Genomic DNA, 70508 nt, shown 5'->3' with positions numbered 1-70508 from the left:
GGAAAAACTCAAAAGAAGCCCAGGCCCAGGAGTGTCAGAGAAGGGAATCACTGTTTGCCTTAAGAGGTGGGTGAGGGAAACCTGCAGGTCCTTAGATCCCTCCAGCGCCTGATAGAACCATTTGTGGGGAAGGTCTGGGGAAGCCGAGGAGGACAAGGAGATGGGAAAAGGGATTGCAGCTGTTGTGCAATCCCCATGCTCCCAGCAGAAGGGTCCGGGGGGCTCAGCACTCAGAACTCACAAGATGGCAAAGCTCAGAGCCCTGTTACACAGAGTCAGAATGTGATCAGCTCACACCCAGGGGGAGCAACACCCCTCCCTTGGTCTCTATGCCAGAGCTCCTATCAGCTCAGTCCTTCCCGCAAGAGCGGGCTGCTGAGAGGGTTGCAATGGGGTAAATGAAGGCAGAGGAGGATTGTTCCTCATGTGGTTTTTTTGTGTGTCTCTGTGATCCTGCTGGAGGAAGCATGATTTGAGTTTGTTTCAGTGGCTTGGGTTGGGCTGAGGTTGTGACCCTGAGCACAGGGGTTCTCTGCTCTTAGCCCCTCAGGGAGTGGACAGTGGAACAGTTTCAGAAAGTGGCTAGAAAGTAGCCTAAGAAAGTGTAGTATAAGTGACAAGAAAAGCCACATTAGGCTACTTTCTAGCCACTTCCCTGACTGGGAATTGAACCCAGGCCTTGGCAGTGAGAGTGCCAAATCCTAACCACTAGACCACCAGGGAGATGATAATGTGGCTTTAAATGATAAAAGCTTCAATTATTCTTCACTTGCAATGTAAACAAATCCATGTTATTTTCCTGATTCCCCCCATCTTCCCAGTGTCTCCATGGCAGGGCTGGCTCCAGGCACCAGTGCAGCAAGCAGATCCCTGGGCTGGTCAATGGAAAGGGGAGGCTTCAGTGGCAATTCGGCCCTCTCAGAGGGAAGGACTTGCCACCAAAAGTGGCAGCGGTAGAGCTGCCATTGATTGCAGCTTATTTTTTTTTTCCGCTTGGGGTGCCAAAAACACTGGAACTGGCCCTGCTCCATGAAAGACAATTTGTTAAATCCCAGATGAGTGCAGTTCTATCAGTTCTCAGCCTGAGTCCTTAGGTCTTAATCCTGAGGATATTTTCCCATCATGGGGCCATTTCCCACCTCTCTTTAATACAGAAGCACAATTTTCCTTGCACAGACACAGGAACAGCAAGATCTTTCTCTGTCCCTTGTGCAAAGCAGGGGGCCAAATTCCATGGAAACAATGGACAAGCAGGGGGCCCTGGGCACATCCAGCCCTGGCCGTGAGATGTTCCCTCCCCTCTTTCTTTATGCCCCTGTTGTTATTTCATGGATTGTCTGGGACGGGGGAAAAGCTGAGTTCACTCCAGGTGGAGGGGGAAAGAACCGTGAAAGTCTCAGGACCCAACTCCTGCTACCAGGATCACTGAGGCGCTGGGAATCTGCATGGGAAAGGGACTGTGTGAATTGTCAAGGTGGGGAATGAATAACAATCTACAACTAGATCCACCTCATTCATCACTGACAGGGGCTAATCCTGCCGCCGATAGAAGGGAAACTGGGAGAAATTCTTTGCTGCTCAGCCATGGAAACAGTGACCCAATTGCACCGCAGTGAATGTGCTGGGGAAAGCTGGACTTTACAGGCAGGTGGAAAAAGCAGATCCTAGAAACACCTGGAGCTCCCCACAGCACTGCTGCCACCAGGGTCAGGTGTTGAGCGACTCACAGTGCCCCCTCCCCTCCCATTACCTTCCAGCAGGGGGTGGCAGCACCCCCCACCCAATGCAGGGGAGAGGCCTGATTGGATCTCTGCACCCTGAGCCCAGGGCACCCACTCTCTCTGCCCCACACATCGAATCTGACCCTGCTGCAAAGTGACCCTAAGAACCAGCAATCTCCAGGACAGCAGGTTTGCCCTCAGAGCAGGGAATGTGTCCCCCAGGCTGCTCTTAGGCCACTGGGTGCTCTGGAAACAAGAGGGCTCTGAGTGTAACCCAGGGGTCATCAACCTTTCAGAGGTGCTGTGCCGAGTCTTCATTTATTCACTCTAATTCAAGGTTCCGCATGCCAGTAATACATTTTAATGTTTTTAGAAGGTCTCTTTCTATAAGTCTATAATATATAACCAACTATTGTTGATTGTAAAGTAAATAAGGTTTTTTAAAATGTTTAAGAAGCTTCATTTAAAATTAAATTAAAATGCAGAGCCCCCAAGACTGGTGGCCAGGACCTGGGCAGTGTGAGTGCCACTGAAAATCAGCTCATGTGCCACCTTCGGCACACGTGCCATAGGTTACCTACCCCTGGTGTAACCCATAGCAAGCAAAGACTATCTGGGGATGTAGGTCAGTGGTAGAGCACATGCTTTGCATGTATGAGGCCCTGGGTTCAATCTCCAGGTTCCTTTTTCACCCTGCTGCTTTGCTCATGCCCAGAGGGGATGTGGCCCAGCAGTCTCCCTGCAGGAGTTTCAACCCTGCTCAGTGAGGGGCAAGTGCCAATTGCATGGAAGGTCTGGGGGGGGGTTTCTGCTCCTAAGTCACCTCAGTACATGTAAGATTCCCACCTGCTGTGCTGCTTGGGACAAGGGTAGATGAGAAGGGTGAATCCTCCAGCACTGGAGGGAAAGGTCCCATCTGCACAGACTGAGAGGCCAGGAAACAGAGGGGCAGTCAGTGCTCAGAGAGGAGGGAGGTCAGTGATTTACACCCACCAGGGGACACTGTCTTTCTGAGGTGAGTGCAGCTGGCTTGGGATGATGCTGACGATGGATAGAAAAAAGGCTGGAGTCAATGACAGACAAGACCACAGAAGGGGAAGGGGAATGGCAGCCCACAGAAGGTCCTGGGTGCTCAGATGCCCCAGTTATTGCACCCTGGCCTGTCACAGAGAGAGAAAAGACCCAGCGGGACCCAGCCCCCCTACAGTGATCCCATGGACAAGAACCTGGCTGGGAGTGGGGTGAAGGTTCCCGCTGGAGAAAGGGGAGCTGAAATCCCTCAGTGTCCTGGAGTTTAAGCAATGGAAGCTTCAAACCCTGCACGGGTGTGGGCTGAGGTGCATCAGCAGAAGGTTGAGCTGGACAGGGCCGGCAGGTTTGTATAATTTTTGGTGGTGCCCAGAATGGGACCAAGTCCTGCCCCACCCCACCCCCACACAGGGCCAGCTTTAAGCCGATTCTCCCGATTCCCCTGAATTGGGCCCCACCCCTAAGAGGGCCCCGTGCCCAAGCCCCGGTATCGTGTACCAGCAAGAGTCAGTTCGCCGCACTGGGGTGGCCCGGCTTCCCCAGGGGGCAATTTAAAGGGCCTGGGGCTCCCAGCAGGGGCTGGGGTAGGGTTGCGGGGCTCTGGGGGCTATTTAAAAATCCAGGGTTCCCATTGGTTCTACCGCCCTGGCCCTTTAAATAGCCCCCAGAGCCCCTCCGCTTCCCCAGGGCTCCCTCAGCTATTTACAGGGCCGGGGCGGTAGAAGCAGGGGAGCCCTGGGCCATGTAAATAGCCCCCAAGCCCCAGGCTGCTGCTGCTACCCCGGTGCTGACGGATGGAGGAGGGGGCACTTACCGTACAGGGTGGGCTGTACCCTCTGTACCCACACCCCCTGCCCTGCCTCCAGCCCCTCATCCCCTGCCCTGCCTGCACCTGCCCCTGCCTCCAGCCAGCCCCACACTCCCTGCCTGCAGCCAGCCCATCTCCAGCCAGCCCTGCACCCCCTGCCCTGCCTGCACCAGCCCCTGCCTCCAGCTAGCCCCACACCCCCTGCCCTGCCTGCACCAGCCCCTGCCCACAGCCAGCCCATCTCCAGCCAGCCCTGCACCCCCTGCCCTGCCTGCACCAGCCCCTGCCTCCAGCCAGCCCATCTCCAGCCAGCCCTGCACCCCCTGCCCTACCCGCAGCCAGCCCCTGTCTCCAGCCAGCCCTGCACCCCCTGCTCACAGCCAGCCCCTGCTGCACACCCTGCCTGCACCAGCCCCGCACCCCCTGCAGCCAGCCCTGCACCCCGTGCCCTGTCTCCAGCCAACCCCTGTCGTACCTCCTGCATCTCTGCCTGAAGCCAGCCAGCTCCCCACACCCCCCTGCCCGCACCAGCCCTACACCACCGGCCCCGCACCTCCTGCCTTGTCTCCAGCCAACCCCTGCTGCACCCCCCTGCCTGAAGCCAGCCAGCCCTGCACCCCCTGCTCACAGCCAGCCCATCTCCAGCCAGCCCTGCACCCCCTGCCCTGCCCGCAGCCAGCCCCTGTCTCCAGCCAGCCCTGCACCCCCTGCTCACAACCAGCCCCTGCTGCACACCCTGCCTGTACCAGCCCCGCACCCCCTGCAGCCAGCCCTGCACCCTGTCTCCAGCCAACCCCTGTCATACCCCCTGCGGCCCTGCCTGAAGCCAGCCAGCTCCCCACACACCCCTGCCCGCACCAGCCCTACACCACCGGCCCTGCACCTCCTGCCCTGCCTGCAGCCAGCCCCTGCTGCACCCCCTGCCTGAAGCCAGCCAGCCCCGCACCCCCTGCCCTGCCTGCAGCCAGCCCCGCACCCCCTGCCCTGTCTCCAGCCAACCCCTGCTGCACCACCCTGCCTGAAGCCAGCCAGTCCCGCACTCCTCTGTCTCCAGCCCTGCCAACCCCTGCCGCACCCCCCTGTGACCCTGCCTGAAGCCTGCCAGCCCCACACACCCCGTCTCCAGCCAGCCCCGCACCCCTTGCCCTGCCTGCAGCCAGACCCTACTTCCAGTCAGCCCCTGCCCTGCCTCCAGCCAGCCCCATGTCCACTGGTGCCTGCAGTTCCCAGGGCAGTAACCCTGCACACCTGCTTCAATGAGGGGGGCAGGGAGCAGCTGGGACCCACACATGTGCACACCCTAGGGTGACCAGACAGCAAGTGTGAAAAATCGGGATGGGGGTGGGGGGTAATAGGATCCTATATAAGAAAAAGACCCGAAAATTGGGACTGTCCCTATAAAATCAGGACATCTGGTCACCCTAGCACACCCCCAGGGAGTGGCTGGGACCCACACATGTGAAACGGAGCTCATTTCTGGTTCAGGCCCATCTTTTTTAAAAAGAACTTTAGGTAGGGTTAACATACACACGTATTTTCCTGGACATGTCAGGCTTTTTGGTTCTTAAATCACTGTCTGGGAGGAATTTTTAAAATTAAAAAATTTAAAAATTCCTCCTGGGAAAATACAAACGCATGGTAACGCTATTGGTACAAAAAATACATACTGTGGCACATCCCTTAAATCAGAACTTTTTATAGGGAACCGGTTCCTAAGAAATGAAAGTCTTATAAATTTTTAGTTATCCCTGCCGGGGCCCCGCCGAAAATGACTGCCCAGAGTTCGAGAACTGTCCCTGTTCACATTGGACAGATGGGGAGAAGCCTGAAGTACAAAGAAGGGAAGTGACCTTCCCAAGGGCCTACACAGCAAGGTGGTGGCAGAGCCAGAAAGAGAAGCCAACAGTCCTGACTCCTGTTCTAATGGACAAAAAAAACCCAGAGAAAGGGATAGACCCCAGGAATCGATATGGTGGGGAAATTTCATTGAAACCATTTCTGTCAGAAAATCCCCTTCAGACTAAACCAGTTTGTTTCTCGAAATCAAAACAAGTGAGATGAAAGTTCTTTGCAAAAATATTTTGTTGCAAAACAAAAGCATCTCCTGTTTGTCACAGTGTGTTAAATTGTCTCGTCGCACACAAAGAGGAGACACTTAGATCTCAAACATTAGATAAGATGCTTCAGTCTGAGCTAAGTAATTGCTGCTCTTAACAATTTCAAAATAAAAAAATACAAATCAAATAGACTATTTCAGCGATTCTATTATGTCATAATCTGCTCTGAGTAAATGTCATAGGACACCGCATATTATGCACTACTCCTAGTGACACTCGCCAATGGATTCCCCACCCACCGTGAGGTAGGTAGGAGCGGATCATTATTATCCCTACTTGAAAGAGGAAGAAGCTAAGGCTGAAAAAGGAGAATTGACTTCTCTTAAGTCACACAGCCAGCCAGTGGCAGAGTTGGGAATAGGACCCAAGAGCCCTGATTTTCAAACTAACCATTGGATCTTGAATTTCAGACACTGAATGACCTGAATAAAGTGCTCTCGGATGAGCTCCAGACCAACAACAGTGCACAATAAATATTCAGCAAGTATTTGAGGAGAACTGCAATGTTAGAGAGAATCATGAACTGCTCAGAGACCATTAATGCAGAAGAGCAGCAAAATTCATCGAACATATGACTGGTTCTGACTTATTTCCTTGGGCTTAAGAGAGAACAACAAGGACCTGAGTCACCTCCCTGTCAATAACCCCGTGCTCAGCCAATCAGGGTAGAGACTGAGGACGGCAGGCTGAGGGTTCTCGCCCAAAGGATGGCCCAGGTCACCGGTGGGGATCACTGCCTGAGCACTATTTCAGCCCCACATTTTCAGGTGGACCTCCCACAGTGGGAGCTGCAGAGCACTCCCCTGAGACACATACGCACACCCCTCCTGGTGCTGGGAGGGGAACAGGAGAAAGGACAAAAGAAGCAAGAGACAAAGAGAAAGGAGGGAGGGATGGATGGAGGAAAAGGTGAAACCAAAAGGACAAACCCTAATGACCCCTGTGATTCTAAGAGACAAAATCCCAGGTGCGCAATAAAATTCTGCCTCCTTAAGCTCGTGTTTTCCATGCCTAGAATTCAATGGTCACCAGATGGATCAGACTGAACAGGTTTCAAACCTCAAGGAGGCTCTTACCTTCTAAACAGGGACGGCTGTTTTCTAGTAAAATCAGGAAAAGGGAAGGAGAAAACTCAAAAGAGGTTCATCGTGGCACTCACATACGTGAACCCGAATACTCTCTCAGTCCTCAAAGAGAGACCTGGAGAAGGAGACTTGCTGAAGCAAAGCCACAGGGGTCTCTGAGGTTTCCCTGGCCCCTCGCCCCTGTCCTGCCTGGCTGATGTCAGCATCTCTCTGTGAGGTCACCACCTCCCCACCACCTTTGACCAATAGTCTGAGGTCCTGCAAAAAGCCTTTGTGATGTCACTGCCACACCCCTCCCTTGCTGTGCTAATGTCCTGCCACTGGCCAGGCACTTTGGAGGTTTGAGCTACTCCCTGTGGATCACCCCATTCAAGGAGCGTTCGTTCTAGGCAGCAAGCCGGCTAGACAGGAAAACATCGGACACAGTTCCCAATGCTACACTCAGTTTTTTAGAAATTAGTCGACTTTATGGCCAGAAGAGACCATTAGAGCATCTAATCTGACCCCCTGCATATCACAGGCCTCCTGTATGACACCAGAGCTACTTTTGGGGCAAACACATTCCAGAAAGGCATCTAGTCTTCATTAAATGACATCAGGAGATGGCAAATCCACCACTTTCCTTGGTAGCTTGTTCCTGTGGTGAATCATCCTCGCTGTTGAATATTTGTTCATTTCTAATATGAATTTGTCTCTTTTCACCTTCCAGCCATTGGGTCTTGTTGTGCCTTTCTCTGCTAGACTAAAAAGCCCTTTAATACCCAATCTTTTGTCTCCATTAAGGCCCTTCAACACTTCAGTGAAGTCACCTTTCAATCTTCTTTTGATAAGCTAAAGAGGTTGAGCTTGTTCAATAGCTCACTAGAAGGCATTTTTCTCCAGCCCTCAGAACACTTCGTGGCTCTTTGGTCATCAGATTCCTGAACTGCAACTGGATGTGGTTCTTGTTCTTCTGCATAACACAGCTCCTGGAGAAGAGGGATCTGCAAATGTACATTCATATGATACCTTTGTTTAACTGATGAAAACATAAACTAGACACTTGGAGGATTGGAACTGATTTCAGCTGATGGACAGCTTTGCTAGGTTTTTATGCCTTTGGACAGAGAAATGTTGAGTGTTTACATTCATATCAAGCACCCCTGTATAGTGGAGCCCCTGAATATAATGGAGAATGGAAATGAAAATGTTTAACTTTTTTAAAAAAAGAGAAAGAGGGTTATAAGAGAACATGGGGGTTTGAACTGAGGACTACGTGAACTGCAGTCAAGCACTTAAACACTGAGCAATATCCCCATGACAACAGGACTATGGAATCGTGATGCCCAGCACTTTGAAGGACAGACCCTGCTTCATCGAGCTCCTTTGCCATTCCCAGACCACAGGTGGTTTTAAAAATGGGGTTTGATTAAACTTCTTAAATGTGGCAAACACCACAGCTTGCGCACCCACCGATATAGCTTCTCCCACTGACATAGCTGCCACCTCTTGGGAAGTGGATTAAATACACCCACAGGAAAACTCTCTCCCATCAGCCTTGAGCAGTGGTTCTCAAACTGTGGGGCAAGACCCCAAAGTGGGTCATAACCCTGTTTTAATGGGGTCGCCAGGGCTGGCATTAGATTTGTTGGTGCCTGGGGCTGAAACCAAAAGTCTGAGCCCCACCACCCAGGGCTGAATCCCTCAAGCTCTGGTTTTGCCCTCCCCCAACTGGGGCAGGGCTCAGGCTTTGTCTCCTCTGCCTCTGCTCAGTGTAGAGGGGCTTGGTCCCTCTTTCTAGGGTCATGTAGTAAGTTTTTTGGCAAAAAGAGGTTGTAGTGAAAGGAAGTTTGAGGAACCCTGGCATAGAGCCTCTGAGTATGTCTAGACTTGGCTCCCTGTGGCAGATCAGACACTGGAAGTACAGCCATGGAGACACCACACCCCAGCCTGGCCTAGCAGGCAAGAATCAAATCTCCACAGACAAGTGCCTGTTGTTTTCTAACCCATCTCCCTAAGCCCTCAGCCACCACCACTTAACAAAGGGGCTTTTCTACACTATGGTTCTGGTCTCACTGAAGGGTCATTTCCAATTGTTTGCTCAGACCAGCATTAGGGGAAATGGTGCCCTGGGCAAAGCTTGTACTTTGGCACTTCCCCATTGCCCCTGGACGATCCCCACTCCCCCTTTACCGCTAGCTCCTGCACTCCCAACCCTTGCACCTCCTTCACCCCTAACTCCTGCCCCCTCCTGTGCCCCCTTTGCCCTTAACTCCCTGGGCCACCAGCCATTGCTCCTCTCCTGCAGCCCCTTCACATGGCTCCAGTGCTGGGGGCCCCGCACTTGTTCTCCCTTTCCCTGGGCTTTGGCATCACTAGCCGCTGCTTAGCGAGTAGGGTTCAGTGGTCCCCAAATAGTGGGGCATGACTCCTAGGGGGACACAGAGGAACATTCATGGAGTCAATTAAATCAATTGAGCTTCTTCAGTCTCTCGCTGGAGACATTTCCCTTGTTTTTAAAGGCAAAAATCCTGATCTTTCCAATGGGAGCTGCTGCTTCAATGTTCAGTTTGGGGAGGGATCTGGCTGCACTCAGAGATCTGACCCTCGCTGTGCAGCAGGAGGCGGAGGGAAGCTGATTGTCAGGGCTCAGGGCTGCACCCTGCCAGGCTGAGCCGGTGTCTGTGCTAAGCTCGGCATCAATCAGGTGATTCTGGGCAGTTCGGGGTCCCCGGGCTCCCACAGGAGGGTGAAGCAGGTCACCCCTGGAGCAGGTTAAAGCTGCAGGGTGATAGTGGGGTTGCTGCCCCTGTGAACAGCTGCTGTAGCACCGCCTGGGCAGGACAGGGAGAGCCAGTTATACCCCCCCCCCAGCCTCTATCGGGGGATGGGAGCACTCACACCCTGGGGACCCACACACCAGAGATCTGCTGGGGGGGAGAGTGGCACCCACACACCCAGGATCTTGTAGGGGGGGACAAGGGCATCCACACTCTGGGATCCTCTGCCGAGGGACGGACACCCACACATCCACGATTCTGTATGGGGGGCATAGGTACCCGGACACCTGGGCGGGGAAAGGGGGCACCGAAACATCCGGGATCTTACCTGGCAGGACAGTGGCGCCTGCAGCTCGACATGAGTCGGGGGCAGGGGGAGCAGGAGCATTTCCCAGTTCCAGGCTGTCCCCGTCTGGCCAAGGCACAGAGCTCACAAGCAGAGTTTAAAGCTGCAGCTGCAAAACAAGCCGGGCCCCATGGCTGGTGCCTGTGATCCCAGCTCCTGGGGAGGCTGAGGCTGAGGCCAGCGGATCGCTTGAGCTCAGGAGTTATGGGCTGCAGGAGGCTGTGCCGATCGGGTGTCCGCACTAAGTTCAGTATCAATATGGTGATCCTGGGGGAGCTTGGGGTCCCCAGGTTGCCTAAGGAGGGGTGAACCGGCCCAGGTCGGAAACAGAGCAGGTCAAAACTCCTGTGCTGATCAGTAATGGGATTGCACCTGTGAATAGCCCCTGCAGCGTAGCCTGGGCAAGACAGTGAGACGCAGTCTCTTTTTATACAGACACCCCCGCAGAGCCTGCAGTGGGGATGGGAGCACCCACACGCTGGGGATTCTGACTTGGGGGGAGGGACGCCCCCTGCAACACAGATCTTGAAAAGAGGAACAGCGACACCCACACACCACAGAGCCTGGAGGGGGGCAGGGGAACCACACACAGGAGCTAGTTCATGGGGTGGGGGACACACCCATATGCTCCATTGCACCATTCTTAATGAGAAGAACGGGGGCATCCACACAACACAGATCCTTAACGGGCGGGGGGACACCCACACACTCCACTATTAACCAGGAGGGACAGGGGAACCAGACACCCCCGGTAGTGTGGAGAACACCCACAGCCACCGGATCCCTCATGGGTAAGACAGAGGGGATTGTAATGGGGCCCAGCGCACCCACGCACCAGGGATTGTTAAGGGTTGAAGGGACAGGGACACCCATACACACTGAGATCACATCCTTGGAGGAACGCAAACCCTCCACAGAAGGACCTGGTCTGTTTCATGAAGGCAGCCCAGCCTGGGTGAGTCAAAGTCTCTTTTTATACAGCCATGCCCCAGAGATCCTGACTAGCGGGAGAGAGACACCCACCCACCAGAGATCCTTAATGGTGTAGGGTGCACCCACACACCAGGGATTCTTATGGGTGGGAGGAATGGAGACAGCCAGACACACTGAGATCACTTCCTCCCAGGAGCCTGGGCCAGACAGGGAGACACAGTCCCCCTTTACAGATCTGCCAGACAACCTGCCTCCCACTCCCTCCACACAATGTTCTTATTTCGAGGTGAAGCCAGGGAAACCACATGGAGGATTCTTATCTGGGGAACTGGGGGGACCCACTTACCACCAGAGATTCTTAAGGGCAGGAGGAACAGGGACTCCCACATCTGTGGCATGGGGGTGGGTCGCCTGCTGGGATCATCGGGGCATATTTCACCTCGTCAGCTCCCTGCCATTGCCTTGGGGGCCCCTTGTTCGCTGCCTCTGGTACCCAGTTTAGCCTCCTTCCTGAGGGCTGAAACGCTTTGATCTATCTAAGGTCTGTGGGATCAATACGTGTCATGGTGTAATTCTGTGTTATTCGGGGTCAGACTAGCTGAGCTAATGGCCCCTTCTGCCCTTAAACGCCATGAAAACATTTCCCTGGTTTCCCCTTGTGCCTGACAGACACCACGGTGAGGGGCCCAAGAGAAGATCCTGGACACAGCGCTCTGGCTCTTACTTTACTTGGGGACGTCAGCGCTTTCCTAGTAAAGCTGCTGCTAAAGCGCTGGATTTGGGGAACGGTTCGGCTCCGATTCAGAGATCTGCCTGCGGGGTGTGAACCTGCCACGAGGAGCGGGAAACGCAACCAGCAACGGGAGGCGTGGGCTGAGCTCCAGGCTACCCCCGTGTGGCCAAAGCTTAGAACTGAGCAGCGGAGTTTAAAGCTGGCTCTGGGACGGAGCTGAAGACGCGGGGCACGAAGGCTCCTGCGTGTGACGCTTGTTGGGTGGGCAGCTGAGCGTAGATGATTGCCGGAGTTCAGGGCTGCACCCCGGGGTGCTGAGCAGGTGTCTGTGCTCAGGTTGGCCTCGCTATGCTGGTTTCTGGGAAGTTTGGGGCCACCAGTTCCCCCTAGGGAGAGAGGAGCCCGCCCAGGAAAGGAGGCTTTCAAAACTCTGGTACCAATAGACAGTGGGACTGCCCCTGTGAAGAGCCGCTGCAGCCCCGCCAGGGAGAGCCAGTCTCTCTTTATGCAGCCCCCCCCCCATTCCTCAGGACGAGGGTTGTGCTCAAAGGTCTGTGCCCCGTGTTTTCACCTCCATGTGAAGCGCACAGAGCAAATAACCCTCAGCGCATCAGCTCAGTTCCAGGCTCCACTTCCACCTGCTCAGAGCGCAGAGCTCCCAGGCTGAGCCTGAAGTTGGAAGCGGGAGACCCAGTAACCAGCCGGGCCCTGTGGCTGGTGCATGTGATCCCAGCTCCTGGGGAGGCTGAGGCCGGCAAATCGCTTGAGCTCAGGAGCTCTGGGCTGCAGGGAGCTGTGCCGATTGGGTGTCCACACTAAGTTCAGCATCAATATGGTGATCCTGGGGAAGCTGGGGGTCCCCAGGTTGCCTAAGGAGGGGTGAACCGGCCCAGGTTGGAAACAGAGCAGGTCAAAACTCCCATGCTGATCAGTAGTGGGATCGTGCCTGTGAATAGCCCCTGCAGCATAGCCTGGGCAAGACAGTGAGACACAGTCTCTTTTTATACAGAGACTGGAGGGGGGGATGGGAGCACCCACACGCTGGGGATTCTGACTTGGGGGAAGGGATGCACCCAAGCAACACGGATCTTGAAAAGGGGAACAGAGACACCCACAGATCCCAGATGGGGGCAGACAGGGGAAACCACACACTGGAGATAGTTCGTGGGGTGGGGGACAGAGACACCCACCAGAGATCCTGGATGGGATCACCCACATGATGGGGATCTTGAACTGGGAGGAGGGAAGCACCATGTCCCAGAGGTTCTGAAGGGGGAACAGGGACACCCACACACCAGGTGTCTTGCAGCAAGAGTTGCGGTCTTCATTTACACAGAGCAGTGATGGGGAATTAACCACGTCCCTTGTGGAGCTTGTTCCACTAGATGATTAGCCTCATTCAACACTACGAGTTTATATTGAATTTAGCAGCGTTAAATCACATTAACCCTGCACCCATCCACACAATGAAGCCCTTTATATCGATATAAAGGGCTCTTAATACCGGTATCTGTACTCCTCCCCGACGAGGGGAGTAGCGCTGAAATCGGTATTGCCATTTCAGATTAGGGTTAGTGTGGCCGCAATTCAATGGTATTGGCATCCGGCCACTATCCCACAGTACAGCATTGTGACCGCTCTGGACAGCAATCTGAACTCGGATGCACTGGCCAGGTTGACAGAAAAAACCCTGCAAACTTTTGAATTTAATTTCCGGTTTACCCAGAGTGGAGCGCCAATCAGCACAGGTGACCATGCAGTCCCAGAATCAAAAAAGAGCTCCAGCATGGACCGTACAGGAGATACTGAAGCTGATCTCTGTATGGGGAGCTGCATCTGTTCTATCAGAACTCCGTTCCAAAAGACAAAATGCCAAAACATTTGAAAACATCTCCAAGGCTGTGATGGACAGAGGCCACAACAGGGACTCAACACAGTGCTGAAACTTAAGGAGCTGAGACAAGCGTACCAGAAAGCCAAAGAATGAATTGGACGCTCACGGAGGGAGGGGCGACTGACGACTGTAGCTATCCCACAGTTCCCGCACTCTCCGAAAACCATTTGAATTCTTGACTGAGTTCCCAAAGCCTGAAGGGTGAAAAACGTTGTTGCGGGTGGTTCAGGGTATATGTCGTCCCCCCCCGCCCCCTGTGAAAGCAAAGGGGAAAAAATCATTTCTCGCCTTTTTTCAATGTCACTGTATGTCTACTGGATGCTGCTGGCACTTGTGGTGCTGCAGCGCTACACAGCAGCATCCCCTTCCCTTCCTTTCCGGAGAGTAGACAGTATGGTAGGACTGATATCCATCATTGTCATCCCGGGAGTGCTCCTGGTTGGCTTTGGTGAGGTCACCTGGGGGTGCCTGGGAAAAAAGGGGAATGACTCCCAGGTCATTCTCTTCTTTAAGCTTTGTCTAATGGAGATTCAGTCCTGCCTGGAATATCATAGCAGCTGGAGGCTGCCTTCCCCTCCCCCCTTTGAGCTCTACTTGCAGAGGCAATAAAGTCAGTGTTGTTTCAAATTCCTGCATTCTTTATTACTTCATCACACAAATGGGGGGATAACTGCCACGGTAGCCCAGGAGGGGTGGGGGAGGAGGGAATCAATGGGTGGGGTTGTTGTAGGGGCACCCCCTAGAATGGCATGCAGCCCATCATTTCTGCGGGATGTCTGGGGCTCTGACCTGGAGCGGCCATTTGCTTCTCTGGTTCTTTTGTAGGCTTGTCTGATAGTCTAGACAGGACTGACCCTCCCTTTAGACAAAACTTAAGGGAATGACCTGGGGAGTCATTCCCATTTTTGTCCATGCACCCCCAGCCAACCTCACCAAGGCAAGCCAGGAGCACCCATGACAGCAGCAAACGGTACAGTATAACTGGCAACTGTCATTGTCAACTTGCAAAGCAGCAGTGGGACGGTATGGCTGGTAACCATCTCTGCTAACTTGCAAAAGGCAAGGGGATGCTGCTGTGTAGCACTGCAGTACCGCGTCTGTCAGCAGCATCCAGCAGAGATACGGTGACAGTAAAAACAGGCTGAACAGGCTCCAGGGAAAAGGGCGTGAAATGATTGTCTGCCGTTTCTTTCACGGAGGGAGGATTGACTGACATTTACCCAGAATCACCCACAACACTGTTTTTGCCCCATAAGGCATTGGGATCTCAACCCAGAATTCCAATGGGTGGGGGAGACTGCGGGAACTATGGGATAGCTATGGGATAGCTACCCACAGTGCAACGATCTGGAAATCGACAGTAGCCTCGGTACATGGACGCACACCGCTGAATTAATGTGCTTAGTGTGTCCGCGTGCACTCGACTTTATATAATCTGTTTCCAAAAAACTGTTTCTGTAAAATCGGAATAATCCTGTAGTGTAGACATACCCTGTGATTAATAACTTTGGTGGCTAAATGAAAGGCTGATGGTTCAAACCCAGGTGAAGATGGAGGTTTTTTTTTTAGTGATGAGAATCCAGTACATTTTAACAGGCAGAAAATCTCCTCAATGCTGCTCTAGCCTCATTGGGCAAGCATAAGTAGCCCTTTTGCCAAATGCATTGGTGGTATAGTGGTGAGCATAGCTACCTTCCAAGCAGTTGACCTGGGTTTGATTCCCAGCCAATGCAGGGATGTGACATTTTCTCTGCTGGGAATTGGTTTAATTTCAGTCACGTTGTATCAGTTTATCAATAGAATGAGAGAATCAATGTCCTGCAGGTCATTCAACACAGAAGAAAGGGGCGGGACTATACAATGAGCTGTTGGAGTTATCCTGGTATTACAATATTTGGTTTATTTTTTTTTAATTTCTTTACTTCCCTCTCCCTTTTAGACTCAGAGCCTTTAAGGTCAGAAGGGACCAGTGTGATCATCTAGTCCGACCTGCTGCACCTTGCAGGCCAAAAGACCCCACCCACCCACTCCTGTAATAGACCCGGAAGGGGAGGCAGCTCTGTGCTCTGCCCCTCCCCCAGGCAGCACATGGAGGCCCTCTGCTCCCCTCCCGCCATGGGTGTGCAGAGATGTGCCAGCAGCACTAAGGTGGCTCCCTGCCCACTCTGTCTCCGTCCCTCCGTGCCACTCCCAGAAATGGCTGGCATGTCCCAGCATCCCCTGGGGCGGGGGGAGTGTCTCCATTCACTGCCCCTGCCCCGAGTACCAACTCCGCAGCACCCATTGGCCAGGAACTTCAGCCAATGGGAGCTCTGGGGGCGGCACCAGCAGGCAGCGGCACACGGAGACCCCCTGGCATGGCCCACGTAGGAGCTGGTGCCGCAGGGTTGTGTGTACCAGACACTTTGGGAGCTGCAGTGCCCGGGGTAAGCACCACCCTTCCTGCATCCCAACCCCCCGCCCCAGCACAGAGCCCGCACCCCACACCCAAATTTCCTCCCATAGCTTTGCTTGTTTCCTTTCACCCAAAACCATCCTTCTTCTCCTGGGCTGCAAGTAGCCACCCCTGGGAAGCCAAGAGGCAGGCACAGGATTCTGCCTCCCAGCAGCCAACCGCACCTCCCCAGGCTTTGCAGAACGAATGGTGATGCTCTACTTACCCCACTTAGCCGCACTGAGGCACTTAGCTTCTGCCCTGCCTTCCTCAGCTCGACTTTCCTCTTTTGCCCCATTCCTGCCTCACTCCCTCCTTTGGCAAGTCACGCAGAAGAGCCAGCCGCCATAGGCCAATCTCCAAGGGCAGAGGAGACCAAGCCACAAGGCTTCAAAAGGTGAGTGGCCCAGATCCTCTAGCTTTCCCCTGCTGATGCCAAGGTTTCTTCTCAGCTCATTTCACCACCCTCTGCCATGCAGGGGTTGGGGTTATCACAGGGACGGACCAGTGGCAGCAGTAGGAGCACCTTGCTGGACAGGCAGAAATAAGCCCTCCTATTTCTGTCTGGTTTTGAGCCAGGGACCTTTTGTGTGGTAGGCAAACATGATAACCAATATACTACAGAAACTCTGTTGCAGTGCTTTCTCCCTCCCGTCATAAGAATGGCCATACTGGCTCAGATCAGAGGTCCATCCAGCCCAGTATCCTGTCTGCCAACAGTGGCCAATGCCAGGTGCCCCAGAGGGAGTGAACCTAACAGGTAATGATCAAGTGATCTCTCCCCTGCCATCCATCTCCACCCTCTGACAAACAGAGGCTAGGGACACCATTCCTTACACAGCCTGCCTAATGGACTTAACCTCCATGAATTTATCTAGTTCTCTTTTAAACCCTGTTATAGTCCTAGCCTTCACAACCTCCTCAGGCAAGGAGTTCCACAGGTTGACTGTGCACTGTGTGAAGAACCTCCTTTTATTTGTTTTAAACCTGCTGCCTATTACTTTCATTTGGTGTTCCCTAGTTCTTATATTATGGGAACAAGTAAATAACTTTTCCTTATTCACTTTAAGGTGTGGGGGCTGGGCTGGGCTGACTTTAGTCCCAGGCTTGGATCTCCTGAATGACTGGAAACATCCTTTGCTGCTACGCAGGGACAGCAGCTACTGGTGACATACCAGGGCTGGGATGTGAGGGGAATGTTGCATGGACTTTATCATACAGGCCCCATCTTGCTTCTCAGAGCCCACAGGTGAGAATCTAGAGAAGGGTGAATCATTTCTCAGCTGCATTCTCAGGAGAAGCCGGTAGCCGTCCTTGACCAGAGACCCAGGGGAGCAACCGCAGCAGTTCTGCGGAGAGCTCTGGCTGCCAGGGGATCCAGCTAGGAGAGGGAGTGCTGGGGGCTCTGCAGTTTTTGCAGTGGGGCTGTCTCAGGAGTCACAGGTGGCTTTGTTGGGGGGGTGGGGAAGCAGGGACTACAGGATGTGAGGCTGGCTGAAATGAAACTGCACAAAAAACCTCCCCCTTTGCTCCAGCTAAGGCCCTACTTTGGCCTCTCCCCCTTTCATAAATATCTCCATATCTACTCCAGCTCTCAGAAACCCCCTCTCTCCCATGGGTATTTTCATGGTTTCTTCCTTTTTTCATGGAGAGAGAGAGAGAAAAAACAAACCTATTAATCTGAGCTACCAACACAGTTCACAGCATGAAATACACAATTTTGTGTTCAATGAGTTGTGTTCATTTACATAACATGAAAAATATGTTTTGGTCAATGCATGAAAACCTCACTGCATTGAACAACCCACTGGATATAGTTAATGTACTACAGAATATTTAAAGAAGTTAAGAAAGATGTGCTTATAAATTAACATGTTGTGCCATTTACACACGCACAAGACACAGAAGAAACTGAAATTTGAGCTACTAAAATTTCCATTTTCTCACAGCATTTTAGTTCTCAATATTGTTTTAATTTGCTTAATTATTTGGAACTAGAAATGAGGAAAGAGTACACTGAAGTCAGTGGAATTACCGCAGTGAGGGATTAGTATCATTATTTGCCAATAACAAAACCTTTGTTAACAGAGAGTTAACTTTGACTGTGACTATCTCTTACCTTCCAGAACATCGAGTTCAGTAAAACTCAAACTCTGGAAAAACAGGGAATACAGAGTGAGGGTACATGCCCAGATAACCTTAACTCTGCCCTCTAGAAGAGAATCCCTGATAGCATATGAGAACAAGGAAAGGTTTAGGGACAAATTACAGCTACTTCCCAAGAGTTTGTTTCTTCTGTAATTAATTGATCCTGGCCCCATCGATTGATCCTGGCCTGGTGTCTGGCTGTGGAATTTACTATTTACTATTTTTATCCTGCGTATTTAAAGATGAAACTGCTTTACAAAAGTTCCTTTATTCTAGGTGATACAAACAGGTCACTTCCCAGCTAGTTCAAGGAGATGGAATTTTCCTGACCCACAGGGAACTTAAACTAACATGCTCAAGATCACACATTCCTTAGGAGAAAACGAAGGGGAAAAACCAAAACCCACCAAACCGTTGCTGTTTCTACCCAAATGATCAATGAGACCAGAAAGTGAGACTGTGCAATTAACTGTCTGTACTACACTGACTCTGCAGTTACTTGGATGCAGACACACCCAGCTCTACGGTTGGTAACGTACAGAGACTCTGCTGCTGCTCATGAACTAGAAGCACATGACCTCTGAACAGCTGCCATTCAAATGCATCTGAAAGTCACAAGGAACAACGATCTGTGTTAAAGGAAGGCTGCCATTTATTAGAGCCACAATTGATGCCGTGTGCACAAAGAGAGGATTGAATGTGTAACAGGGAGTTTGGTAAATCTTGGTTCTTTTAGTTTTGTAACAGGCTCCTGTCCACCTCCAGTAGAGTTTTCAGTCCCAATGGCAACTTACTTACCAAATGTAATACAGACTAGTCCATGCCTCTCACGTGGATGTGGTTCTTGTTCTTCTGCACATTGTAGTCCATGGAGGCCAAGGACCTGCAAATGTGTCTTCATGGGCCTTTGTTTCATTGATGAAAACAAACCTAGACACTTAGAGGATTGGAACTGATTTCAGCTGGGGGACATGTTTGCTAGGTTTTTATGCATTTGCACAGGAAAATGTTGAGTGTTTCCATTCATTTCAGGTATCCCTAGTCAGTGGAGCTCCTGAACATAATGGAAATGGATAGGCAATTACTATTGCTGTTGAAGGACCAGGCTTTTAAGGGGGCACTTGGATTTGAACCAAGGAGCACTTGATCTGCAGTCAAACACTCTACCACTGAGCTATACCCCCTGACAATTATATTGGCAATGTCAGTAATCTTAAGGATCTTGAAACCTGAGAGTGGAGTTCATTTCTTCCACACCAGTGTTGCTGTCTGTGCATCCCGGAGCTATGGGGTGAGTGGGAAAGGCCCAAAACTAGCTTGTCAGTATCCAGAAAGGAGCAGCCGACATCAGGACCAACGAGACGTGTTGGTGGCCCATCAGGAAGAACCCACTCTCCCAGAGACTTCTCGGCGAGGGCACGGTACACAATGGGGGCTACCTACCCGCCACGTCCCAGCAAGGGTCTTTCTAGTCCCACTTCAGTGTTACCCAATTTCTAATCAGTCTTTGGCCCAGATTCCCTCCCTGAGCGGCACCAGCACATGCCTGGGCCCCTGCTAGTGTTAAATCTGCCTTGAGCTGGGACCCAGCTTGGCAAAGAGCCTGCAGCCCCCTCTGTGCTGGGGAGTGAGAGCAGCCCTGGCACTGGGCAGGGCAGCCCTGAGGGAATGAACCCAATGTGCCCGTGAGGCCCTGATCCAGAACCTCTGCCAGACAGCTTGTGCTGCTCGGGCGTCTCTAGTCTCCGGCGAGGATTCAAAGCTTCTCTGCTCCAGGGGAACCCCTGGGGGAGGGGGGCAGGGCTCCTTCAGGATAAATCTTCCTGCCGGCAGAGCTCCGGTCCCCTCCTCATGGGCACAGGGCGTTGCACATGGCACCCACCACATGCACACACCCCTTTGTGGGGAGAATCAGCTCTGGGATATTGGGGTCAAACCCCCCCCCTCCTCCCTGCAAACCTTCTCCTGGCTTCAGTGAGGGAATGGGGGCGTGAGGGGCTAGTGCGGTAACAGCAGCAGCGTGGCCGTGGGGCTCGGCCGGTGGCTGGGGCCAGTCACCTGAGCATGAACCCAGCCGACCCCAGGAGATGGACCCGGGTCACCAGCCCAACCCACCACGCGGCTGCTGCCGCTGCCCCGTTAGTGCGCGAGCTCCCACAGACCACGCTGGGGAGAGCCCCCAGCTGCAGGGGAGACGCCCCTGAGTGCCTGGCAGGGCCCAGCTCCTGGCTGACCTGCACTGCTGGGGGTCAGGGGGCTGGGTGACAGGGGGGCGTTGGCTCTGGGGTGGGACTGTCACTTCCCCCCTGCCAAGCCAACAGGATCACAGCAAACGAAACCAGCTCGGCCGGCAGGGGAAGAGTTCAGTCCAGGGCCTGGTGCATTCTGGGAGCAGGGGCGGTGCAGAGAAAGGGCAGATACGGGGCAGCTCTGAACACTTCGCGCAGAACTGCCTGTCCTGTCCCGCAGCCCCTGGTACAGGGGGCTTTTAGCCATAGTTTTAATCAGGCCAATAAATTGAAACAAACCCCTGTTAAATCATTGCTCAGCCCGAGTCCTTCACCCACATTCCTTAGGGCATTGGGTGTTTCATTTCCTGCCTCAATTTCCCACAGAGACGCAATTTCCTTTGCACAGATCCGTGTTGTATCCTTGGGGCAGCCGGTGTAGGAAGCAATCACTTGAGGCCAGAGAGCAGACAGCTAACCAAAACCTCCATTTTATTTACAGAGACAGAGAGCTCACTCAGCCGGTTGAAACCGGCTGAGCTATCCCTTAATAGTCTAACTCAGTTGCCATAGTAACAAAACCCATGACAACCAAATACACAACATATTCCTCCCCCCCTAATAAGAACATCCCCTAAATAAAACACACACTAAACTAGAGAAGGAGGGTAGACTGCCTCCATTCCCGGCTAAAGCCTGGGGATTATTTTGCCCCATAACCGTGGGTTCGCCCTAACTAAAGAACCAGCCGATGAGGAGGCCTTCTGTCTCTAGGTGGATTACGGCGAACTTCTGGTGTTGTTGCACCCAAAAGTACTAGGGGCTCAGGGTCCGCAGCACGAATAGGTGAGGAGGTGGTATCAGCTCGTGCTGGGCAAAGGGGTATCTCAGCTGCCGGCAGTAATGGAGGAGAACAGTCAGGAACAGGTGACTCATGATTCGGTGTCTCACCAGGAGGGGTGAAGTCAGACCCCTCAACTGCAGATGGGTCCTGAAGACTGGCATGACCTGGCAACAGCTGATCTACATGTCGCTGCCAGGTAAGATTCTCTGCAGTCCGGACTGTATAGGAAACAGGTCCTGTTTGAGTGATGACTGTGGCCGGGACCCATTTAGCTCTGGAAGTATAATTCCAGGCCAAAACTGGCTGCCCTGGGCTAAAGGTTCGGTCTTTTGCTCTGGGTGCCCGTCTGATGACTTGATATTGCTGCTGATGTTGCACAGTTTGTCTGGGTTCAGAAGGTTTCAGCAGATCAAAGCAAGTGCGCAGCTGTCGTCCCATCATTAGAAAGGCCGGAGATGCCTGGGTCGTAGCATGAGGTGTGTTTTGGTAGGAAAGTAAGAAGGTATCCAGACGCTTTTGAATGGAGCGTTGTCCCCTTGCTGATTTCAAAGCGTTTTTCATTGTCTGCACAAATCTTTCAGCTAATCCGTTGGTGGACGGATGATATGGTGCTGACGTGATGTGGTGTATCCCATTTGCCTTCATAAAATTTTGAAACTCCTGAGAGACGAACTGCGGTCCGTTGTTGCTCACAAGTTGTTCTGGCAGACCAAAACGACTAAAGAGTCCTCGTAGTTTTTGGATAGTACTCTCTGCAGTAGTGGACTGCATTATAGAGACTTCTGGCCATTTAGAATGGGCATCTACTGCCACCAAGAACATGATTCCTTCAAGGGGGCCAGCAAAGTCAACGTGAATACGTTGCCACAGGTTTTCAGGCCAGTCCCATGGGTGTAGGGGTGCCCACTGGGGTGCATTTCTTACACCCTGACATGACATACAAGCTTTTGCCTTCTCTTCAATAGCACTGTCCAATCTAGGCCACCAAAAATAGCTTCGTGCAATTTCCTTCATGCGCACTATTCCACAGTGACCGGAATGTAGCTGTTCTAACATCTGTGATCTCAGGGGTGGTGGAATAATGACACGCCTCCCCCACAACAAACAACCAGATTGGACCGATAACTCCGTCCGCCTGGACACGTAGGGAACAAGGTCGGGTGAGACCGGAGAGGTTTGTCGAGATTTTCCATGCATCACCAGGTCCATAACTTGGGATAATACTGGGTCAACGCGGGTTGCCTTCTTTATCTGAGCAGCAGTGATGGGTGTATTCTCTACCTGTTCAAAGTAGAAGATTTCCTTTTGGGCACTATCTTGATGTTTGACCGGTAAAGGCAACCTTGAGAGGCCATCTGCATTGCCGTGCAGAGTGGATTTCCGATATTTGATTTCATATGTGTGTGCAGAAAGTATCAATGCCCAACATTGCATACGACTAGCAGCTAATGGGGGAATGCCTGTGTAGGGTCCAAAAATTGATGTCAGAGGTCGATGGTCTGTAAGAAGAGTAAACTTTCGCCCAAACAGGTACTGATGAAACTTCCTAATTCCAAAAACAATTCCTAATGCCTCACGTTCGATTTGGGCGTAGTTAGTTTCTGCTTTGCTTAGAGTGCGTGAAGCAAAAGCAATAGGTCTTTCTTCTCCCGAAGGCATAATGTGTGACACGACCGCTCCCACTCCATAAGGGGAAGCATCACAGGCCAATTGCAGGGGTAAGGATGGATCAAAGTGCGTTAGAACTTCAGAATTTAACAATGCATCCTTAGCTTTGTTAAATGCAACATCACAGGCTTCAGTCCACTTCCAGGCCTTGTTCTGCCCAAGGAGCTCATGAAGTGGTTTTAGCAGTGTGGCTAACTGTGAGATGAACTTTCCATAATAATTCAGTAGTCCTAGAAATGAGTGTAGCTGGCTTACATTTCGAGGTGGGGGAGCCTCCACAATAGCTTTAACTTTTGCAGGGGCCTTATGAAGACCTGCAGAATCGATGATGTGTCCCAAATATTCAACAGAGGGCTTGAAGAATTCACACTTGTCTTTGCGAACTCGTAGGCCATACTCTTCCAGTCTTTGTAGGGTAGCCTCTAAATTCTTTAAGTGATCCTCTTCATTTCTTCCAGTGACCAGGATATCATCCAGATAGCACTGAACTCCTGACAAGCCACACAAGATCTGGTCCATAGCCCTCTGGAACAGGGCGGGAGCCGATGTGATTCCGAAGGGTAGGCAACAGTATCGATAAAGCCCCTTATGAGTCACAATAGTCAACAGCTCTTGGGACTTTTCATCGACGTGCATCTGTAAATATGCTTGACTCAGATCAATCTTACTGAACTTTTGTCCCCCAGCCAGGCCTGCGAAGAGGTCATCGATGCGGGGAAGCGGGTATTGCTCTGCACACAACACTGGGTTGACAGTGGCTTTAAAATCACCGCAAATCCGGAGAGAGCCATCTTTCTTCACTATTGGAACGATAGGAGTGGCCCATGAGCTATGGGTAACTGGTATTAGGACTCCATTGGTGACCAGGCGCTCCAGGTCTGCTTCAACTTTTGGCCTGATGGCATATGGCACAGTTCGGGCTTTCAGATATTTTGGTGGACTGCCAGGTTTAATGTTCAATGTCACAGTGATTCCCTTCATACTTCCCAAATCATCTCCAAAAACAGCAGCATGTTTCCTTAGTATAGGGGTTAGACTGGTTTCTTCTTTAGTCATCCGGTGTACTTCTGCCCAGTTCAGCTGAATCTTCCCAAGCCAAGACCTACCCATTGAGGCTGGGTAGTCACCTCTCACCACAAACAGTGGCAATTTAGCCGCCTGTCCATTGAGCTCCACCTTAACATCAATAGTGCCCAACATGGGCACAGCTTCACCTGTATACGTCTTCAGAACAGTTTTTGTTGCCTTAAGCAGAAGATGCTGTAGCTTTTCCTTATACACAGTCTCCGGAACCAGCGAGACAGCTGCACCGGTGTCTAGTTCCATGCGTATAGGTTTGCCCTCCAATAAAGGGGTTACCCAGTATTCATGTGAGCCCGCTGCCAAAGACAAAACATGCAGTGGCACTTCCTCTTGTGAGGAGGTGTTACCTTGATCATCCTGGGTCTGCTCTAGGGTATGCAAGGTTCCTCTTTTTGTCGGCCAGACCACAGGCCTCTTTTTCTTTTGTTTACAGGCATACTCAATGTGTCCCTTTTTGCCACAGTGTCGACACACCAGGTCCTTACACCAGCATTCTGATGCCTGGTGACCCAGCTTACCACAGCGGTAACATTCTTGACTCTGCACCGTTTTGTGGGTCGGTTCTTGTGACACTTTTTGCACCCTAGGGGATGCACCGATGTATTGTGCCTCCCTTGTAGCCAGTTCCATGGAGACAGCAATATCAACAGCCTTCTGTAATGTAAGCTGAGCCTCTGTAAGTAGGCGCTTCCGTATAGCTTCACTGCAGAGGCCACACACTAACCTGTCACGCAGGGCATCATTTAACATCTCTTTAAATTCACAGTGTTCTGCTAGCTTTTTTAAAATGGCTACAAATTGTACAACTGTTTCATCTTCCTTTTGGTCTCTTTTGTGGAACCTATATCTTTCAGCAATTACCAGTGGTTTTGGGGAGAAATGAGACCCCAGGATTTCCACATTGTCACTGTAAGATTTAGTCTCAGGCTTAACAGGGTGTAGTAAGCTGTGTAGCAGAGAGTAGGTTTTAGAGCCTACAACAGTTAAGAATATTGGCACCTTCTTCGCTTCTGTAATGTCATTTGCAATACCAAAAAGCTCAAAACGCTCAGTATACACATGCCACTGCTCTGTATTCTCATCAAAAGGCTCCAGGGGCCTGGTCAGAGTAGCCATGATTTTTAGTTTCACTTTCACAGTCAGTGCAACAAGCAGCTTTTTTTCTTTGTTTGGTCTTTACCTTGACTTCTACTTCCTTCTGTTACTGGAGCAGCACCAGGATCCCATCCTCGTCGCCAGTGTTGTATCCTTGGGGCAGCCGGTGTAAGAAGCAATCACTTGAGGCCAGAGAGCAGACAGCTAACCAAAACCTCCATTTTATTTACAGAGACAGAGAGCTCACCCAGCCGGTTGAAACCGGCTGAGCTATCCCTTAATAGTCTAACTCAGTTGCCATAGTAACAAAACCCATGACAACCAAATACACAACAATCCGTGAACAGCAAAACCTCCCTGTGTCTCTGGTCTGAGCCAGGGCATTCGATTCCAGTGAACCCTTCTCTCCTGCAATGAGATGGTCAGACAGAGGGGACGTGGCACCTGCATCCCTGCCAGGGAGATACTGGCTCGGCTCTTTCTTTCTGCTGCTGTTGACACTAAGTTTTTGGGTAAATAAAATTAAGTGTTTAATCAATATAGTAAAAATCTGTCCTGATTCCTCTAACTAACACCACAGCGTGAAATAGGAACAGAGACAAATCTTGTCAGTGACAACTAATTTCGCAAATGATCTTCCCATTATTAATTTCCATGCTGCCCCCATTGGAGCTCTGGGCATCTCCAATGTCATTGCTCTGCATTCACCTTCCCCTAGAATTGTTCTCGGATGTTCGCCTTCCTCTGCAGCGTGGGGCTCGGGTCACTTGCTGGAGGATTCCCTGCACCTTGAGGTCTTTAAGCCACGATTTGAGGTCTTCAATAACTCAGACATAGGTTAGGGGTGGGTGGGTGAGATTCTGTGGCCTGCATTGTGCAGGAGGTCAGACTAGATGATCATAATGGTCCCTTCTGACCTTAAGTCTATGAATCTATTAATCTTTTCCCAAATTTGGAAAACTGTGCAGTTCAGAATGTGAATAGTGACCCCGTCTCCTTCCTGCACCTGCTCTACATTGCTCCACAGCAGCTTCTCCACCTGCAGAGTCACCCCAGCACGGCAGTGCAGCCGCCCAGGGTTCAGCAGTGGCCCCTGGCAAGGACAGTGGGTGCAGCTAACAGCCCGGTGTGCCTGGCCATGAGGCAGCTGTAAAAAAGCAACATCTCCCCAGAAGTACAGAGACTGAATTCCCCAACTTTAACATCATGACCCCCTGTAGAAAGCCACACGTGTCAGTTGTATTTTCACAGGGAGATGCAAAAATCAAGTGACCAATTTTTAAGCTGAGTAAATAAAGTTGAGGAGATAGTTATTAACCTCCCAAAAATATACTAAAGATCCCTCAACATAACACCTGAAGGTGAAATATGAACAGAGACAAACCTTGTCAGCAAAGGCTCATTTCCCAAATGATCCTCAAAATGTTACTAATTCCCACCCCTCCTCCACAGGAGCTCTGTGCAGTGTAACTGTTCTGCAGGCAGCTTCCCATTCAATGCTGTTGTGGGACATTCCCAGGCCTGGAAATGTACCAACGACAGAATTTGAAGAGCAAACCTGGCTCCCCGCACCAGGCGGGATTTGAGTGTTTTGTCTTTGTCAATAGTACAGACGCCAGGGGCAGGACTCCAGGCTCTGCTTGAGGGATACTGGCACAGGGGCTGGGGGCAGAGAAAGGATTGTAGAGTCTGACCTGTGCTCTGGAGAGGAGGTAATAATTGAAGGGGGCATTATTGACTCCTCCCCTCCTCAGTGTCCCAGGGCTGGAATTCTACATGGCCAAATAAGGGGGTGAAGCCATTTGGCTAATGGAAATGAGTGTTCCAGGTGAGGCTTGAACTCACAGCCTCAGCATAGCTCTTCCCAGCACTGCCCTATAAGTACTGTGCGCTAACCAACTGCACCACTACAGTACCTATGGATTGTGACTCTTCAAAACCTCTAGGTTGATACAGGCGAGGAGTGACCCCAAAACATTCACAGTGCAGCTGAGAGCAGGTAGCGACAAGTGTTGTACTCGGTGGGGTGGATTCTTCTTAAGGGTTCCAGGCCCCATTTCACCCTTTTGTTCTTCCCTGTGTAATAACAGAGCTGATTAAGACTCAATGGAGAGTCTTGCTGCAGACCAACAGATCTGAAATCACTGATAACCAGCTCTAAGCATTAGTCCTGCTTTGGGACAGTGTCTCTCATGCAAGAAACTGCCCGGTCTGTGCTAGCAGTGAGGCTCCCTCACTAACAGCTGAAATCAGGGAGAGCTGTGTGAAGTGCAGGGCCCCAGGGGGGCCTGAACAGGGGGGAACAACACCCCAGGGCTTTTAAAAATGGGAGGGCTCTGCCTTGCCACTTTGTAATGACCGTAAGGGCAGGGAGGGGACAGAGAAGAGTGAGCAGGAGGAAGGGGCAGCATAGGAGTCCATCTAGCTCTGAATCTTGTCTTCTGACAGTGGCCAACACCAGGTGCCCCAAAAGCCATTCTAAAGGCACCACTGGGAATTGAACCCAGGATCTCTTGTTTACAAGACAGGTGCTTTAGCCAGCTAAGCCAGGGTGCCTGCCTGTGGCAACAGCCCAGTGTCTGCCCACACCTGACTCCCTGCCATCCCCACTGGGGCCTGACAAGCTTTCCTTGTGTTTGGATTCTGCAAAGCAGAGGAGCAGGTGAGGTTTTCCTTGCAAGCTCTGTGTGTGTGTGTGTGTGTGTGTGTGTGTGTGTGTGTGTGTGTGTGTGTGTGTGTGTGTGTGTGTGTGTGTGTGAGAGAGAGAGAGAGAGAGAGAGAGAGAGAGTGAGTCAATCTTTGGCCAGGTCTGCACTACAAAGTTGTTTCAGCAGAATTATATTGCTCAGGTGTGTGAAAAACACACTAAGCTCCCTCAGTCAGCAGCTTGTGGCTGGTGTACACACTGCAATGCCACATCTGGTGACAAAACTGCCCTGTTTTGAGAACAAAATAAAATGACTTTGATGAGAGGTCTAGAGCTTTTTGCAGCAAACTTAAAGTGACAGAGTAGACGCTGCTGTTCATTATATCACCATAACTGGCCTCCTCCAGTATCCCACAATGCCTGCCGTGAACTCGCCTGCCCTGCATTCCTGCTACAGAGCCATGGGCCCCTCCCCTTTCATAGCTCCGGGAAGTTCTCACAGCTGAGCCTGCTGCTCTGCTCCGGCAGCCAGGAGCAAATCACTGCCGTGGATGCTGCCCTCTCCCGCCCTGCGAACACAGAGCAGGGTGGCGGGAACTTCTATACATTGGGGGAGGGCACCGGCATCCGAACTGTGACGCCACCATGACACCCCTTCCCTCGAGGAGGCTCTTACCTTCTAAACAAGGTCGGCTGTTTTCTTGTAAAATCACTGAAAGGGAAGGAGAAAACTCGAAAGAGGTTCCTCCTGGCGCTCACGTCCATGAAGCCGAATACTCTCTCAGTCCTCAAAGAGAGACCTGGAGAAGGAGACTTGCTGAAGCAAAGCCACAGGGGTCTCTGAGGTTTCCCTGGCCCCTCGCCCCTGTCCTGCCTGGCTGATGTCAGCATCTCTCTGTGAGGTCACCACTTCCCCACCACCTTTGACCAATAGTCTGAGGTCCTGCAAAAGGACTTTGTGATGTCACTGCCATACCCCTCCCTTGCTGTGCTAATGTCCTGCCCCTGGCCAGGCACTTTGGAGGTTTGAGCTACTCCCTGTGGATCACCCCACTCAAGGAGCGTTCGTTCTAGGAAGCAAGCCGGCTAGACAGGAAAACATCAGATGCTGCTCCCAATGCTACACTCAAGTTTTTCAGAAATTAGTCGACTTTATGGCCAGAAGAGACAACTAGAGCATTTAATCTGACCCCCTGCATATCACAGGCCTCCTGTATGACACAAGAGCTACTTTTGGGGGCAACAGATTCCAGAAAGGCATCTAGTCTTCATTGATTGACATCAAGAGATGGAGAATCCACCACTTTCCTTGGTAGCTTGTTCCTGTGGTGAATCATCCTCTCCGTTGAATATTTGTGCCTTAGTTGTAATATGAATTTGTCTCTTTTCACCTTCCAGCCATTGGGTCTTGTTATGCCTTTCTCTGCTCTATTAAAGAGCCCTTTAATACCCAATATTTTCTCTCCATTAAGGCACTTCAACACTTCCATGAAGTCACCTTTCAATCTTCTTTTGATAAGCTAAACAGGTTGAGCTCATTCAATAGCTCACTAGAAGGCATTTTTCTCCAGCCCTCAGAACATTTGGTGGCTCTTTGCTGCCCCAGCTCCAATTTCACAACATATTTTTCAAATGAGGACACCAGAACTGGAGGCAGCATTACAGTATCAGTCTCACTGATGCCGTGTCACTTCCTGTGACGTTATTGACATAATCTATAACTGTATAGATCATTGTTGCGACCACTGTTCTATATTTTCAGCCAATATGGTAGAAAGGTTGTTGTGTAAGGGGTCTATGGAGAGGTTCTGATTGGCTGATTATAATGATGCTATCTCTATATGTGTATCATTTTTGTAGTTGATGTTATGAATATTGGCTCTATGCTGCCCATATTTCAAACTTGTGCTATGCTTCCGGGGAACACCCCAGACAAGTTGGTGTCAGTTCTGTCTAGCCTGTTTGATGTGTCATTAAGGACCATCAGCTGTACAATCGACCCATTGAGAGAAGGCAGATATGCCTTGTGACTCAGCAAGGTCTGCAGGGACCTGCCTATGGACAGAACTTTAAGGTTTTTCTATGCCAGGTGCTGTATAGAGTGTCCTTGGGACAAAGACTACATGGCAAGAGACTATAAAAGGCTGATGCCTTGCCTCCATCTTGTCTTCAATCCTGCTTCCTACCTCTGGATGGACTTTGCTACAAACTGAAGCTCTCTACAAAGGACTGAATGACCCCTTATTTTTTCTCTGGCCTAGCAAGAATGAATTGAATTTTGTGACTTTCTGGAAAGTGCAGCGAAATTAAATGTGGGGAATTCAGTCTCTGTGTTTGTGAGCTGATGTTTTCCTCTCACAGGTCAGTGCCTGCATTGAAATACCAAGAGGGATCTAAGGGCTGGTGTACGCTGGGCACTGAACTGGCAGAGCGACGTCTCTCAGGGTGTGACCCCCCCCCCAACCCATATAGTTAAGGTGACCTAAGCCCTGGTTAGATAGTGCTAAAGAAAAGGAAGAATTGTTCTGCCCATGGAGCTCTTACAGGGATGGGAAAACACCTCCAGTCACTGTCTACTCCAAAGTGCTATAGCAGGTGCCACAGCAGCCTTTTAAGTGTAGACAGAGTGAAAGTAGATCTGGCTCCACTTTGCACTCTGGATGCTCAGGCACTAAGACTAGAGTAATAATAACAACAGTACAGTGCCTGCATAGTTGGCAGGATTTGAACTTGTGCAGGCTGACCCCAATAGATGCCTAACCCAGTCCCTTAATGACTTGGCCACAACTACTTGATATAGAGCTGTTCTATTACATGATGATTCTGTTCTCACTGAATTGTCACTTCAAATTGCTCAGACCAGCTTCCCCAGCACACTCATGGCTGCGCATCAGTGTAAGTGTGTCCTTGGGTGAACAGCGAGAATTCCTGCCCATTTCCCTTCCAGCTGGAGCAGGATGAGAGTGTGTTTGTGTGAACGACATTGCTGAAGATTGTTGTTCATTCCCCACTCTGACAATTCAGACAGTCCCTTTCCTAGTCAAATCTCCAGCACATCGTTCCAATAGCTGGGGGCAGGATTTCTCTGGGGCACTGAAATTTTTTCAGGGGGCTGGTGCATGAACTCAGCCTTGCATTCCACCCTTGATGTTTCATGGACTAACAACAGCAGCAGAAAGAAAGAGCCGAGCCAATATCTCCCTGGCAGGGATGCAGGTGCCATGATCCCGCTGTCTGACTATCGCCAGTGCAGGAGTGAAGGGTTCACTGAAATCAAATGCCCTGGCTCAGACCAGAGACACAGGAAGATTTTGCTGTTCATGGATCTGTGCAAAGGAAATTGTGTCTCTGTGTGAAATTGAGGCAGGAAATGAAACATCCACATGGTGGCCCAATGCTCTAGGGAATGTGGGAGAAGGACTCGGGCTGAGAAATGATTTAACAGGGGTTTGTATTTATTGCCCTGATTAAAATCTATGGCTAAAAGGCAGCCACTGTTGTTAGTACTTGTACCTGTGTAGGGACACCCCAGTGGGTGTCAAGTCCATTGTCTTCACAGGGGCAGTCAATTATTTTATCAAGGTACAAATTTCTTGGCCAAGGTATAGTCAAGGTCTAGACTCCAGAGAAAACAATACACTGCTGATAAGAGGAAGTACATAAAAAGATTTTGCAGCCACCATGGGCATAACTATGATGTGTCGTGTTTCACTCTCCTTTCCCTTTGGTGCCACCTCCTTTCCCTTTGGCCTTGTAGTTGACCAAGGGCAAAGCTGAACATCTCCTCAGACACCAGGGAGTGTTTATGTCCATTCCTGCGAGCTACACAGGGGTTTGATGTTGCTGCTTTCAGTCCTCTAGCTCTGCCGGGATAAGGAACAATTCAGGCTGTCACTGAACTGAAGGAGGAAGATCAGTTTTTGACAGGGAGAGGGACGCCTCCTCTTAAAGGTGTTTGTCTGGCTGGCAGTCCTGGTTCCCAGGTCTCGCCCGTGCGGCTCCAGCAGTTTTGGGACCAGGTCACTCCCTTGGCCCCACCTGCTGCCCCCAGGCGCTTTCCCCCCCGCCCAGGGGCCCCGTCAGTGCAGCGGAGCTGAGCAACGTCTGCCTGCTCGCTCCAGTGGCTGCCGGCCCCTCCCCATGGCAGGGCAGGGTGGGGCTGTGCCTCCGCGCGCTGCCCCTGTCCCGAGCCCCTGCAGCCAATGGGACACTGTGGGGGTGATGCCTGGGGGCAGCAGCACATGGAGGCCCCCCAGCCTGCCCCACCTTGGAGCCCCAGGGAAGCGCCACACTCCTGACCCCCTCCCAGAGCCTGCACCCCGGTCCACACACGTCTGCCCCAATCTCCCTCCCAGAGCCTGTGCCCTCTCCCTCCACACACCCCCTCCCGCCTGCCCCAATCTCCCTCCCAGAGCCTGCACCCCACCCCTCCTCCTGTTCCCCCTACCCTCTGCCCCAGCCCAGAGCCTGCACCCAGCACCCAAACTCCCAGAGCCATGACAAGGAATTTTTGTGCCCAAGGCAAGGGCCGGCTCCAGGCTCTTTGGCGGCAGGTCCCTGAGTTCCTGTTGGAGGAAAGGACCTGCCACTGAATTGCCACCGCCGCTTCATTCATCCTTCGGTGGCAATTTGGCAGCGGGTCCCTGAGTCCCTCTCGGAGAGAAGGACCCACTGCCGAATTGCTGCCGAAGAAGTGGCAGCGGTAGAGCTGCCGCCGAAGTGTCGCTGATCGTGGTAGAGCTGTGCCCCTCCACTTTGCACGCCCGAGGCAAGTGCCTCACTCGCCTCGCCCGTTACAGCGCTGCAAACTCCATCCCAGAGCCTGCCCCCCAGAACCCCTCCCCCACCCAAACTCCCTCCCAGAGACCAGCCTCTCACCCCTTCTGCACCCAAACTCCCCCCACAGCCTGCACCCCTCCTGCACCCCAATCCCCAGCCCAGGGCCTGCACCCTAGACCTCCTCTCCCCACCCAAACTCCCTCCCAGAGCCTTAGGCAGGTTGGGGAATGGAGTTTTGGGGGACGGGTTCTGGGCAGTATGAGTGACATTATTGGCCCACTGGGAGGACTGGAGGACTGGCCCTGGCCCTAAGGTAAATTGTGGTTGAGACCCTGCTTTAAGGGATTGGAGCAATGCTGGAGAGACTGAGGGGCAGGGAGCTGGGGAGCTTTGTGTGCCCCAAGGAGAGTTGTTGTTGTGCTCTGGTGACACAGAGCGGGGGTGGGGAGTTTGTAAGCTGTGGTGTTTGTACAGAGATAAAGTTTACTAACCCCCACATTAAAAACTGTTCCTGCTCTGGGCTATACATGACACTCTTTGTTGAGAGTATAGCTCAGTGGGTGAATGTTTCCCTACAGCATAATGGGTTCCTAGTTCCAATCCAAGTGATTCCCTTAAAAAGCTTTTTCAAATGAAAATCGATTTCCCGACCCATCTCCAGTATGTTCAGGAGTTTGCTGAAGGCAGGGAGTGGCGGGGTTGAAATGAATTTAAACTCTCAGCATTTTCCTGTGCAAATGAATAAAGACCTAGCAGAGCTGTCCAGCAGCTGAAATCAGTTCCAGTCCTTGGCGTCTCTAAAGCCTGGTCTACACTAGGCGTTTAAACCGGTTTTAGGAGCATAAAACCGATTTAACGCCACACCCGTCCACACTAGGAGGCACCTTATATCAATTTTAATGGCTCTTTAAATCGGTTTCTGTACTCCTCCCCGACGAGAGGAGTAGCGCTAATATCGGGATTAACATATCGGAATAGGGTTAGTGTGGCCACAAATCGACGGTATTGGCCTCCGGGTGGTATCCCACAGTGCACCACTGTGACTGCTCTGGACAGCACTCTGAACTATGATGCACTGGCCAGGTAGACAGGAAAAGCCCCACGAACTTTTGAAATTCATTTCCTGCTTCCCCAGCGTGGAGAGCTCATCAGCACAGGTGACCATGCTCAGCTCATCTGCACAGGTAACAATGCAGTCTCCTGAGAATCGAAAAAGAGCCCCAGCATGGACTGCACGGGAGGTACTGGATCTGATCGCTATATGGGGAGAGGATTCAGTGCTAACAGAACTGCGTTCCAAAAGACGAAATGAAAAAGTATTTGAAAGAATTTCTAAGGCTATGACGGATAAAGGCCACAGCAGGGACTACTCACTGCAGTGCAGAGTGAAAGTTAAGGAGTTCAGACAAGCCTACCAGAAAACCAAAGAAGCAAACGGTAGGTCCGGGGCAGGTCGAAAAACATGCCGCTTCTATGCTGAGCTGCATGCAATTTTAGGGGGCTGCGCCACAAGTACCCCACCCCTGACCGTGGATTCTGAGGTGGGGGTCGTAATCTCTGCCATGTCTGAGGACTTTGCGGACGGGGAAGATGAAGATGAAGAAGAGGAGGACGACCTAGCAGAGAGCACACAGCACTCCATGAGCCCCAGCAGCCAGGAGCTTTTTCTCACCCTGACGGAATTACCCTCCTCCCAGCCCTCCCAAGCAACTATCCCAGACAATGACGCCATGGAAGGGACCTCTGGTGAGTGAACCTTTGCAAATAGCAAACATTGTTTTTTAAGCAAGCGTTTTTTAATGATTGATTTGCCCTGAGGACTTGGGACGCATTCGCAGACAGTATAGTTACTTAGAAAAGTTTGTTAACATGTCCGGGGATTGAGAGGAAATCCTCCAGGGACATCTCGATGAAGCGCTCCTGGAGGTACTCCAGAAGCCTTTGCAGAAGGTTTCTGGGCAAGGCAGCCTTGTTCCGCCCACCATGGTAGGAAACTTTACCACGCCATGCATGTAGCAAGTAATCAGGTATCATTGCATGGCAAAGCATAGCAGCGTATGGTCCCGGTGACTGCTGGCATTCAAGAAGCATCCGTTCTTTATCTCGCTGTGTGATCCTCAGCAAAGTGATATCGTTCAGGATAACCTGGTTAAAAATCAGGAATTTAAGTAAGGGGGATGGCCATTTTCCTACTGGGTTCGTGGACTGCAGCAGCTTAAAAAAAAACTTTCCTGCACTTAGCCAAGCGGGGGGAGGGGAGGAGTGAAATGCCGATGATCTTTTTCGTGTTTGGTCAGCGGGGATCTTCCCCAAGCTACCAGCCACGCAGTGGGGTGGGAAGGGTGTTGATTAGCAGGGAGCTAGCATGGTATTAGCCATGCGTTGGGAGAGTAAATCACTACAGAAGCCGAAAGACAGTGGCTTACCATGGCCGCATGCAAGCTGAATTCTGATGCCTGGACCTGTGTCTGTGAGATCTGTAACTCCAGAGCTGCAGGCACTCAGTATTAAGATGAAAAATGCGACCTTGTAGGGAAATCACATGTGCTATGTAAGGTGAATAGTGCTGTTCACTGTGAAAGAGTATAACCATTGTTCTGTAAAATGTATCTTTTAAAATATTTCTCTCCCTCATGCAGCTGCAAATTTTTCAAGTGTCCCTCCTCCATCCCAAAGGCTAGCACAGATAAGGCGGAGGAAAAAGAAGATGCGAGATGAAATGTTCTCAGATATTATGGAAGTTACACGCAAGGAAAGAGCTCATCTGAATGAGTGGAAGGACGTGGTATCAAATTACAGGAAAGATGCCAGTGAACGTGAGGACAGGAAAGACACCGGAGATGAGAGGTGGCGGCAGGAAGATCAGCAGGAAAATCAGCAGTGGCGGCAGGAAGATCAGCGGTGGCAGGATGCAACTCTGGGGCTGCTGCATGATCAAACTGACATGCTCCAGCGTCTGGTGGAGCTTCAGGAACAGCAGCAGGATCACAGAGTGCCGCTGCAGCCCCTGTATAACCACCCTCAACCCTCACCATGTTCCACATCCTCCTCACCCAGACGTGTAAGAACGCGTGGGGGGAGGCTCCGTGCACCCGCCCACTCCACCCCCATGGACAGCCCAACCAGAAGGCTGTCATTACTGTGAAATTTTTAAATGGCCTTCTCCATCCCTCCTATCCTCCTCCCAAACCACACCCTTACTTCTCTCCCTCTTTTTATAATGAATTAATAAAGAATTCCTGATTTTTATACTATAGTGACTTTATTTGCACAAGTAAGCTGTACTCGACGGGGGAGGGTGAGTAGCTTACAGGGAATGAGTCAATCAAGGGGGGGTGGGTGTTCATCAACAAACACAGCAGTCACAGTGTACCCTGGCCATTGATGAAGCTCGTTTTCAAAGCTTCTCTGATGCGCACCGCTTCCTGGTGTGCTCTTCTAATCTCCCTGGTGTCTGGCTCCACGTAATCAGCGACCAGGTGATTTGCCTCAGCCTCCCACCCCGCCATAAAGGTCTCCCCCTTACTCTCACAGAGATTGTGGAGAATACAGCAAGCAGCAATAACATAGGGGACATTGGTTTGGCTGAGGTCTGAGCGAGTCAGTAATGTGCGCCAGCGCGCCTTTAAATGGCCAAATGCACATTCCACCACCATTCTGCACTTGCTCAGCCTGTAATTGAGCAGATCCTGACCACTGTCCAGGCTGCCTGTGTATGGCTTCATGAGCCATGGCATCAAGGGGTAGGCTGGGTCCCCCAGGATAACGACAGGCATTTCAACATCCCCAACTGTTATTTTCTGGTCTGGGAAGTAATTCCCTTGCTGCAGCCGTTTAAACAGAGTAGTGCTTCTGAATACGCGAGCGTCATGAACTATCCCTGGCCATCCCACGTGGATGTTGGTGAAACGTCCCTTGTGATCCACCAGAGCTTGCAGCACCATTGAAAAGTACCCCTTCCGGTTTACGTACTGGATGCCCTGGTGCTCCGGTGCCAAGATAGGGATATGGGTTCCATCTATCGCACCCCCACTGTTAGGGAATCCCAGTGCAGCAAAGCCATCCACTATGGCCTGCACGTTTCCCAGAGTCACAACCTTTCGTAGCAGCAGCTTAGTGATTGCTTTGGCTACTTGCATCACAGCAGCCCCCACAGTAGATTTTCCAACTCCAAATTGATTCCTGACTGACCGGTAGCTGTCTGGCGTTGCAAGCTTCCACAGGGCTATCGCCACTCGCTTCTCAACTGTGAGGGCTGCTCTCATCTTGGTATTATGGCATTTCAGGGCAGGGGCAAGCAAGTCACAAAGTTCCATGAAAGTGCCCTTACGCATGCGAAGTTTCGCAGCCACTGGGAATCGTCCCACACCTGCAACACAATGCGGTCCCACCAGTCTGTGCTTGTTTCCCGAGCCCAAAATCGGCGTTCAATCGATAGAATCTGCCCCATTACCATCAGGATCTCCAAAGCACAGGGGCCCGTGGTTTGAGAGAATTCTGTGTCTACGTCCTCATCACTGTCATCGCCGCGCTGCCGTATCCGCCTCCTCCTCGCCTCGGTTTGAAGGTCCTGGTTCACCATATACTGCACGAGAGTGCGTGAGGTGTTTAAAACATCCACGATTGCGGTATTGAGCTGAGCAGGGTCCATGCTTGCTGTGCTATGGCGTCTGCACAGTTCACCAAGCAAAAAAGGCGCAAAACGGTTGTCTGCTGCTTTCAGGGAGGGAGGGGTGAGGCTGTACCCAGAACCACCCGCGACAATGATTTTTGCCCCATCAGGCACTGGGATCTCAACCCGGAAATTCCAACGAGGGGGGGAGGCTGCGGGAACTATGGGATAGCTACGGGATAGCTACCCACAGTGCAACGCTCCAGAAATCGACGCTAGCCTCGGACCGTGGACGCACACCACCGATTTAATGTGTTTAGTGTGGCCACACGCAATCAATTTTATACAATCTGTTTTGCTAAACCGGTTTATGTAAATTCAGAATAATCCCGTAGTGTAGACGTACCCTGTGTGTCACTGTAGATGCTGCTGTTCATTATATCACCATAACTGGCCTCCTCCAGTATCCCACAATGCCCGCCGTGAACTCGCCTGCCCTGCATTCCTGCTACAGAGCCATGGGCCCCTCCCCTTTCATTGCTCTGGGAAGTCCTGACAGCTGAGCCTGCTGCTCTGCTCCGGCAGCCAGGAGCAAATCACTGCCGTGGATGCTGCTCTCTCCCGCACTGCGAACACAAAGCTGGTGGCGGGAACTTCCTTACATGGGGGGCCACCGGCATCTGAACTGTGACACCCCCAGGACACCCCTTCCCTCGAGGAGGCTCTTACCTTCTAAACAGGGACGGCTGTTTTCTAGTAAAATCACTAAAAGGGAAGGAGAAAACTCGAAAGAGGTTCCTCCTGGCGCTCACGTCCGTGAACTCGAATACTCTCTCAGTCCTCAAAGAGAGACCTGGAGAAGGAGACTTGCTGAAGCAAAGCCACAGGGTCTCTGAGGTTTCCCTGGCCCCTCACCCCTGTCCTGCCTGGCTGATGTCAGCATCTCTCTGTGAGGTCACCACCTCCCCACCACCTTTGACCAATAGTCTGAGGTCCTGCAAAAGGCCTTTGTGATGTCATTGCCTGTCACGGACTCACAGATCGTGCCCACTCATGGCCCCGTGCGGTCCATGGGGGGTGCCCCTTTCAGTGCGACAGCCCTTCTCGGGGGTCCACTCTCTCTCGGGGTCAGGCCCCTCCACCTCCTGGAGCAGCACCTCTCTGAGCCTTAGCACGTCTGTCTCTCGCCGTGGGCCCCTCAGGGAGTCCACGCGCTCTGGACCCCCTGGGCCTCCTCACCCCCGAAGGGGTTGCTGCCCCCTGTTCTCTAGACCGGAGTGACTCTCAGCCAGCATAAAACAGGAGGGTTTATTGAGAGTTGAACACAGCACAGGAAACTCTCAGGGCCTCAGGCCTGGCCTCCCTCAGCACAGCACATCCCAGTCCCCCTGCAGCCAGGTGGGCTCTGCCTGCTTCCCCTCGCCAGCCCAGAGCCCCCCTGCTTCCCAGTTGGGCCTCCGATATCCCCGGCCCCAGGCCCCGCCTCTGTCCATTGTCTTTTCTCCAGGTAAACAGGGTTGCCTGGGCCTCCTCTCCTCTCCGTCCCCCTCTGGCTGGAACAGGTTGGTCACGGGGTCCTCTCCCCGCAGCCCATTGTCCTCTCACTGGCCAGAACTGGCTGTGACTCCTGAGCTGCGTCTCCGGGTCACCAGGTCACCAGTCACTGGGGTCTCCATCCTCCAGGCCAGAACATTGGCCTGAGCCGCCAAGAAGAAGTTCCAGCCCTGAAGGGAGCAGGACTTTCAGCACAATGGTAAAACTGCACGAGCACAACCACGAAAAGATTTAAACCCTCAATCGCCTGATCCGAAGTCAGACACCTTATCCATTAGGCCACGTGGTTACACAGAAAAAAAAGGCCCTCCAGGCACTTCTTTGGAAAAGGCAGACACTGACACATCCAACGAAGTGGGGATTCACCCACGAAAGCTCATGCTCCAATACGTCTGTTAGTCTGTGAGGTGCCACATGACTCTTTGCTGCTTTTGCAGACACTGTGTTTCTCGGGTCAGCTACTGAGGGGGGCCGAGACTCTTTGGGCACAAGAAGTCGAGTTCCCAGTGACACGTGAGACTTAATTCTCTGGAGCCAGGTGCAGGGCTTTGGCAGGGAGGCTCAGGCATGGGGGATTGTGGTGCTACGGACAGACCAGCTGTCTAGGTGTGGAGATTTATTCTCACTGAGGAGGAGGAGGGGGAATCCTGCTGATAGGCAGTGGCCAGGGACAGTGCAACCACTAGGCGAACTAGTCGGCCGCCCAGGGTGCCAAGTGGTTGGGGGCACCAAAAAACGCATTATGGGGAGGTGGGGGAGTGGAAGTGAGCTGGGGCAGGGGCTGGGAGGTGCGGGGGGCGGGCTGCCCACAGCAAGTAACAGGGGTGGGAGCGTGCAGGTGAACCGCTCCCTGTCCCAGTTCACCTCTGCTCCGTCTTCTCCCCTGAGCACAACGCCCCTGCTCTGATTCTCCTCCCCTCCCAGGCTTGCCGCACTAAACAGCTGATTGGCACCACAAGCCTGGGAGACGGGAGACGTGGCGAGCTCAGGGGAGAAGGTGGAGCGGAGGTGAGCTGGGGAGGGGAGCTGCTGCAGGGGGGGCTGCCCGGCTTGTCCCCTGCCCCTGCACTCACTGCATGGTAAGTGGGTGACCCAGCCCCAGCCTGGTCCACTGCCCTTGCTCCCAGCAATGCCGCCGGCGAGTGCGGTGGGGCGGGGCCCCCGCCCCCCCGCTTGGGAGCCAGGGGAGCAGAGCAGGCTGGGGCCGCAGGTCTCTGTGGGGGGAAGCAGAGGGGGGCTGGTCCCAGGCCATCGTGGGACCAGGGGGGCCGGCTAATTCCTGTGGGAAGTGGAGTGACCCAGCCCCAGCCTGCTCTGCTCCCTTGGCTCCCAGGCTTGTGTTGGTGTTGGCTGGATTTGTGAGGGTGTTTGTGTACATTAGCAATTGTGTGTGTGTGGCTGGATTCATGCATGTGTTTGTGTATGTTTGCAACTGTGTGTGTGTGCGCATGCTCTGCTGCCCTCTGCCAGTGCAACAACCGTTTCTCAATATGTCACAGCCCCCATACCGTTGACCCCGATGGTGATTTCCCCATCTTACAAGGGCTGGCTGGCCTGACCCTTCTCCCCTCTGCGGAGTGTGGCAGGGGCTGCAGCTCACCCCCTGTGGGGCAGGAGTGCCACGGTGTGGGGTGCTGGGCTCCAATGCACCTGGAGAGCAGCTCAGGTGAGGCTGAGCAGGGCGTGTGGTGTCTGTTCTGCATTGCCTGGTGCTGGGCCATTGCACAATCCCCAGCCACGCCACACAGGTCCCGAGAGGGATTGGGGGGGCCAAGCAGATGATCCGGTAGGAGGGGATCATTCTCATTGGTAGCTGTCCAGTGGCAATGAGTTCCACAGGCCTCGGCACAGGCTGTGTGGGGCAGGAGGTCCTTGTATTGGGAGCAGTGGGCGTGAACTGTGTGCAGTTGTGTCTCTGTGCAAGATTGCGAATATTCTGGTGTGTGTGTGTGTGATTGAGAGTGCGGCTGTGGGGTGTGATTGTTTCTCTCTGGGGGGGTTGGGCTAGCATGCCCCTCTGGGTGTGTTGTGTGTGAGTGTTCTTGGGATTGTGTGAGTCCCTTTGTGCGTCAATGTGTGTGTGTGTGTCACTTGCTGCAGGATACAAAATCCTGCAAAGCCACCACACACACAGAGCGGGGCTCAGCCCCACCAGCAGGGGGCAGCAGGGACACACACGTCTCTCCTGGGCCAGCTTGGACAATTTCCCATCACGACCCGGCACAGTGCTGGTGCCCCCGCACGGGGGTGGGCAGTGACCAGGTGGGGGGGGGCAGGGACAGAGCTTTGGGGGTATGGGGGAGCAGGGGCAGGGAATGAGGGGCAGGGCAGGGCTTTGCGGGAAGGCCAAGTCTGTCTGCGGGTGTTTATAGCCGGGCTCACCCGGGGGAGGGGGGCGGGGCCGGGGGCAGCGGGAGTCGGGGGGTGACACGCAGCCAGTGCCGAGGCCCGGCGGACCCACCCACACCCAGATGCAGGGGGGGTGGGTTACAGCCCCAGCGAACAAGGGGCGCCGGGAACATCCCCGCGGGGTGGACACAGGGATCGAGTCCCCGGACAGAGCCAGACCCGGCCCGGACCCGCCCCGCACAGACCTGCCCTGTGCCGGGGGGGGTGGGGCATTTCGGCGGCAGGAGCTTCCCCCCCGGCCCCCGCCCCGACCAGCCGCTTTGTGCAGGGGGGGGGAAGGGGTGAAGCGGCGCAGCACGTTCCTGCGCGGGGCAGCATCATACCTTCAGAAGCCACGGTTGAGAAACGGGTAAGTGGTAAGTGGGTCGAGGCTGGGGCTGGGAGTGGGGCTGTTGCTTGCTGGGGAGAGAGGTGCAGACAGGGGTAAGGGGGTCGAGGCCGAGCTGGGAGCCAGAGGCCCAGGCTGAGGGTGGGGTTGGGGAAGAGCTGGGACAGAGTGGGGCTGAGCGCTGCTCCCTCCATGGGGGCTGGCTCAGGCCCTGAGGTGCCCCCATGAATGTTCCTCTGTGTCCCCCTAGGAGTCATGCCCCACATTTTGGGGACCACTGAACCCTACTCGCTAAGCAGGGGCTAGTGATGCCAAAGCCCAGGGAAGGGAGAACAAGTGTGGGGCCCCAGCACTGGAACCATGACCCCCCGTTACTGTCTGTGGCTCTGCCCCCTTCCACACCTTCCACCCACGGCCCCATCCACTGTCACCTCTGTTCCACCCCTTCCCCCACTGTCCCCACCCTGTCACTCCTTTACCCCGGCCCCGCTGTGGCCCCGAGACCAGAGATGCTCTGTGCCCTGCTGCAGCCCCCGGGCCGTAGCAGGGAGTGGGAGCTCCTCCACTCCTGAGGCCGACATGGGGGAGAGTTTTCCAGGGGGCCCAGTTTGGCCAGGGCCCCTAGTCATGGGCCCCACTGCCCCCTGGGCGACGCAAGGTTTGGGGAGGCTGAGCCCCCCGAGCCTCCATTACGAGCCGCCCAGGCTACCACTGCTCAGTGTGGGGCCAGTCTCTCTGTGTCTCTGCTGTTCGTGCTGGGGAGCCTGGCCGGCCTTAGGGGTGGGGCCCCCTGGCAGCCGCCCAGGGCTCCAGGGGTCAAAGGGCACCGTGTGGCAGTGCAAAGGTGCTCACTGCTCTCCCCTGCCCCAGTGCTCCTCCGTGGCCCCACAGAGGGTGGGGGGAGCGAGGAGCAACACTATGTGCTCCATGCGTCCTGGTCACTTTCCCCACCTGGTGCTGTGATGGGAGCATCAGAAGCTGCTGCTCTCTGCCCTCCCCTGATGCAGCCCGGCTGAGGAAAGTGACCTGGATGCAGGGAGCTCGGATGATGTCACTTCTCGCCCCTCCCCATGCCCTGCAGCCCCTCGGGGTGCCCGGAGGAGCAGCATCCCAGGGAGGAGCAGGCAGCAATACCAGCGGCTCCATGTACACAGGTCAGTGTCCCCACATGGTTGCAGGAGGGGGTGCAGGGGTTAGGGATGAAGGGGGTGCAGCAGAGGGGCAATGGCTGGTGGCACAGGAGCAGGGGCGGCTCTGGGATTTGCGCCGCCCCAGTAGGGCGGCACGCCACGGGGGACGCTCTGGCGGTCGCCGGTCCCGCGGCTCCGGGGCATCTCCGGCAGCCGGGGCGGCAGAGGGTCCGCTGGTCCCGCGGCTCCGGTGGACCTCCCGCAGGCATGCCTGCGGATGCTCCACCAAAGCCACGGGACCGGGGGACCCTCCGCAGGCACGTCTGCAGGAGATGCACCGGAGCCGCCTGCCGCCCTCCCACGGGATGCTGCCCCAAGCGCGCGCTTAGCGCGCTGGGGTCTGGAGTCGGCCCTGCACAGGAGGGGAGTGTGGGAGTTAAGGGCAAAGGCGACAGTGTAGGGGTTAGGGCACAGGAGGGGGCAGGAGTTAGGGGTGAAGGAGGCACAAGGGTTGGGAGTGCAGGAGCTAGCTGTAAACAGGGAGGCGGATCGTCCGGGGCAATGGGGAAGTGCCAAAGTACAAGTTTTGCCCCGGGCACCATTTCCCCTAACGCTGGTCCTTGGTCACATTTCTTGCTGGGAGGGGGAGGGGAGAAGAGGCGTTTTCTCTCTGTTTCTTTCCTCTCCATTTCCTGCTCCTTCCTTCAATTCCAGAAACCTCCCTTGTGTTTCAGACTGTGCAGTGACGCCCTCCCCACCCCAGGCCTCTGGAGCCTTTGGAGCAGAAAGTTCCCAGGAGCTGAGGGTGTATCCAGGGGTGAGTAGCTGGCAGGAAGGAGCCCTAGCAGCTCTTCTGGGAGTGCAGGGGAGGAATGACTCCCCCCTCTCTAGATTCTCCCCATGGGGCTCTGGGGAGCAGGGAGGGTTGTGTGATAAATTCCATCCAACACCCCCTTTGTTCCAAGCCGAGGATGTCTCAGCTCTGCACGATCCTTGGCAGCACCAAACAAGGGATGTTTTCCACTGCCCAGGAGACACCAGCCAGGGACTGATGTGCTGGAAATATGTTGGGAAAAGGGACTGTCTGAATTGCCAAGGCAGGGAATGAACAATCTACAGTAACATCATTAACCACAGACACACTCTAGCCATGCTCCAGCCAGTAGGGAAAGGGCAGGAATTCTTGCTGTTCAGCCATGGCCACACGTACAGAACTGCACAGCAGTGAGGGTGCTGGGAAGCTGGTCTGAGCAAACAATTGGAAATGACCCTTCAGTGAGAACAGAACCAGAGTGTAAAAAGATCCATGTGTTAAGTGGTTGTGGCTGAGGGCTTAGGGAGCTGGGCTATGATACCATAGGGGTTTTTCTGTGGAAGTTTGATTCTTGCTAGCTAGGGAAGGCTGGTGTGTGGTGTCTCCATGGCTGTACTTTCAATGATGCAGATTTCTCTCTCCCATCGTTTTGTGGGCATCCTACTAGATTGCCAGCTGCCTTTCAAGTGCAGTGTGGAGACTTTGTGTGTGTGGGAGAGACAGTGAGTGTGTTGAGGTAGGGAGGAGCGGATCATTATTATCCCTACTTGAAAGAGGGAGGAGCTAAGGCTGAGAAAAGAGAATTGACTTGTCTTAGGTCACACAGCCAGCCCATGGCAGAGTTGGGAATAGGACCCAAGAGCCCTGATTTTCAAACTAACCATCACATCTTGAATTTCAGACATTGAATGACCTGAATAAAGTGCTCTCGGATGAGCTCCAGACCAACAACAGTGCACAATAATTATTCAGCAAGTATTTGAGGAGAACTGCAATGTTAGAGAGAATCATGAACTGCTCAGAGACCATTAATGCAGCAAAGCAGCAAAATTCATCAAACATATGACTGGTTCTGACTTATTTCCTTGGTCTTAAAAGAGAACAACAAGGACCTGAGTCTCCTCCCTGTCAATAACCCCCTGCTCAGCCAATCAGGGTAGAGACTGAGGATGGGAGGCTGAGGGTTCTCACCAGAGAGCCCAAATGATGGCCCAGGTCACCAGTGGGGATCTCTGCCCGATCACTATTTCAGCCCCACATTTTTGGGTGGGCCTCCCACAATGGGAGCTGTCGAGCACTCCCCCGCAACACACACACACACACGCACGCACACACACACTGCTCCTGGTGTTGGGAGGGTAACAATTTAAAGGACAAAAGAAGCAAGAGACAAAGATAAAGGAGGAAGGGATGGATGGAGTAAAAGTTGAAACAAAAACGACAAACTCTAATGACCACAGTGATTCTAAAGGACAAAATCCCAGGTGCGGAATAAAATTCTGCCTCCTTAAGTTTGTATTTTCCATGCCAAAAATTCAACTGTCACTAGATGGATCAGACTGAACAGGTTTCAAACCTCAAGGAGGCTCTTACCTTCTAAACAGGGACGACTGTTTTCTAGTAAAATCACTAAAAGGGAAGGAGAAAACTCTAAAGAGGTTCCTCCTGGCGCTCACGTACCTGAACCGGAATACTCTCTCTGTCCTCAAAGAGAGACCTGGAGAAGGAGACTTGCTGAAGCAAAGCCACAGGGGTCTCTGAGGTTTCCCTGGCCCCTCGCCCCTGTCCTGCCTGGCTGATGTCAGCATCTCTCTGTGAAGTCACCACCTCCCCACCACCTTTGACCAATAGTCTGAGGTCCTGCAAAAAGCCTTTGTGATGTCACTGCCACACCCCTCCCTTGCTGTGCTAATGTCCTGCCCCTGGCCAGGCACTTTGGAGGATTGAGCTACTCCCTGGGGATCACCCCACTCAAGGAGCGTTCGTTCTAGGCAGCAAGCCGGCTAGACAGGAAAACATCAGACACTTCTCCCAATGCTACACTCAGTTTTTCAGAAATTAGTCGACTTTATGGCCAGAAGAGACCATTAGAGCATCTAATCTGACCCCCTGCATATCACATGCCTCCTATATGACACAATAGCTACTTTTGGGGCAAATACATTCTAGAAAGGCATCTAGTCTTCATTAAATGACATCAGGAGATGGCAAATCCATCACTTTCCTTGATAGCTTGTTCCTGTAGTGAATCATCCTGGCTGCTGAATATTTGTGTCTTATTTGTAATATGAATTTGTCTCTTTTCACCTTCCAGCCATTGGGTCTTGTTATACCTTTCTCTCCTATATTAAAGAGCCCTTTCATACCCAATCTTTTCTCTCCATTAAGGCCTTTCAACACTTCAATGAAGTCACCTTTCAATCTTCTTTTGATAAGCAAAACAGGTTGAGCTCGTTCAATAGCTCAGTAGAAGGCATTTTTCTCCAGCCCTCAGAACATTTGTTGGCTCTTTCGTTATCAGACTTCTCAACTGCAGCTGGATGTGGTTCTTGTTCTTCTGCACAGCACAGCTCCTGGAGAGAAGGGATCTGCAAATGTACATTCGTATGATACCTTTGTTTAATTGATGAAAACATAAACTGGACACTTAGAGGATTGGAACTGATTTCAGCCGATGGACAGCTTCGCTAGGTTTTTATGCATTTGAACAGCAAAATGTTGAGTGTTTACATTCATATCAAGCACCCCCGTATAGAGGAGCTCCTGAACATAATGGAGAATGGAAATGAAAATGTTTTCCTTTTTTTAAAAAAAGAAAAAAGGTTATAAGAGAACACAGGAGTTTGACCAAGTACCACTGTGAGCAGCAAGAAGCACTCTATCACTGAGCTATACCCCCGTGACAACAGGAATATAGAATTGTGATCTCCAGGACTTTGCAGGATAGACCCTGCTTCATCGAGCTCCTTTGCCATTCCCAGACCACAGGTGGTTTTAAAAATGGGGTTTGATTAAACTTCTTAAATGTGGCAAACACCACAGCTTGCACACCCACTGATATAGCTTCTCCCACTGACATAGCTGCCACCTCTTGGGAAGTGGATTAACTACACCCACAGGAAAACTCTCTCCCCTCTGCCCCTCACCTGCCTAAGGCTCTGGGAGGGAGTTTGGGTGGGTGGAGGAGGTCTAGGGTGCAGGCCCTGGGCTGGGGCTGGGGATTGGGGTGCAGGCTCTGGGGGGAGTGTGGGTGCAGAAGGGGTGAGAGGCTGGGATCTGGGAGGGAGTTTGGGTTGGGGAGGGGGTCTGGGCTGCAGGCTCTGGGATGGAGTTTGGGTGCTGGGTGCAGGCTCTGGGCTGGGGCAGGAGGAAGGGGGAACAGGAGTCGGGGTGGGGGTGTGGGCTGTGGGAGGACGATTGGGAGTAGGCGGGAGGGGGTGTGGGAAGGGGTGGGGTGCAGGCTCAGGAAGGGGTCAGGGTGTGGCGCTTACCTGGGGCCCCAAGGCAGGGCAGGCTGGGGGGCCTCCATGTGCTGCTGCCCCCAGGCATCACCCCCACAGTGTCCCATTGGCTGCAGGGGCTCGGGACAGGGGCAGCGCGTGGAGGCACAGACCCACCCCACCCTGCCATGCGGAGGGGCTGGCAGCCACTGGAGTGAGCAGGCAGATGACTGGAAGGGTTTTCCAATCCCTGTAATAGCTACATGAACAGAACAATTCTTCCTTTTCTTTAGCACTATCTAACCAGGGCTTAGGTCACCTTAACTCTATGGGTTGGGGGTGGGTTTCACACTCTAAGAGATGTCACGCTGCCAGTTCAGTGCCCAGCATACACCAGCCCTTAGATCCCTCTGGGTATTTCAATGCAGGCACTGACCTGTGAGAGGAAAACATCAGCTCACAAACACAGAGACTGAATTCCCCACATTTAATCTTGCTGCACTTTCCAGAAAGTCACAAAATTCAATTCATTCTTGCTAGGACGGAGAAAAAATAAGTGACATTAAGTTTTTGGCTTGATTAAATAAAATTAAGTGTTTAATCAATATAGTAAAAAAATCTGTCTTGATTCCTCTAACTAACACCACAGCGTGAAATAGGAACAGAGACAAATCTTGTCAGTGACGACTAATTTAGCAAATGATCTTCCCATTATTAATTTCCACGCTGCCCCCATTGGAGGTCTGGGCATCTCCAGTGTCATTGCTCTGCATTCACCTTCCCCTTAGAATTGTTCTCAGACATTCGCCTTCCTCTGCAGCGTGGGGCTCAGGTCACTTGCTGGAGGATTCCCTGCACCTTGAGGTCTTTAAGCCACGATTTGAGGACTTCAATAACTCAGACATAGGTCAGGGGTTTCTTACAGGAGTGGGTGGGTGAGATTCTGTGGCCTGCATTGTGCAGGATGTCAGACTAGATGATCATAATGGTCCCTTCTGACCTTAAGTCTATGAATCTATTTATCTTTTCCCAAATTTGGAAAATTGTGCAGTTCAGAATGTGAATAGTGACCCCGTCTCCTTCCTGCACCTGCTCTACATTGCTCCACAGCAGCTTCTCCCCCTGCAGAGTCACCCCAGCACGGCAGTGCAGCCGCCCAGGGTTCAGCGGGGCCCCTGGCAAGGACAGTGGGTGCAGCTAACAGCCCGGTGTGCCTGGCAGTGGGGCAGCTGTAAAAAAGCAACACTCCCCCCAGAAGTACAGAGACTGAATTCCCCAACTGTAACATCATGACCCCCTGTAGAAAGCCACACGTGTCAGTTGTATTGTCACAGGGAGATGCAAAAATCAAGTGACACCAATTTTTAAGTCGAGGAGATAGTTATTAACCTCACAAAAATACACTAAAGATCCCTCAACATAACACCTGAAGGTGAAATATGACCAGAGACAAACCTTGTCAGCAAAGGCTCATTTCCCAAACGATCCTCAAAATGTTACTAATTCCCACCCCTCCTCCACAGGAGCTCTGTGCAGTGTCACTGTTCTGCAGGCAGCTTCCCATTCAATGCTGTTGTGGGACATTCCCAGGCCTGCAAATGTACCAACGACAGAATTTGAAGAGCAAACCTGGCTCCCCGCACCAGGCGGGATTTGAGTGTTTTGTCCCTGTCACTTAGTCTTTGTCAATAGTACAGATGCCAGGGGCAGGACTCCAGGCTCTGCTTGAGGGATCCTGGCACAGGGGCTGGGGGGGAGAAAGGATTGTAGATTCTCACCTGACCTCTGGAGAGGAGGTAATAATTGAAGGGGGCATTTTTGACTCCTCCCCTCCTCAGTGTCCCAGGGCTGGAATTCTGGAATATATGTATTCTGTCTGCAAACACCCCTCCCCCGTCCCCCGGGGCGGGCTGCAGCGCTCGCTGGGGCTGTCTCCAGTGGCTGAAGTTGCCTCCATCTCTACTTTACCTGGGGGGTGTGGGGGAGACAAAGAGAGGAGATGGTCCCAGGGTGTGAAAGCAAAATTAGGGGGCTGGGAAAGAAGGACTGTTTGGAAAGGTGGGTTTTTTGCGAGGGGATGGGAGGTCATTCTTGTATTGGACCAGCTTCCGGTGGGGAGAGAGCGAGAGAGCGAGAAGCAAAATGTAAGCTGTGCTCTTTCCCCAGCAGCAGGTGGGCCACGTCGTCTCTCTGCTGGCCTGGCTTCCCGGGACGGGACCCGGCTACCACTACAGGGCAGGCAAGAGTGGCGGCCCGGGCAGGCAGGGGGCGGGGCCCGAGCGGAGGGGCGGAGCCGCATGAGCGGGTATGCAGATCTGTGTGCGAGCAGAGCATTGTGGGAGCGGACGCAGACTGCCAGGCAGGGCCCGACTTTGGCACCGGGAGCTCGGCGTGGAGAAGGGAGGGGCTCCGGGGGACGCGTCGGGGCAGCTGTCGGCAGTGGGGGCGGTGTGGGCGAGGCGGCGGTCGGTCCGCCCGTGTGTTATAAGTGCAGGGCGGCGAGGGAGGCGGCGGCCAGGCAGCAGGAACTCATACTTACCTGGCAGAAATACCATGATCACAAAGCAGCAAAGAATCCTGTGGCACCTTATAGACTAACAGACGTTTTGCAGCATGAGCTTTCGTGGGTGAATACCCACTTCTTCGGATGCAAGCAGTGGAAATTTCCAGGGGCAGGTGTATATATAAGGAAGCAAGCTAGAGATAAAGAGGTTAGATCAATCAGGGAGGATGAGGCCCTGTTCCAGCAGCTGAGCTGTGAAAACCAAGGGAGGATAAACTGGTTCTGTAATTGGCAAGCCATTCACAGTCTTTGTTTAGTCCTGAGCTGATGGTGTTAAATTTACAGATGAACTGGAGCTCAGCAGTTTCTCTTTGAAGTTTGGTCCTAAAGTTTTTTTGCTGCAGGATGGCCGCCTTAAAATCTGCTATTGTGTGGCCAGGGAGGTTGAAGTGTTCTCCTACAGGTTTTTGTATATTGCCATTCCTAATGTCTGATTTGTGTCCATTTATCCTTTTCCTTAGAGACTGTCCAGTTTGGCCTATGTACATAGCAGAGGGGCATTGCTGGCATATGATGGTATATATTACATTGGTGGACGTGCAGGTGAATGAACCGGTGATGGTGTGGCTGATCTGGTTAGGTCCTGTGATGGTGTTGCTGGTGTAGATATGTGGGCAGAGTTGGCATCGAGGTTTGTTGCATGGGTTGGTTCCTGAGCTAGAGTTACTATGGTGCGGTGTGCAGTTGCTGGTGAGAATATGCTTCAGGTTGGCAGGTTGGCTGTGGGCGAAGACTGGCCTGCCACCCAAGGCCTGTGAAAGTGTGGGATCATTGTCCAGGATGGGTTGTAGATCCCTGATGATGCGTTGGAGGGGTTTGAGCTGGGGACTGTATGTGATGGCCAGTGGAGTCCTGTTGGTTTCTTTCTTGGGTTTGTCTTGCAGTAGGAGGCTTCTGGGTACACATCTGGCTCTGTTGATCTGTTTCCTTATTTCCTCGTGTGGGTACTGTAGTCTTGAGAATGCTTGGTGGAGATTTTCTAGGTGTTGGTCTCTGTCTGCGGGGTTAGAGCAGATACGGTTGTACCTCAGTGCTTGGCTGTAGACAATGGATCTTGTGGTGTGCCCAGGATGGAAGCTGGAGGCATGAAGGTAGGCATAGCGGTCGGTAGGTTTTCGGTATAGGGTGGTGTTAATGGGACCACCACTTATTTGGACCGTGGTGTCTAGGAAGTGGACCTCCCGTGTAGATAGGTCCAGGCTGAGGCTGAAGAAGGGGTGGAAGCTGTTGAAATCATGGTGGAATTTTTCCAGAGTCTCCTTCCCATGGGTCCAGATGATGAAGATGTCATCAATGTAGCGTAGGTAGAGAAGGGGCGTGAGTGGACGGGAGCTGAGGAAGCATTGTTCCAGGTCGGCCATAAAAATATTGGCATATTGTGGGGCCATGCTGGTGCCCATAGCGGTGCCACTGATCTGGAGATATATATTGTCATTAAATTTGAAATAGTTGTGTGTGAGGATAAAGGCACAGAGCTCAGCAACCAGTTGTGCTGTGGCATCATCAGGGATACTGTTCCTGACAGCTTGTATTCCATCAGTGTGTGGGATGTTTGTGTAGAGAGCCTCTACATCCATAGTGGCTAGGATGGTGTTTTCTGGAAGGTCACCAATGCATTGTAGTTTCCTCAGGAAATCAGTGGTGTCACGGAGATAGCTGGGAGTGCTGGTAACCTAGGGTCTGAGTAGAGAGTCCACATATCCAGACAGTCCTTCAGTGAGAGTTCCAATGCCAGAGATGATGGGGCGTCCAGGATTTCCGGGTTTGTGGATCTTGGGTAGTAGATAGAATAACCCTGGTCGGGGTTCTAAGGGTATGTTGATTTGTTCCGGTGTTAGTGTAGGGAGTCTCCTGAGTAGATGGTGCTGTTTCTTAGTGTATTCCTCAGTGGGATCTAAGGGAAGTAGCCTGTAAAATTTGGTATTGGAGAGTTGTCTGGCGGCCTCCTTTTGGTAGTCAGACCTGTTCATGATGACAACAGCACCTCCTTTATCAACCTCTTTGATTATAATGTCAGGATGGTTTCTGAGGCTGTGGATGGCATTGCGTTCTGCACGACTTAGGTTGTGAGGCAAGCGATGTTGTTTTTCCACAATTTCTGCCTGTGCATGTCGGCGGAAGCATTCATTGTATAGGTCCAGACTGTCATTTTGACCCTCAGGAGGAGTCCCTGTGGAGTTCTTCTTCTTGTGCTGTTGGTGGGAGGGTAACTGTTTATCAGTGCGCTGTTCAGTGTTGTCCTGGAAGTATTCTTTGAGTCGGAGACGGCGAAAGTAGGCTTCCAGATCGCCGCAGAACTGTATCATGTTGGTGGGGTGGCAGGGCAGAAGAGAGTCCCCGAGATAGGACAGACTGTTCTTCTGGGCTGAGTGTGTGGCTGGATAGATTGACGATATTGCTCGGTGGGTTAGGGGTATCACGGTTGTGGCCCCATGTGGCAGGTAGGAGTTTAGACAGCTTACAGTCCTTTTTCCTTTGTAGAGAGGTGAAGTGAGTGATGTAGATCTCCTGTCTTATTTTAGTGAAGTCCGTTTGTATGGAAGTTTGGTTATTGATGATCACAAAGGTGGTTTTCCCAGGATGAGGCTCATCCATTGCACTGTGGGTGTGCTGACCCCTGCGATTTCCCCAAATGCGGGAAACTCAACTGCATAGTTTGTGGTAGTGGGGGACTGCGTTCGCGCTCTCCCCTGGCAATTGGTTTGAACAACAGAAAACCGACAGTGGGCTGCTTAGGCTTAGTGCACTGCAAAGCAGACTCTCGGGAAAGCAGTTGTCAGTCTGGGCCTTTGGGAGTGCTCTTTTCCACAGGCCCTGTACTTCTAGGTATCTTTGTCACAGGTTCCTCCTTGTAAGCAAAGCTCAGCTCTGGAACTTTACTTGGGTCTCTCTGTGTTCTTGGCTTTCCCTGGTCTTTTGCAGCTGATCTGCTCTCTAGTCTGCTTTTGGGGGGCTTGGACCGGTGCCTTCTTTGGCTCTAAGGGGAGCTGCCTGCCTGCTCTGCTTCTTTCCCTGCTTGTAGCTTCTTGCCCGGCCCTTCTTCTCGGGCTCTTCCTCCTTTGACGGGAGGACGGCCTCTCCAAAACGCCTGTCCCACCTGGTCTCCTCGTCCAACAGGCAGCCTCGCCCCCTGCCCTGGGGCCGCTTTGGCTTTTGCTGTCTGTTCCTGTCTCTTGGTGGCCACCCTGTCTGTGCTACGGAGACTAGGCTGTCACAACCCCATGCTGGAGGAGGGGCTTTCCGTCGCTTGAGGCCCACCCACCGCCTCCCCGAATGCCCTTAGCTACGCTGCGGGTTAGGGCGGCGTGGCCGTGTCGCCCAGGAGCGGGTTTTCCCTTTTGCACACCTCTGACGGACGGAGCTGTTTTGACTTAACTGTTCAGCATGCACCGACCCTCGGGCCTGGGCTGCACGGGGAACGTAAATCGGCGCGGCTACATCAGTCCGCGCCTTGGTCGGAAGAATTCTTCCGTCGACCTAGCTCCTGCCTTTCGGGGAGGTGGATGGCCGGCACCAACGAGGAAAACCCTCTCCAGGACCCTTCTCCGGGAACAGGGCCCTTCCGTTTGGGGAGATTATGCTGCTTTAAAAAAGAGAAATTGTTTAACTGCCTTTCTCTGAGGCAAGGTTGACTTTGTATTGCTTCCCTCGTGGCTCCTTATAGCAGTTGTGTTCTGAAATCTTTAGGGTTTGACTTCATTTATGATGAAATCTTGCTGTAACTTTATTCTAATTTTCAATGAGTAACTAGACCTGAGCTGTTTGGTGTGTTAGTGGAGGATTGTTTAAAAACCTGGGATTCCACTTTCGGCTGCCTTTCCATTCCATTTCCTCTGAAAGCCACCGAAAGCCTCCACTTCCCACATAACTCTCTCAAACCTGCAGTCATCAGGCATACAGAAGATGCTTACAGTTTCACTCCATACGAGTCCAGTTCCTCGCTGTTTCCTGTCTAACCACTGCACACATATGGTATCCCCTCCCTACCCGGAGCTGCTTCCTGGCTTTTGCGCTCAGGACAGGAAAACGAGAATGGAGAGGTAAGCTGTGCAGGGAACTCTTCCTCAGCTCGCACTCCACTCCCCAAGGGCCTTTCGAGGTCTTCTACGGACTTCAGGTTTCATTTGATTTCCAAGGTTTATGGGCTCATTAATTAGCCATCTCTCCTAATGCAGGGATCCTACGGGTCAGACCAAAGATCGATGGCCCAAAAGAGCTAAGAAACAGAAATAAAGGTGAGCGCTAGGTGTTACATTCAGATGAGCATCCAGAATCTGACTGTGCCCTGGCAAGTTCAACGCTGCCGAAAAGAAGGAGCTCGTCAGGTCCCTCTGCTAGCACCCAAATCTGGTGGCTAGTCAGTCTGCTGGGAAATAAGGAAAAGGAAATGAATTAAAGGAGTCAGGCAATAACAAGGAAATGAAGAGGTTTGTCGAACGGGTTCTGTCTGATTGACTGTCTTCCCAGCTACCCGTCCAAGTTAAAGACCTAGCCCAGTATCCTGTCTGCTGACAGCGGCCAATGCCAGGTGCCCCAGAGGGAATGAACAGAACAGGGAATCATCAAGTGCTCCATCCCCTGTCGCCCATGCCCCGCTTCTGGCAAACAGGGACACCTAGCTAGGGATACCTCTGTCAAAGCGCCATAGCTGGACCTATCCTCCATTAATTTATCTAGTGCTTTTTTGAACCCTGTTATAGTCTTGGCCTTCACGACATCCTCTGGCAAAGAGTTCCACAGGTTGGCTGTGTGGTGCGTGAAGAAAGACTTCCTTTTGTTTGTTTTAAAGCTGCTGCCTATTAATTTGGTTTGGTGACCCCTGGTTCGTGTGTTATGAGAAGGAGTATATAACTCTGCCTTATTTACTTGGTCCATGCCAGTCATGGTTTTACAGACCTCCCTCCTATCCCCTTTAGTCGTCTCTTTTCCAAGATGAAAAGTCCCAATCTTATGAATCTCTTCTTAGATGGAAGCTGGTCCATATCCCCTCATCATCTTTGTTGTCCGTTTCTGAATCTTTCCCATTCCCATATATCTTTTTGAGGTTGGGGCGACCGCATCAGCATGCAGTATTCAAGATGTGGGCATACCATGGATTGATATTGAGGCAATATGATAGTTTCTGTCTTATTACCTGTCCCTTTCTTAATGATTCCCAACGCTCCGCTGCACATTGAGTGGATGTTTTCAGAGAACTATCCACAATGACTCCCAGATCTCTTTCTCAGTGGTAACAGCTAATTTAGACCCCATAGTTTTATAGGGATAGTTGGGATTATGTTTGCTAATGTGCATTACTTTGCACTTATGAGCACCGATGTTCATCTGCCATTCGGTTGTCCCGTCACCCAGTTTTGTGAGATCTCTTTGTGGCTCTTGGCAGTCTGCCTGGGACTTAACTCTCTTGAGCAATTTTGTATCATCTGCAAATTTTGCCACCTCACTGTTTAGCCCTTTCCCCAGGTCATTTATGAATAAGTTGAACAGTACTGCTCCCAGTACAGACACCTGGGGATAAGAGAGGGAAGATCCTCTTCTGACACTGGCAGACCAGGTGCCAGCTCATGCCAAGGCCCCTAGGCCTTACTGAAAAGTGACAAACGCATGGCTGGAAACTAGTCTTGCTCACCTGTTTGTTAGTGTTGTTAAAACAGGCATTAGCTTTATAAAAACGTGTTTAGAGTTTATGACAAGCTCGTGAGTTGCTGCATGCATTATTCTCACCTATAATAGCTGTAGCCCATGTTGTAAGGTGATATATAAGCGTTGGCACTAAAGCTGTAAACCCCTTGCCGCCGCCACGCCACCAGTCAGGAGAGAAGCATTACCAAGTGTGAAATGCCAGTTTACCAGAAGAGGCGTCATCTCCTTTCCAACAAGAGAAGGCCCTGACTGAGACATCAGGCAAGCCACTGTGGATCATCCGTGGACAAAAGACTTGGTTGATTGCTCCTCCTCACACACCTCCGAGGAGGCAGAGCCCTGCACAAACACTTGCCCCCATCAGCTTGAGCTCTGGGGGAATGGAATAAAAATCCCTGTCAGGAAGAAACTGTTGTTCCCCCCTCCCCACGATGCTGCTTGGACTTCAGGGAGACGGCACACCTTCTAAGCAGCAGCAAGGGATCCTGGCTGTTTGGCTAGGGTTAGCCCTAAAGGACATACAGAGCTTGCGTGTTACAGCAGCTTCTACTACCCCTGGGTAGCAAGATAGAGTCAGGGTGCCCAAGGGGTCTGTCTGTGACTCCATGTTAAGGCTGTTCTAGTGCCTGAGGAGTTCACACTTGATACTTGGTGGGTGAAATTAAAGTGAGGAGCCCCGCTGCCTGCCAGCCCCAGGCGCCGGGGGCTGCTGCTCTCTGGGGCTCTGGCCACACTAGAAAGGTAAGTTTCTAGCTTGCCTGGTTCAGAAAACCAGAAGGGAAAGAAAGAGAACCCACATTACATTTTTTAAAAAAAGAATCCTCCTGATTTGTAAGCCACTGTCATGATTTGGGGGATTTTCCAATAGCGAGGATGGCAACAATGAGAAGCTAAGGGTTATTATGTAGCATTTAGATTACAGTAGGCTTGGGGGGGGAAATCAGGATTGGCCCCTGTGTGCTGGGTGCAGCACGACACCTAGTGCCTTGTCTTGATCTTACGAACCAAGATACATAGAACGTAGGCCGGGTGGGGAGAAGTCTGTGTAACTCATGCAGTTGTGGATATACACGTGACCTCAAATATTACCAACCGCCCCACCCCACCCCCCAAAAATACAAAAAAAAACAAACAAAAAAATCCCATCTCCCCAACAGACCCAGAATCTGGAAAGCATTTGTCCCTCATACTGTTGAAAAGACTCACAGCAGAAAGAAGGAGTCCAGCTTCTTAAATAACTCTCTAGCAAGACAAAGAAGAACCTCTCACATCTATAGACTCACAAAACACTTCCAAGAAACTGTAAAGAAAGAAAAACACCCAGATTTTTCTGCTACTTCAAAAAACATTTGCTTTAAAGAAAGTATCACAGTTCAACTCTTTTCTGCTTTTCTAACCAGAAGGTTCTCCTCTAAAGGAGATACACCGATCCTGGAAGCACTGCAATACCAGATCAATGCATAGGGCAGACAAAGCAAGCTTCTGTTCTAACCCCCCCTGCTTCAAAAATCAAGTTAATATACAGTCCTCACATCAAGGATGTATCAGAGATTAAACTGATAAGAACAGACACAACACTTTGATCTGAGCTCCAAGGAGCCCAAAACAATACTCACATTCTGCTATGCACGCACACCCCTGCGCCCACCCATTTCGACCTCACCAGGACGAGCTCCCAGAACCGCAACAACCACCACAACTCGGGAACTCTACCTGAGAATCACTTCCCCAAAATGACTCCAGTGGAAGACTTCGAAGCAAGAACCCTTAACACACAATTCTGTTCAAAGACAGACAAGTCTTGCAGACGCCTTCCTCTCCCTAGTTTCCCCTCTATACTCCTAATTTCCATAAAGCCACCCACTGACCTGGACTACCAATCTCTCACGGTTAACTCTTACAGCAAAACAGGGTAAAGAAAGCCTATGCAGGCGCTATTCCACAGCCCCGAGGCTCTTTTCTGCTCCTTCCCACAGAACTAGCTCAAACAGACAGTCAATTGCATCAAAGCAATTCCTTGCCATTTGGGGCATTGGTGCCCCTTAGTCCCTCTGAGGTGATCGGCTGGTTCCTTCTGGCCTGAAACGCTAGGAATCTGACTCAAAGGGCCACAGCCTTCCTCTTCTTCTGCGCCTATGAACTAGCACTCATCTGGGCAAAACGTTGACCGTTTCCTAAGTTAAAACACTGGTGTTTTCCCCACAGGAAAGGGATGGACAATTTCTCTCCTGTGGGAAGACGAGGGAAACCATGCAATCACCTTCTGGAAGGGATATTAAGGAGGGCGGCGGAAGAGCCCTCACGGACTAGACTAAGAAAGCAGCTCTTGAACTGACCTTCCAACAATGACAAACTAAAATCTGCAAGAGCAGCTTTTCAACTCAGGGCCCAATAAGAAGCCGTTACCAATAACTAACCGAAGAGTTACAAATGACTCCAAACCAGACACTTTTAGGAAAAACCAAACGTTAACACAAACAACAACGCATTTCTTTGCTGCTCTTCAACCGTGATACTCTCCTCCACCGTTCCTCCCAAAAACATACAAAACCAAAGAGCCAGTAGAATGCACATCACAAAACAGTCCCCTGCTAGCTAGGAAACAATCTCACTAACATGAGAATCTTAAAGTAAATAAACCATTTTCAGAGCTCTGAGCTTTTTTCATATACTATAGATAAGCTTCAGCCAGTGACACCAGTTCAGGTAGCCCCCTTCTGTTTTTCTCACAGCAGGCAACAGCCTTGCCAAAGCAAAGCCTTAAAAAATTGGGTACAAACTCATCAACATTCCTCTCCACGGAAAAATGCAAAGGGAAATAGGCTGGCCAGGGGCATGAGGACAATGGCCCAGACAAAGGGGGAGGGACTTGGTCCAGGGGTGGAGGAAGACAGAAAAAGGGACAGGCATGGGATTGGCTTCCTGTCTTTTTTCCTTTGCTCAGCATTTTACCTGTGACTGTAATGGGGAGACTTGAGAAATACCTGTGATGCTGGTGAGGTAGGTGGCTGCCCCGAGAGCACAGAGCTGAGCATTTTCCACTGGGTTGCTGCCTGCACCCTCAGCGCCTGGCCATGATCGTATAGTGGTTAGTGTTCTGCGCTCTGGCCGCAGCAGCCTAGGTTCAAATCCGGGTCACGGCATTGCTTTTTGGTGGGGAGGGGCTATCCTGCAGCACGCCTCGTGGCTCAGTCTGATGGCGTCCGTTTGCAAAGAGAGCCATCAGCCGGTCCTTAGTTTCTGCTTGGTAAAGGCAAGTCAGTGGGGTCCATCGGTCAGAAAAAGAGTCCCAGGACTTCTTGCTGGGCGTCAGGGTCCAAAAGCAACACATTACCTACTGGAAAGGGCTGTGTTTCGAATGTCCATCCAGTGTGCGTTGAAGGGAAGGATCTGCGTGCCTGGGAAGCTGCGTCCCTCCAGAGGCGCTTGAGAAGCCAAAGGGGCCGTGGGTGAGTTTGTGATGAGGTGAGTGTGAAGTGTGGAAGGGGGAGGGTGGCAAGAGGAGGTTTTGAGAGGAAAAAAGGTGCTGCTGAGCTGGTAGGTGAGGGTAAGGTCCCAGGCGGGTGTTGTGTGAGGAGCTGTGTGGGCCCGAAAAGGCGTTGTGCTGGGCAAGGGCAGGTGAGGAGGGCCAGGGCTTTTCCCAGGGCTGTTACTGCAGCCAAAGCCTTTGGGAAGCAGAAGAGGGCCATCTCGCTAGAGGGTTAAATTCACAACTCTTTCAACTCCCAGAACCCTTCTACAGCACAGATGATTTGTATACACCTTCACCGTGAGCCAAATTGGCAGGTTTCCGGGAGCCCTGTGAGTCCGATGTTGTTTTAGTCTCCCTGCTGATTTATTAGGAGAATAAAAGATGGACACTAGAACTGAGGCAGACTACGGACACCGCATTCTGAGAAAACAATGGTGAACCTCCAACTCCAGCAGTGTGGGCCACATAGACAAGTAACTAGCACCCACAATCTTTACAAGCTTTTTTCCAAAATAACTCATCTTTTGGAAAAATAGGTTGAGCCTTTTTGACAATCTGGCTAAAGATTTTAGTGCCTAATTGGGAGCCTAGTTCTTCTGCAAATCTGGCCCTAGCGGTGGGTGTGAGACCTTCTGAAAATTCTGGCCAATGTGTCTGGAAGCTCCAAGAAGCATCGCAACTTTGAGCATTTACTAGAACAGGATGAACAAAACCTTCCTTCCTTGACCGACAATCACCTTGATTCCAGGTTGAGGTTTCAAGAGAATTGATTTGATTCTTAGATGCAATGCGAAACAAACACCCTCCTGTAGACATTGGAAGGGGGAGGCTGAAATGGATCTGCCACTAAACCACGTTGCCTTTCATCAGTAGCCACCTGAGCAAGAGGGTAACCACTGGCCTAGAGGTGAAAGGCCCATAGCCCATGCTCAGAAGCCTTCAGCGGCTAGATCTGAGGAATGGAAAAGCTTAATGATCTTTCTCCGGGGTGTTACTTCCAAAGACTTGTATATAGCGCTGGGTGAAAGGTGTTGGGATGAATATTATATTTAGTGAAATATTTTGGTGGACCCAAAATGATTGTTTGGTTTGGTTTGGTTTCACCAAGAAAAGTGAAAAGAAAAGAAAAAGATCTTGGGTCAAAGTGCAATGTTGTTCTAATTTAGGTTAGGCTCGGTAAGAAGGAAAAACTAAATTGTTTGCACAAGTAAGTGTATTTGTGTAAAAGGGTGCAGAGGCTGGGCTTTAAGGGGCAGATAGCCATATTGTAGTAGTTGGAAGCTTTGCTTTCCCATGGCCTCTAAAGAGTTTCTGAGCATTCTGAAGGAGGCCAGGAAGTTGCATTCTTCTGGTTGAACTCCAAGCGAGGAAGGCAAGGTAGACTTTTGTTGAAGAGGATAACTCCCTGACCGGGAATCGAACCCGGGCCGTGGCGGTGAAAGCGCCAAATCCTAACCACTAGACCACCAGGGAGATGACAGTTGGGGGGGTTGGGCATAACTTTCTAGGCCTACTTTCTGTCCAACTGAGGCCATTCGTTCGTCTTCAAAGGAGGTTAACACAAGCTCTGAGCTCTTCGTTTCCTTACGGTTCCCTTCCTATTTTTAGCACTGATATGAAAAAGAAACAGAAAACATATTAAGACAATTTCCAGTATTGTTATACATTGAGGCCATGTCTGTTTATTAAAAAACAGTTTTGTTGCTATCTTGTTTTACTCTCCATGGGCTTACAGAAATGTATGAGGGATGAATAAGATGTGGTGGAATCGTCAGCCTTAAGCAATCTCCATCCCAATGAAGAGGGCTGGTGGAGGATTTGAGAAAGAAGCAGTTATCTCAACTACTGAGCGCTGGCGAAGATATAGAAATAAGTAGAGAAGCTCTAGATGGCTGCTCAGGGGGAGGGGGGCAATCAGCTTCTGAAAGGTTATTTTTTCCCTCTCTTGCCTGGGCTAGAAGAGACTCAACTCTCTTAGGACCATGGAATTGTCAATGTGTCTTGTCTTCATGATGTACTAAAGGTCCGAGACCGCCTCAGCTGGTTGAGAGGACAAAGAGTGGATTCCGTTATGCTCTGAGACTCTAAGGGAGAGAGTGATGTCGAAGAGTGCAAGATGAAACACCCAACGTGGGGCTTGAACCCACGACCTTAAAATTAAGAGTCTCATGCTCTACCGACTGAGCTAATTGGGCTAGGCCTCAAAGGGTAGCAAAGGCACAGACAGTGCAAAAGAAGAGCGAAGGAAGTTTCTTTGCGTGCTGAGATTCGTTTCCTGACATTTGCCTTCTTTCCTGGTTCCTTCGCTCCAGCTAGCAAACAGGGCCCGTTCCAAGGCTAGTTAGATGCTGGTGTCTAGACCAGAGAAGTGGGAAAATCATCTAGCAGCTGCTCAGAGAAACCTGGGTGGGAGGGTGGAATTTAGGATTCTCCCAGCAGGAGGAGGTGCTGTTTCTCAGAAAAAGCTTCTCAGCGCCCAAAGAGGTGGCAGAGAAGACAGTTCCCGCCGGCCGCCAGACACATCTTTTCGCAGGGAATCAGAACCCCCTGGGGTAAAACTCTTCCAAGGATGTGCGGCTCCAGGAATGTCAGAGAAGGGAAGGACTGTTTGCTTTAGGAGGTGGGTGCGGGAACCTGCAGGTCCTTAGGTCCCTCCAGCGTCCGATGAAAGCATTTGGGGGGAAGGGGCCGGGATAGACAAAGACAGGAAAGACGGGCTTGCGGCTCCTGTGCAAACACCATGTTGCCAGCGGTCCAAGAGAAGCGGGTGGGGGTTCGAGCATTTTGGCTGCTTCCTGAGGGCATGGAACTCACAACCTGGCAATGCTCAGAGCCCCGTTCCTCGGGAGTTTTCTTTGTGTTGGTCTTGTGATGCTGAGGGAGGAAGCTGAAGCATCATTTGAGTTTGTTTCAGTGCCTTCGGTTGGGCTAAGGTTGTGACCCATTCATATATATAGTATGAACTATATACACTAACTATACTACAAACGAATAAAGTTAACTACAACTATATAAATCTGAACTATATATACAAGAATTAACGAGAGAAACTACGAGTAGCTAGGGAAGTGGAGGTCAGCTAAGCCGCGCTCCACTGTTCCAACGACCGACACGGGCAGTAAGAAGGAACTGAGGGGCGGGTGGGTCAGCAGTGGTATATATCTGGCGCTATAGCGGCGCCACTCCAGGGGGCACCCATCCGACCCACCGAGTGTTGCTTGGGTAAAAATCTTCCGACGAACGCACACGGCGCGGCGCACACCTAACTGGAATGCATATGAGCAATCACTCGAAGAAGAACTCCTTCTTTCTTGTATATTGCAAAGAAACCTGGTGTTATTTTTCACCAAGGAAGCTGGTAGATGTTTGAACACAAAGTATTGCAGCTTGGGAACAATCCCCCAGAAATGGCATCTTCCCCCCCTCCACCCCGGAGCTTCCCTGCCTGAACGTAAAGAGTGCGCAGCGCGCGTCTCTCTCCCTTGCTGCTGCTGCTGCCGCCGCCTAAGGGCTACAGCATAAGAGCAGTGCTAGCTGCTGTAGCACCTCAGGAGGGAGGGGACCCTGCCATTTTTGGCAGCCCTCCTCTCCCGCTACCTGGAGGAGACACGAAGGGGACTTCCGGCCAGGAGACGGACTTCACTCACCTTAGCAGCTGCTGGGGCTTCTGTTAGTGTTTGACCCTATGATTCCGCCCCCGCCCCTGCCCCTGCCCCTGCCCCATGCTGGGGAAGGGGCAGCCCCATCCCCCATCCACAGTGAAGTTATGGTGAGGGGCAGCAACATGGAAGGCCACCTGTGATGGCAACCCCCCCATCCAGTACCCATCATAGAGGAGGTGAGTGAGCTTTCTGGACCTGAGAGGGGCCCTACGAGCATGTGCAGTGACTGTGGTGCGGAGTGAGTGTGCTGTGGGGGCAGAGGGGCAGAGGAGGGGTCCCTCCCCTGGAGCTTGCTGCTGCCAGTGGTGGTGATGGGGAGTCCTCTCTGGCCCTAGCCCTGGGGCAGCCTGTCTGCACCCCAAGTTCCTCATCCTCAGCCCTGCCCCACCCCAAAGCCTGCACTCCCAGCACTGAGCACACTCCTGCACTGTGAACCTCTCATCCCCAGCCCCACCCCAGAACCCTCACCTGAGGGGAAAAACATGCAACTTAAATTTGGTGGTCAGTTTGGAGTATCATTTTGTTTAGCACGATACTTGACTATTTTACACCCCTTCAAAGTATGTAACTGGTCGTATACAGGTGTTACGAAGTGGGAATGTGCTTAATGTTTTCTCTGAATACTGTCTGTGTGCCTCAGTTTCCCCAATGCATTTCTTAAGGCTCTAGATGGTGGGATAAGGGGGTGTGATTGTTGTAAAGCCCTAGAGGGCCAGTGTGATGGTGTCTGCACAGAGAATGGCCGAAACCCTGTCTCCAGGCAACTGATGGCCTGAGCCCCTCCCCTGCAAAGGTGCCAGCTGAAGGTGTTGGAGACAAAGAGATCAGGTGAGCAGAGAGGAGTGGGGGCTGGAGGGGGTTTGGGAGTCTGGAGCTGGCTGGGGACCAGGCGTGAAGTGCAGACAAGGGGGGTCTGGCTCACTGCCCCCAGAATGGACCCGGCCTAGGGGTCCGGTTCACTGTACCTACAAGCTCTGTTTTACACCCTGTTCCTGTCATCGAATAAATCTCTGTGTTACTGGCTGGCTGAGAGTCACGTCTGACTGCAAAGTGGGGGGGCGGGACCCTCTGGCTTCCCCAGGACTCCACCTGGGCGGGCTCGCTGTGGGAAGCGCACAGAGGGGCAGAAGATGCTGAATGCTCCAAGGAGAGACCCAGGAAGGTGAAGCCGTGTGAGCTTCTTGCCCAGAAAAAGTCTGCTCCGAGGAGAGGAGGCTCCCAAAGTCCTGCCTGGCTTGGTGGGGAGCAGTTCCAGAGCATCGCCCAGGGACTCCGTGACACCCGGTACCCACCACAGGGAAGGCGAGTGGGCTTTCTGGACCTGAGAGAGTCCCTAGGAGCATGTGCGGTGACTGTGGCGCAGAGTGAGTGTGCTGCGGGAGGTGGGGACGATGGGTCCCTCCTCTGGAGCTGCGGCTGCCGGTAACAGGGAGGGGGGTCCTCTCTGGCCCTAGCCCTGGGGCAGCCTGTCTGCATCCCAAGTTCCTTATCCCCAGCCCTGCCCCACCCCAGTCCCTGCACCCCAGCCCTGAGCACCCTCCTGCACTGTGAACCCTCATCCCCAGCCCAACCCCAGAGCCCACACCTGAGGGGAAAAACATGCAACTTAAATTTGGTGGTCAGTTTGGAGTATCATTTTGTTTAGCACAATACTTGACTATTTTACACCCCTTTAAAGTGTATAACTAGTTGTATACAGGTGTTACAAAGTGGGGCTGTTCTTAATGTTTTCTCTGAATACAGTGTGGGTGCCTCAGTTTCCCCTGTGCATTTCTCAAGTATCTAGATGGTGGGATAAGGGGGTGTGATTGTTGTAGAGCCCTAGAGTGCTAGTGTGATGCCGTCTGCACAGAGAATGGCTGAAACCCTGTCTCCTGGATACTGATGGCCTGGGCCGCTCTCCTGCAAGGTGCCAACTGAAGGTGTTGGAGAACAGAGAGATCGGGTGGCCTCCTAATGCCTGGAAAAGAGACAAAGGCCAGAGGAGGGAGTGTCAGTGCCTGTGCAGACTTCCGGGAAGCGCACGGTGTGGAAGGGGATGCTGGGATGCTTTGGAACAACTCCATACAAAGCCAGTCAGGACTCTGGGGGAGCTTTCTCTATCGGAGCAGACTGTCTCCAGTGCAGGAAGCTTACACCTTCCTGGGTCTGACCTCGAAGCATTCAGCCCTTCCACACTGTGCGCCTTACGCAGCCAGTCTGCCCAGGCAGGTCCTGGGGCAACCAGAGGTCCCTGCACCCCCAACTCCACAGTCAGACGTGACTCTCAGCCAGACAGTAAAACAGAAGGTTTATTAGATGACGGGAACACAGTTTAAACAGAGCTTGTTGGTACAGAAAACAGGACCCCTCAGTCAGGCCCATCTTGTGGGGTGGGGAGCCCAGAACCAAGTTCTGTGTCTCTCCCCATTTCCCCAGCCAGCTCCAAACTGACACTCCCTCCTCTGGCCTCTGTGTCTCTTCCGGACAAGGAGGCCACCTGATCTCTTTGTCCCCAACACCTTCAGTTGGCATCTTGCAGGGGAAACTGAGGCACCCACACAGTATTCAGAGAAAACATTAAGAACATTCCCACTTTGTCACAACAGGTGCAACAAAATATAATACCATATATTGAAGTAGGCAAGTGCCGCTTCTGACTTTCCACTTTTAATTGACCCTTGTAATCTTGTGGCACTGACGCGTTGTAGCTTCATTTTATATCGGCTTACAGGGCGGGAGCGGGGGGGCACCACCATTTTGAGCCCCACCAAAAATTATACAAACCTGTCGCCTATGGGCGGGCATGGGGGTTTCTGGCAGGCGAGGGAGAAGGTGAAAGGAGGCGAGTGGTGGGTGGGGACTGACTAGGAGGGATGCAGCAAGCCAGCAGGGGGCTAGGGGGTGAAGAGGGGTGTGATGGTGGGGCCCAGCAGGGAGGGGGCTGTGATCTGGTCACCCCATGTGCAGTTTCTTCCTGCCCCCACCGAACCTTGTTTCGATGGGGCGGAGCTGGGGAAGGAGGGTTTGTTTCCACGGGGCCGGGCGGCGCTGGGGGGGGGAAGAAGGGGGCAATTTTATATTAATAAGGAAATGTTTTATAAATTTTAATAAAATAAACATTAGTGAAGAAAATCAGTTGTACAACTATCAAAACAAATTATTTTCCTGATATGAAAGTGCAAATCAGCTAATTAATATATGATGCAATGTATGTAATAGATAATTTTGTTATTATTTATATAGTCATTGAAAGTAAATAATACATGGAAGAAACGAAAGGGTTTTTTTAAAGTGTTTTTTTGTTTTAGTCATCCCTGCCGGGGCTCCATCGAAACTGTTCGAATTGGGCCCCACACTTCCTGAAGCCGCCCTGGCAATGAGGCTAATCATCTAGTGGAACAAGCTCCGCAAGGGACGTGGTTAATTCCCCATCACTGCCCTGTGTAAATGAAGACCGCAGCTCTTGCTGCAAGACACCTGGTGTGTGGGTGTCCCTGTTCCCCCTTCAGAACCTCTGGTACATGGTGCTTCACTCCTCCCAGTTCAAGATCCCCATCACGTGGGTGCTCCCATCCAGGATCTCTGGTGGGTGTCTCTGTCCCCCCCCCATGAACTAGCTCCATGTGTGGTTTCCCCTGCCTGCCCCCATCTGGGATCTGTGGGTGTCTCTGTTCCCCTTTTCAAGATCCGTGTTGCAGGGGGGCATCCCTCCCCCCAAGTCAGACTCCCCATCATGTCGGTGCTCCCATCCCCCCCTCCAGGCTCTGCGGGGTGTGTGTGTGTGTCTAAAAAGAGACTGTGTCTCACTGTCTTGCCCAGGCTACACTGCAGGGGCTATTCACAGGTGCGATCCCACTACTGATCAGCACAGGAGATTTGACTTGCTCTGTTTCCAACCTGGGCCGGTTCACCCCTCCTTAGGCAACCTGGGGACCCCAAGCTCTCCCAAGATCACCATATTGATGCTGAACTTAGTGCGGACACCTGATCAGCACAACCCCCTGCAGCCCAGAACTCCTGAGCTCAAGTGATCCACTGGCCTCAGCCTCCCCAGGAGCTGGGATCACAGGCACCAGCCACAGGGCCCAGCTTGTTTCTCAGCCTGGCAGCTGGAGCTTTAAACTCTGCTTGTGAGCTCTGTGCCTTGGCCAGATGGGGACAGCCTGGAACTGGGAAATGCTCCTGCTCCCCCCGCCCCCGTCTCATGTCGAGCTGCAGGCGCCGCTGTCCTCCCAGGTAAGATCCCGGCTGTTTCGGTGCCCCCTTCCCCCGCCCAGGTGTCCGGGTACCTCTGCCCCCCCTACAGAATCCTGGGTGTGTGGGTGTCCGTCCCTCTGCAGAGGATCCCGGAGTGTGGATGCCCTTGTCCCCCCCTACAATATCCTGGGTGTGTGGGTGCCACTCTCCCACCCGTAGATCTCTGGTGGGTGGGTCCCCAGGGTGTTTGTGCTCCCATCCCCCGATACAGGCTGGGGGGGTTATAACTGGCTCTCCCTGTCCTGCCCCGGTGGTGCTACAGCAGCTGTTCACAGGGGCAGCAGCCCCACTGTCAACCTGCAGCTTTAACCTGCTCCAGGGGTGACCTGCTTCACCCTCCTGTGGGAGCCCAGGGACCCCAAACTTCCCAGAATCACCTGATTGATGCCGAGCTTAGCACAGACACCGGCTCAGCATGGCAGGGAGCTGCCCTGAGCCCTGACAATCAGCTTCCCTCCGCCTCCTGCTGCACAGCGAGGATCCCACGCGAGAGGCTTTGTGCCCAGTTTGTTCAGGAGCGTCCCAGGCTCCAGCTGTAAACTCTGCTGGTCAGTTCTGATCTTTGGCCACACGGGAGCGGCAGTAACGGTCCCATCTAAACGCTGTTTGCGTTCGGCCCTTCGGATCACAGATTGTAACCCGCGGGCAGATCTCTGAGCGCAGCCAAATCCCTCCCCAAACTGAACATTGAAGCAGCAGCTCCCGTTGGAAAGATCAGGATTTTTGCCTTTAAAAACAAGGGAAATATCTGCAGCGAGAAACTGAAGAAGCTCAATTGATTTCATTGACTCCATGAATGTTCCTCTGTGTCCCCCTAAGAGTCATGCCCCACATTTTGGGGACCACTGAACCCTACTCGCTAAGCAGGGGCTAGTGATGCCAAAGCCCAGGGAAAGGGAGAACAAGTGCGGGGCCCCCAGCACTGGAGCCATGTGAAGGGGCTGCAGGAGAGGAGCAATGGCTGGTGGCCCAGGGAATTAAGGGCAAAGGGGGCACAGGAGGGGGCAGGAGTTAGGGGTGAAGGAGGCGCAAGGGTTGGGAGTGCAGGAGCTAGCGGTAAAGGGGGAGTGGGGATCGTCCAGGGGCAATGGGGAAGTGCCAAAGTACAAGCTTTGCCCAGGGCACCATTTCCCATAATGCTGCTCTGAGCAAACAATTGGAAATGACCCTTCAGTGAGACCAGAACCATAGTGTAGAAAAGCCCCTTTGTTAAATGGTGGGGGCTGAGGGCTTAGGGAGATGGGTTAAAAAGCTACAGGCATTTGTCTGTGGATGTTTGATTCTTGCCTGCTGGGCAAGGCTGGGGTGTGGTATCTCCATGGCTGCACTTTCAGTGTCTGATCTGCCACAGGGAGCCAAGTCTAGACATACTCAGAGGCTCTATGCCAGGGTTTCTCAAACTTCCTTTCACTACAACCCCTTTTTGCCAAAAAACCCCAAAAAACTTACTACATGACCCTAGAAAGACGCACCAAGCCCCTCTACACTGAGCACAGGCAGAGGAGACAAAGCCTGAGCCCTGCCCCAGTTAGGGGAGGGCAAAACCAGAGCTTGAGGGATTCAGCCCTGGGTGGTGGGGCTCAGACTTTTGGTTTCAGCCCCAGGCACCAACAAGTCTAATGCCAGCCCTGGTGACCCCATTAAAACAGGGTTATGACCCACTTTGGGGTCTTGCCCCACAGTTTGAGAACCACTGCTCTAGGCTGATGGGAGAGAGTTTTCCTGGGGGTGCAGTTAATCCACTTCCCAAGAGGTGGCAGCTATGTCAGTGGGAGAAGCTATATCGGTGGGTGTGCAAGCTGTGGTGTTTACCACATTTAAGAAGTTTAATCAAACCCCATTTTGAAAACCACCTGTGGTCTGGGAATGGCAAAGGACCTCGATGAATCAGGGTTTGTCCTTCAAAGTCCTGGACATCACAATTCCATACTCCTGTTGTCATTGGGGATATTGCTCAGTGTTAGAGTGCTTAACTGCAGTTTTCACGTAGTCCTCAGTTCAAACCTCTGTGTTCTCTTATAACCTTCTTTCTTTTTTTTAAAAAAAAGGAAAACATTTTCATTTCCATTCTCCATTATGTTCAGGGGCTCCTCTATACGGGAGTGCTTGATATCAATGTAAACACTCAATATTTCGCTGTCCAAATGCATAAAAACCTAGCAAAGCTGTCCATCCGCTGAAATCAGTTTCAATCCTCAAAGTGTCAATTTATGTTTTCATCAGTTAAACAAAGGTATCATACGAATGTACATTTGCAGATCCCTCTTCCGCAGGAGCTATGTTGTGCAGAAGAACAAGAACCACATCCAGCTGCAGTTCAGGAGTCTGATGACCAAAGAGCCACGAAGTGTTCTGAGGGCTGGAGAAAAATGCCTTCCTGGTGTTGGGAGGGGAACAGGAGAAAAGACAAAAGAAGCAAGAGACAAAGAGAAAGGAGGGAGGGATGGATGGAGGAAAAGGTGAAACCAAAAGGACAAACCCTAATGTCCCCAGTGATTCTAAGGGACAAAATCCCAGGTTCGGAATAAAATTCTGCCTCCTTAAGCTCGTGTTTTCCATGCCTAGAATTCAGTGGTCACCAGATGGATCAGACTGAACAGGTTTCAAACCTCGAGGAGGCTCTTACCTTCTAAACAGGGAGGGCTGTTTACTAGTAAAATCACTAAAAGGGAAGGAGAAAACTCGAAAGAGGTTCCTCCTGGCGCTCACATGCCTGAACCCGAATACTCTCTCAGTCCTCAAAGAGAGACCTGGAGAAGGAGACTTGCTGAAGCAAAGCCACAGGGGTCTCTGAGGTTTCCCTGGCCCCTCGCCCCTGTCCTGCCTGGTTGATGTCAGCATCTCTCTGTGAGGTCACCACCTCCCCACCACCTTGGACCAATAGTCTGAGGTCCTGCAAAAGGCCTTTGTGATGTCACTGCCACACCCTTCCCTTGCTGTGCTAATGTCCTGCCCCTGGGCAGGCACTTTGCAGGTTTGAGCTACTCCCTGTGGATCACCCCACTCAAGGAGAGTTCGTTCTAGGAAGCAAGCCGGCTAGACAGGAAAACATCAGACGCTGCTCCCAATGCTACACTCAGTTTTTCAGAAATTAGTCGACTTTATGGCCAGAAGAGACAACTAGAGCATCTTATTTGACCCCCTGCATATCACAGGCCTCCTGTATGACACAATACCTACTTTTGGGGCAAACACATTCCAGAAAGGCGTCTAGTCTTCATTAAATGATATCAAGAGATGGAGAATCCACCACTTTCCCTAGAAGACATTTTTCTCCAGCCCTCAGAACATTTGGTGGCTCTTTGCTATTGAAAGAGCTCAACCTGTTTAGCTTATCAAAAGAAGATTGAAAGGTGATTTCATTGAAGTGTTGAAGGGCCTTAATGGAGAGAAAATATTGGGTATGAAAGGGCTCATTAATTGAGCAGAGAAAGGCATAACAAGACCCAATGGCTGGAAGGTGAAAAGAGACAAATTCATATTACTACTAAGGCACAAATATTCAACAGCGAGGATGATTCACGACAGGAACAAGCTCCCAAGGAAAGTGGTGGATTCTAATTCTAATTCCTTATGAATATTCTGTGTGTTTGTGTCTGCAGGGGAGGAACATGCTATATGGCCAGAGGACTTTATTCCTCCAGCCTGCAAGGACAGAGGGGATGTCAAGGAGTTGCTCCTTCAACCCCCCCGAAAGGCCCTTCTTAGGAAAGGCAAAATCCTGGAGAGAAAGAGTAACACTGAACAAGACTCCAGAAAGACAGATTTTTATACTCACAGTGAGAAGTTCTTTACCTGACCAGGGACTTGAACCCTGGACCCTCAGATTAAAAGTCTGACGCTCTGCCAACTGAGCTAGCCAGGCTCACATATGAAAAGTGCAAGTTGGTGCAGAGGTGAAGCTATTCAAGAAAAAGCGAGATGGCCACAATAGGGGAAACCTGCTGCTCTCTCTCTCTTCCCAGCCCTGGCCTGGCTGGGTATTAGTGCTGGTTAAAAAGACGGGAAAATATCGGCATCTACCAGCCATTCATAGCTGTACAAGACTCAGGCACAATACAGAGGTGCCCATCTGTAAGTGCCAAATGGTTGGATTGGCTAATGCAGCCTGTAGACGTCCAGGGCACTCTGGGATATACAGCCAAGTGTCCATCACCATCATCATTTCAAAGGGATAATAATAATGGTAGCAAGGTTCACAACTGACTCAGCAGTTGCATACAAAGGTGCACGTTTGGCAGTTACATTGTCTCAGGTTGGCCTTCACGGTCTAGATATAGAAGTTACAACA

At 52.0% G+C, this 70508-nt stretch overlaps 8 non-coding genes across 8 annotated transcripts; 2 read left to right on the top strand and 6 right to left on the bottom strand.

The window, feature by feature from the left end:
* Positions 1-651: 651 nt before the first annotated feature.
* Positions 652-723, bottom strand: TRNAE-CUC. Its single transcript has one exon. It is a non-coding gene; the product is annotated as a tRNA-Glu (tRNA).
* Positions 724-15086: 14363 nt separating this feature from the next.
* Positions 15087-15158, top strand: TRNAG-UCC. The gene has a single exon. It is a non-coding gene; the product is annotated as a tRNA-Gly (tRNA).
* A 3961-nt stretch (positions 15159-19119) lies between these two features.
* Positions 19120-19191, bottom strand: TRNAC-GCA. The gene has a single exon. It is a non-coding gene; the product is annotated as a tRNA-Cys (tRNA).
* A 32538-nt stretch (positions 19192-51729) lies between these two features.
* Positions 51730-51894, top strand: LOC120389478. The gene has a single exon (XR_005590952.1). It is a non-coding gene; the product is annotated as a U1 spliceosomal RNA (small nuclear RNA).
* Positions 51895-56259: 4365 nt separating this feature from the next.
* Positions 56260-56454, bottom strand: LOC120389492. The gene has a single exon (XR_005590965.1). It is a non-coding gene; the product is annotated as a U2 spliceosomal RNA (small nuclear RNA).
* A 3263-nt stretch (positions 56455-59717) lies between these two features.
* On the bottom strand, positions 59718-59789 carry TRNAE-UUC. The gene has a single exon. It is a non-coding gene; the product is annotated as a tRNA-Glu (tRNA).
* A 649-nt stretch (positions 59790-60438) lies between these two features.
* TRNAK-CUU lies at positions 60439-60511 on the bottom strand. Its single transcript has one exon. It is a non-coding gene; the product is annotated as a tRNA-Lys (tRNA).
* A 9498-nt stretch (positions 60512-70009) lies between these two features.
* TRNAK-UUU lies at positions 70010-70082 on the bottom strand. The gene has a single exon. It is a non-coding gene; the product is annotated as a tRNA-Lys (tRNA).
* Between the last annotated feature and the right edge of the window lie 426 nt (positions 70083-70508).

Source organism: Mauremys reevesii, linkage group 23, assembly GCF_016161935.1.
Source record: "Mauremys reevesii isolate NIE-2019 linkage group 23, ASM1616193v1, whole genome shotgun sequence".
NCBI lineage: Eukaryota > Metazoa > Chordata > Testudines > Geoemydidae > Mauremys > Mauremys reevesii.
Note: the sequence above shows the minus strand (reverse complement) of the source record. Positions and strands in the feature narration are given on the sequence as shown.